Below are 65,207 nucleotides of genomic sequence, written 5' to 3'. Positions count from 1 at the left end.
TTTCCCAAAACTGTTTTGATGCTCAAAGTTGTGCATTACTAATGTCATTTAACTAGTAAAATGGTGTATTAATTGTATTCACCAAATCCAAGATTTTATGGAAATAATGAGGTGGTCAATGTTACCCGGCAATGGGGTAACTTTGTCATAGTAAATTTTTTTTTTAGCACTGGATGTAAATTAAGTGTTATTAACCACAATTAATGTAATTTAAACTTAAAGTTAGCGTTTATTTCAAAAAGGGATACCTAAAACATGTCAAGAAATTAAAAAAGGGACAATAAAAATAAATGTAAACAGGATTAAAGCAACATATTAGCTAAAATAATTTGATTTTTTTAAATTATTTTTAACCCAATGATTAAAACAACTTACTAATTTTTTTTAATTAAATATCAGAAAAAGCAAAAAATAGGAGACTACTAAAGAATAAACAAATAATTTGTAACATAAACTCTGTTTTTTTAAAAAAATTTAGACATCTCTTCAGTAATCTATCATAAATTCAATAGAGACTGATTCCTCTTCAGATGCTGTTTCTATTTCACTATCATATTCTACAGAAATAGATTTTCCTGGTTCAATTTTAAGTCTTTTTTTGGATATATTTTTGTATTCATATTATTTTGCATAACATCTTTCTTATCACCACCTTCATTTTTTTTTCTCATTTAATATGTCAAAAGGCTCTAGCCTAAAGCTTTACGAGGACTCAAGATGTTTCCACTTGGTAATTTTATATACACAGCATTAGGATTAAATGGCACCAAACCACAAGCTCTAAATCCACTTATTAAATTTCTACTCGAACATTCATTAATGGATGTCATTAAATCATTCAGCAACTTAGAGAGATCTTCTTTTGGTAACGTTTCAAGTTTTTTACCACAAGTAGTAAGTTTCCAATCCTGAAGTATACTTCTTCATGCTTTTTTTAATGGTACAAAGAGCGTTAAGGGGTGGTTAAAATCGCCTTATAAATGTGTTGCATCTAATGTAAAATATCGCGTGTGTTTGTAGAAGAAATGTTTCACATGACTTACTCATTACTAAACTTCTACATTGCACTTATTTGATAAATATTATTTAAAAACAAAAACAAAAAAAAAAGCAGTTGTGTCTCCTTTTCACCCACTTGTTTACTTTTCGACGACTTGATGGTGCTCTTTTGCTGATTATATTTCGTAACAAAATTGCGTAAAATGTTTTTCGTTTGGGCTAAATCGGCTATAGCTTCGGGTACATTGATCCAAGGCCGTTTAAGAATTTAAACAATAAGAAGTTATCTAAAAAAATTGATTTTATTTAAAATATCATGATAAATATAAAAATAAATTATTACAATTATAGTGGAGATCATATCTAACGATTATAGTGGAAAAAGATCAATTTTAACATTGAGTTTAATAATATCCATTATTAAAAAGTAAACAATTAAAAAAGTTTATCGATAAAAGAAAAAATTTTTAAAAGATTATGCAAAAGGAAACTAATTAGAAAAACTTTTAATGTTTCTTTTGTTTAGGTGCTTTAAAAAAATATATTTTTTGCAAATATATATATTTTTTATTGTGTAAAGTGTGCCTATTATTTAGATAATCGGTTTTTGCTGATTCTTGTCTGGTTTTTAATGAGAAACTTATGACATGCACTAGTGAAAAAACACGTTCTTTTTGGATTGTTTAAATAATTTGCTAATACGTTGTAACCAAGATCTATAACCATAGTAAACAGGTTTTGATTTAGAAAAGTTTTCAGGATTTAATTTTAAAAATTACAAATAGAAAATAATACAAGAAACGTAAAAATAAGGAAAATAAAAATAAGAATTTTGAAAAGTAACCTCATGCTGCTGTTAAAACTGTATGTGCATATTTACATTATACTTTTTTAAGTTGTAGAGCTTAATTGTATCATTTTGTTCCTTTATATAAAAAAACATCTATTACCAAATATGGGCTCATTTGGACATTACTAAATTTAGCAATGATCAAGTTGATAAGTACTTCCAGGTCACGGTCACAGATATCAAAAATTACTGTGAGACATCATTATTATATTCCTTGTTGTATTCTTTAAATTAACTTTTGCTAAGTTTCTGATTTGATAAAAGAAATCTGATTATAACATCAGACTACTGTGTTATGATGTGTATCTACTTGGAGATTCTGTGGCTGAATTGACTGGATAATTTTGGCATTGAGTTTTTTCAAGATCCAATACCAAAATGAGAATTTGCGAATTGAAATGAGTGAACACCAAAATTTTCAAAAAAACTGAAATAATAATTTGAAAAATGGGGTTTCCTAAAGAAGAATAAAGGAAGAAGATCCGCAACTCAGCAAGCAAAGGAGGATGCTTTTACCACCAGACTGGATGATTTGATTGATGTAGCTCATGCCAATGATATGAGCATGATTACTATTTAATGATTACTTTATTTTATGATTACTTCTTACTTGCACAGCTAGAGAAAGGAAGGGGAGGATCAATAGCTAGATTAGATATAGCGTTAACAAGAAGAAAAAAACAGTTCAAATGTAGAAACTGAAGATAAGAGTACCACTGGAGCAGTTGAAGGCCTCACATTTATTTCAAGAAAAAGAAAGAGCTACCTGAACTGATGTAACAACAAAAACTGTCGTTATACCAGGTCTGGCAGCTGTTTAAGACTGAATACACTAATCTGATCGTTAAGCTGCTTTTGTTATTGTTAATACAGCCAAAAGTTTGGGTAAAAATGTTAACAACCTTGTCCTAAATTGAGCTTGAATACGTCGACAAAGGCAGGAGTATCGAGCGAAGAAATCAACAAGTTTGAAAGTAGTGCTTTATGTTAAAATTCCTCTGGTTGTTCTTTGAGGTGTCAAATTTATTCCTAAATTGATTGGCAAAGAAAAGTCGATCATCAACCAGTATTGGTTTCTGGCTAATGGGTTTTTCAACTTTTAGCTGTTGTCATGTGTTCTACTCTTAATATGTTTGTCAAAATATATAATATTGGCGACAATTAAAATAAATCGAAATGTATGTGGTGCGTTAATTTTGCGGTTAAGTGTATATGAATTTTATATATTTACTTTGCGGAACTTTGCTAAGATTTAAAACTCTAATGATTTTACTACATTTAAACGCAATTATTTTGTTATTGATGATTGAAAAAAAAGTTTAAAAATCAATAATTTAAGTTACAAAACTAAAAGAAAAGAAAAAGATAAATAAATTTCAGCACGCACTTTACTTTTATTTTGCACAAAACAAATGTCTGAGTTAGTGTTTTGATAACGAAGCAAACCAGAAAAATCTTTTTACTTGGGAATTTTTAATCCTTTTGCATCTTCCACTATGTGGGATTCTTTTATCGGTCTCCAGTCAAAAGTAGTTTGTTATTTCTTGTATTAAGTGATCCTTCATCAACTTTTGAGTTGTCTTGAGTTCTAACTTTATTGTAACAAGCATGGGTACAACCTTGTAGATGGTCACTGTCTTGTCAACAGAAACAGAGTTTGAAAATGCTTCAAACAGCCGCAAAATTATAATAATGGATTTGACATTAAATTATAACAATTGATTTGATCATGAAATGATAGATTTTTGGAATTGCAGTGCATGTGCTCAAATTGAGAACGCGAATGAATGCTTTGACCTCTACTACTGAACTGGTTTCATCTTTTCTACCACCCACCTAGTGATCTCTATGATCAGCCTTACTTTATGAATATTATCCTCATCCCAAACCATTTTGGTCTGGGACTTCCTCTTTTCCGGTTCTTCTCATGGCTTTCTGGTGGGTGGTTGTTGCGCTTCAGATGGTTCAATTAGTGATTGCGATTTATAATCATCAGAATTAACTTCAAAAATGTCAATAGAACAAAAAAAAAAAAAAAAAAAAAAAAAAGGTTGAGTATGGAATAATGGAAGAGTTAGATGTTTGTTTCAAATCAAAAGTTGACCTGTTAATATCCAAAGTGAGCTTCTCAAAAATTCTCATTTGGATCCTAAGCGTCTGCAAATTTTAACTAAAAATTAATATTTACATGGACTAGGTGAAACTATTAAGTAGAAATAAAAGTTATGTTAAAAGAATTGAAATAAAATTAAAAAAGATGCAATAATAAAGTAAACAAAAATACACGATGATGCGAAAATTTTCGTCCAATGATCGACTGAATAAATTGTTTTATTACCCGATTTTCAGGTACTTCTATTGGTAGTACTTCGGGTAGCTTATATCGGGTAATACCCGACCCGAAGGCTAGGGTATCAGGTACCTAAACTCATTAAAATTGCGCGTCTACGGGCAACTCGGGTCGGTTTTTCGCTCCCTATTGGCATCCTTTTGATTGATTCCATTTGATTATTTTTGATATTGAAGAAAATCTTATAACAGTATTGCCTTTTTGAGTTAAATATAAGCTTTATATAGTAAAGTATTAAATGTAAGTATTGTAACTTACGCGTAATAATTAGTTAAAGCAAAAAAACAAAAAACAAAACAAAAAAAACTAAATATAATTAATTTTCTCATCATAGTGATTAAGTTACCTTAGCATTTTTCATAAATAGTTATAAATATTCAATTAACAGTTATAGATTTAAAGCAAAGTATAAACTGTCGCAGAAAGTTACTTGACATTCATCAGAAACTACTTCTACTTGAATAATTCTAAGAAAGGACAGTAATTTTTGTTTGTTTCCTAATTTCTTGAAAATGCAAGATAATATGATTTGATGCGCAAACCATTAAGGTAAGTCTTAAGGCAGCAGGATATTCATCGTTTTTATTATAAAAACAATCAATTAAAAAATCATGCACATGTAAAAAATAACAAATGAATCGATTCCATTAAAAATCGAAAATAAATATTTTGAAAAAAAAAAGAACTTTGCATGCAAATTTTCATTTTAAATGCAGAGCTTGTAGGCAAGAAATAATGCGCTCGTAGAAACTTTCGTGTTGCTGCCATGTTAGCGGACAGCGTATAGTGTTATATTTATGATAAACTCCATTTGATTTCACAACTGTGCAATTGCAAGACCACATTTCCAGTTTTTGTAGCTATGATACAAAAATGATTTGCTTAAAAAAAAATAAGAAAAACTATCAGCGATAAGAAACGAGAAGAGCCTCACCTGATCGATTAATTCTTCAACTCCAATTACAACACCTGATGCTGGCAAAGCTGAAATGATTTATTTTTCAGTATTAAATTTTATATCTCTTTTTCAAAATAAAAATCTAAATGATAAGAAACTTTTAGACTGCTTTTAAGTATTCTAGAAATTTAGACTTAAAGGAATTTTTAACTAGTACAGCCTAAAACAAAACTTACATTTGGAGCAAAAATCTTTAGCATAATCAGACAGTATACTAAAAAAGAATGTGTAGAAAAATATTCAAAAGTATGTCCTATAACTATCTTCTAGCATTGATAAATTTAAACATACCACATATTACCAATTTAAGTGCACATAAAAATTAAATTACCATTTCAAACTATGCAATTAATAGTGATAAGCAATCACTCTCTAATAACTTAAACTTATAATAGTAACCTTTACATTTAAAATTTATTTATAAACTACTAATAATAGCTAACAAAATTCAAAGATAATCACATTCCTGTACTCTTAATCTTGATAGCAAAAAATTTGTAATGTAATACCTAGAATCTAGGTTGTCTCCCCAAAGATATAAAATAGAATTTGAGGCCATTTTTTTAATGCTGCTCCAAGCATCAAATACTTCACCTCTACTCAATTCATTTATTGGAGCAATAAGATGATAACCCAAAGAAGATAGTACTTGAAAAAGTTCAATAATTTTTGTGAATCGTTGATAGCTGCCCTTATGAAGAAATAAAATAAAAGGAGATTTCTCAGGAAAATATCTTTCTCTTGAGTGTAATTTGGAATTTGAAGCCATTACATGCCAAGCAGGAATTTCTTGCTTTTCATCCAGAAAAAAAGAGTAGACATTAGCAATACCATTCAGTGTAAGATTGGGTATTTTTTGTTGATAATGACCTAAATTTAATCAAAAACTCAAAATTTTAAAATGCTTTGCACACACAAACACACACACACACACACACACACACACACACACATACACACGCACACACACACACAACATTCACCCACCTAAAAAATATATTTGAGCTGCAAGAACTACCAGTATAAAAAGCATCAAACTAAGAAAAACTTGACAACAAAATCTGGATGCAAGAAAATTTTTCTGTGAGTCAACTTTGCTAGGAGTAGCTTTGGACCCAGAACTAAATTTAATAAAATAAATTTTCATTAAAAAAATTAAATGTACACTTTTGTTCTATAACTTTATAACTAATTCAATAATACTTACAATACTGTTATTTGCTTTTCTTGCTTGAAAAACCAGTGGAAAGATGACAGAAATTGATAATAAATGCTTTTTGTATAATAAATGAATTCATTTAAAAATAAAGTGAAAACAGCACGTAAGCAGAAAACTTTGGCAGAAAAATGTTCACAAACTTTAATAGAAAATATTTGCATTCTTGAAATGATGACATTCATAATGGCATAGAATTGAATCTGTGTCCTTTTGGATAATTTATAAAACAAATAAGACCAATTGTGGAAAAAAAAGAAATTATTAGTATAAACCTTATCAGCAGTTATATATCTATTTAAATACCATTCTCTTCGCTTCTGCCTAAAAAAGCTACGCTGAACATGGTTCAATGTATGATGAATGTCAATATCACAATTTTCATTCAGAAACCTATTCCTATTTGGCAAAGTACCATCGAGCTTATGAGATAAATTTTCTGAATGTTGTTTTTCAGTTGTATCAAAATATGTTTGACTTGGTTTTGTCAGTGAAATATCATGAAAAACATGATCTTCTAAACTGAACTTTTCACAGTTTATGTTGCTTTTTAAATGGGGAATTGAATATGCTATATTGTCATCATTAGGATATGCTCCAACATCAGGTTTTTGTTTCAGTCTATTTATTGAATTATCTGAGTAGTTAAGTCTAGAGTGAAATGGTGTTGATGTAAAAATTGGTGCATCATCAGCATCATTAGAGAAATTGGAACCAACATTAGAAATTTCTTTAGATTGCCTTAGGCGTAAATTTTCAAAGCTTTTTTCATGCAAATTTGTATACATACTCTTGTTTGTTTGAACATGTTCAAGTGAAAGTTCTTTAAAATCAGAAAAGTTTTTGTAAGAGACTGTTTGACTGAAAAATCCTTTGGTTTTTCTGCGAAGTCTGGTCAATGACACAGATACTTTCAAGCTGGAATCTTCTAGGTCGTTGGTGGGAGGTCCAGTTTGCATATATACAACTTCCTTGTTTCCTGACTGTGTCTTATTTGAAGAAGACGATAATGACAGCATTTTTAAACTTTCATCGGTATATTTCTTCCCATCTCTCAGCTTCATATTAGCAATAAATTTAAGCACATATTCTGTCAGACTAGGCAAAGTGTAGTCCAACAACTTACCCGATCGAGTACAACTCACAACTTTCGTGCTATTTTATTCATTATTCAAAGAGCGGTCCATTCAATAAACCGATTCTACGGTTTTAACTTTTATCGTTGTTTTTCGGTAACATATTTGACTCAATCTTTTGTCACAAAAGAAAAAGTCTAAGGTATAAAAAATTTAAATATGGAATGCAGAGACACTCGAGATCAGTTATAAAACAAGCTGCGTTAGAAATGTGAATACTTTCTCAAACATTTAACATCAAATATTTGTTAAAAGAAATCATACATTTAACATCAAATATTTGTTAAAAGAAACTTTTCATTCTTTTTGGTTGTTTTTTATAATATTTCCAAAATTTTATTTTATATTTAACGTTATAAAAAAGCCAACCGTTTAATGTCACTTAACTATCTGATAATTGATTATTTAGCTTGAACACAATTTTCCTTACATCCTGTAATTGAGTTGCCACCTTGTGTCAATAAATATTTAATATTTGACTCGATTTTCGACGAGCTATTTTATGAAATCATCATTATTAAAATATAACAATAGAACGTAGAATGATTAAAAAGTTAAAATTTAAAAAGTTTTTAATTAACTGTTACCATTACTCAATAAAAGAACTTGTCAGTTACAAGTATAAAAAAGAGTAGTGCTGAGGGGGGATTTAACTGTGCCTTGTCCAAATAAAGTATGATTACTGGAATTTTGAGCACGTCTTTAGACCCAAAAAGAAAAAAAGAAAAACATGCAGCAATTAATTTGATTTATTTAAAGGTTCCTTAATTTTTCTTTAAAATATTATTCACTACAAAACATGGCTCATTGTGTTTTCATATTTCTCTGAAAGGTGTTCAAAAATGTCGTCGCACAAAGAAAGAAATTTACGGATATTGATGAAAGTTGCTCTAATAACAAAAATTTTTGAAGAAGGAGATGTTTGTTGAAAATGCGATTGCTAATATAAATCAACGTGTTGAAAACGATTCTGGATACCAAAGTGTTTTGAGTAGTAATTTTGTAGCTAAAGTAATGAACAATAAGAATGTTGGCTAAAAACAATTTTTAATTATAATCATACAGTTTTGACTACGCAAGCCGTTTGAAATTTAATATGCTCCCAATTGTACATTGCGAACACATTTATAAAGTTTTTGACTCAACAAAGATAAGATATCACGATAACCAGCGGAAGCGAACTCTGATATGAAAAACTTCAAAGAAAATTGAACATCCTAAGCGATATAGTCGTATAATAAAAAAATACGACTGTTATCTTATTATATAATAACTGTATTTCCTTCTGAGAAGCAATTCCTGTTTGAGAATTACCTTCCCTAAATATCCTAGATTAAAATAATACTTGATGACAAATTTTGAATCGAGAAGATACTCATTCTTTTTATAGTTGCTTCTAATAAATTTTTGACCTGACAACATCACTTGCGACATCACATTACACAAATTGCGTGGCTTCAAACCTTGATGAGAAACATTAATTTTGCCGCAAAAGCTAAGAAACGTTAAATCTATCTGAATTTCGCCTGATTGAGGATATTTGGGATATTTTGAAAAAAAAATGGTTGACACAAAAAGCTGGTGAGCATTTAATCTCGATCAATTCCGCCATAAGATAAAACTGTGCCTCAAAAAAGATGATCGTGACTTTGTAAAAAAATTTTCCAAATATTAGTATGTCTTAGAGTCGAAATATCAGAAAAAATAACAAAGAAAAATAAATGAAAAATAATCATGCCCTTTTGAAGCCTGTATAAAACTTTTGTGATCATATCTTATAATGCATCAAAATCAAGTGTTTTAAAAGCTCCTTTTTTTTTTTTTTTTTGCTCATCTAGCTCAGTCACTGATCTCTATAATAACTGGATAGCGCATCTCTAATATCAAAATTGACGCCAAAATCACCATATTGAAAAGCCCTAGAACGCTGAAAACTGATACTGTGTATTTAAAGCGATTAGTCGAAAAACAGAACTTAAAGCTTATGGGATTTAAATTTTTGTGGCTTTCCAATATGGAGATTTTAGGCGTCAAAATATTAGAAGTTTTGCTCGGATTTGCAAAACTTCTAATATTTTGACGCTCAGTTTATAATTTTTCTTATTAAAAGTAGAAACTGAAACTAGAAGAACATCTTTATTTGAACCTACTTGTAAATCTCTCTTTAGTTTGTAATAAATATTGAAAACAACAACAACAACAACAACAACAACCTTGAAATGAGGCTAACATTTCTTTTCTAATTTACACATCAAATAATCATAAATGCATACGTATATAGGTTTATGGTGCATTTGACAATAATTTTTAAAAAAGTGCTTCTCTATAAGATTTCTAAATAAGTTATTATGATAATTGGATCGAAAATAGAAAAATAGTGTTTTAACAATAAACCAAGGTCATGTCCTTCTTATAAAAAAAATTCTGATGCAATAATAATTAGCCGTATTTTTTTACGTTCGGCAGACGCATCTTTCGCGGCAATATTCTTTACCCCATGCCGTAGTGCACACACGTTCTATTTTGCATACTTCTCCTGAACCTGTTCTTGATAATGGTGATGATAGTGAGTTAATGTTATCCTTTTTCATTGAGCAAATGTCGTTATACTTTTGCCTAGAAAATCCACTGTTTCTCACCACAAATAACAAAAAAAAGAAGACAAAGTAGATATTAACAGCCATCGTTTCTGATAGAGTATTTACAGAAAATGTTTGTTTTTTTATATATCTTTCAACACCTCCGCTTTTAATTTTTTAGTAAAAAGGAATAATAGAAAGAGTAAATGTCGATTAGTATTTTATATGGACGACCAATTAAAAACTACAGTTGCTTGCTTTTCTTAATATAATTCGAGGATTGAAAACGTGTTGAACATACAACTTTAAACAATATTAGTAAACACTTTTTTATGAAACGTACAACTGTTGGTTGATATTTCACGTCATAGTCTTTTTATGTAAACTTTCACGAAGATTATTTTCCACGCCTGACAATTAAAGTTGTAGCTTTAGGATCTGATGTCATAGAAGGCTTAGAACTAGTTTCCAGACTGTATAGTTTGCATTTTTTAGTTAGAAAACTTCATTTTTACGTTAAAAGTTTTTTGCTTTATGCACTTAGGTCTTCAACTAGTTTTATTATGAATTTCAACAATTTTGTGGGATCAGAATAGGAAGTAAATGTAGTTAACTTCAGTCAGGTTGAATGCAGGTCGGTTATGTCGGATTCTCTCCGATTTTAAACAGTTGCGTAAGATTTACTGCACAGTGTAACAAGTGCTTCTTTAAATAGTTTCTTGACTTGAGTTTATACAGAAACCTTGTTATTGCACCACGCCTGTGGCCTTAAGACAGTTTGAAATTGCTTGTTGAGTCAACGAATTCAACTCAGCGTCTTCAAACTTTACTGGCCTCCCTTCGCGTTTTTTGTCGCTAGTGTTAAAACAGCCAACACCGAAACCAGTACTCACGTTTTTATTTGCAGAGCTCATTTCCCTTATGCTTCACACAGCGATGTTATTAGCTGCACATATTTTCTAACAAAAAAAAAAAGCCTTTTTTTTTAAATTTTGTTTTGTTAGCACCAAAGTGGCCACCTTTAAAGCAAAAGAAAGAATGTTGTTTACTTTTTAGCAAAATGACAAGCAGATTTTTAGCGGGAAGTGAAGACGCTTTAATGTTAGCATAGTTACAAGTTGGTCTGTAAAGATTTGATGCTAGTTTCGCCATCTTTTGTAGATCCCTCAAAAATTACTTGTACCACCAAAAAAAGATATTTAGGAATTTTTCTCACTTTATTAGGAATAAGAATGAACTCGAACCTATCGAGATCGAAACAAACTTTTGACAGATTTTTAATATAAAGAGTTTTTATACGAAATTTTACAATGCACAAACGATAATCTTCATATGATCATATATACCTTAGATACTATATAGCCTACGGATACAATCAAAAGATGGCTAAAAACTTAGCTTTGTACACTTTAAGAATGAACTTGATCAATATTAATAGGCGCAGGAACTCAAAAGGAAATATAAAATCTAATAGCACAGAATAATCATTATAATTTGTTTTACAAATATTTATCACAAAAATCCAATAGCATTTAAATTTAAATTCTTTTAGAAATTTATAAGAAACATACAAATTTTAAAAACTATTCTAAAACTATAATACATTGTCTTAAAGTTACAACAAATTTGCGCCTGAAAAATAACATCAACAAAACAGACTAACGCATACTTAATTTTTAAACGAGACCAAACCCTTCAGAACCTTCGTTTATTGCAATCATTAATTTTTTCTTCATTTCTTCTCGACTTGTATAAACAGGCAAACATAAATTATTGAAACTAAAAAAAAATGAAATGCAAGTTGAAAGAAAAATCACTCGTTAAAATTTTCATTATTTCAGCCTTATTTGACTTTAATTTACAGTCAAAATTTTTTACCAAGTGTGAGCCGTAGGCAATGAGTCAATCGACCCGACGCGAGTTATCTGGAAAGGAGGACTAAGCGCTTTAAAGCCCTCTGGAGGTAATTGACCACAGCCAGTAGTGAACTGAAGTAAACGAGACAATTCTTCCTGACTAAAACTTGATAAAATGGACCAAAACCATAATAGAACCTTGGTAAAGACAAAAAAAAAAAAAAAAAAAATTAAATTAAAGAAAAAAACATTTTTAGAACATTTATTAGTTGATTAAAAAAAGATAACTGCTATATATTATACAATTGATTGCTGAATTTTCACGGATATTTAACGGAGAACTAAGATAAGTTAAGGATGAGAAAGTTTATTTGTAAAAAAAAGCAAAACAACCTTATCATTAGGATCACTATCGAATAAAATAGAACAATTCGCTTTCCAATCTGATACACTGATATACTCCATGCCACAAAGTAGGAGCTAAAAACAGGATTTTGGTTTCTATTTTATTAATAAACTGAGAGAAAAAAAATTTTTAGGCGTATAGTCATGGTTTATCCGCAGATTATTTGCCGCTAAAAAAAACAGCTCAATTAAAAAACGGTTTTTTTTTTAATATGATCGCTACCTCTAGCTCATTTTCATCAAACATTGATAAAAGACCATCTGGAATAATGGAGTTGAAGCCTAAAAGAAATTATAAAATTTTTAATACAGAAAACTCTATGCACCAAATAAAATGAACATAAAAAAACCTAACAAAAAGAATATTATGTTAAGAAAAACCCAATATTAAAAAAAAACATATTATATTACTAAAACATATAAATTATAATAAAACTTAGATATCGTGAGATATAAAGATTACCTTTTAAAAAGGAATCTATTTCTGCAGAAACAGATTCTTGTAAGCGAAACTCAGCAAGTCTCTGTAAGTAACTCACTTTGTTAGAATCTGTAACTTGGATTTGTGAACCATTTGTTACCAAGTCAACCGTCTAGGAAAACCAAAAGAAAGAGATAAACATTTGCATTCAAATTATTAAAACAGTTTTCATTTAAAAAAATTTACCTTGATCAAGTTATTTCCATTGTCATAAACATCTTCAGTGAAGTAAATCTCCAAATTATCAGGGTTATTCTCAAGTATGTATTTTATCTTTCCTGTGTAGTATTGTTTATCATCACTTGCAAAATGCTGTGGTGAAGAAAGCACTTAAACTATTTAGGATTTTAGAAGTAAACCGGTTACAACTACAAACAGGTACAACTACATACATTTTTAACAACTGCATACCTTTTTAAAAAATGTAAAAGTAAACTAGTTTGTGAAACAATTTTTAAAGCATTGAAAAATCATTTTCAAAAAGGAAAATATGATTTGTCATCAACAACAGTTATTGTTTTTGATGAAGTTTATAGAAAATTATTGCTACCAAACTCAAACTTTATGATACCTTATCTCAAGATGTTACATCGCAGTATATCAAAGAAAGATTTCTGCTGAAAACCTTTTATATTTATTTTTTTCATTTTAAGTTTTTTAAAGGATTTTTGAACACTCAGAGAGGTGCACCATCTGTCCCAATCCAAAATCATATATCCCTGTTTAAAGTGTTTAAACTCTAAACGTGTTTATCAGAACGACCCCCAAAAACGGTTAGATTTTGAATTTTGTCCACACAAAATAGTTAACTATACATAAGATGGTTAAAGATCAGTTCAGATTTTTTAACAGCAGCCAAGTCAGAAAGACATCAGAATGTGCCTCAAGTTGTTGAACATAATGGTAAGCAATCACAAAATTTTAGCAATTAAAACAAAGAACTACGAATGACTAGTTTTCTGCTAATTTACTCCAACAATTTGGATCATTTGTTCAGTGATAATGACATTGTTGACGGACTTTTAAAAATAATATCTAATTAATGTTAATCACTAAACATGCTTTAATTGAGTTTAAAATAATTAGCAATGAACATTCATTTCTTGCTGTATCATACAATGAATCTTGAGAATTGCAAAATTTCACAGAGACACCTAAATGAACTCCAATTACTATCAAAAATTATAGTATTTCTAGATATATAGTATTTCTATATAAGTGTTTGCAAGTATTTTGTTAGTGAGGGTGACAATGTAATGCTTAGCATACTTGCACAATATTCATGAAACTTTAAAAATCACTGAACTACAAAATTAAAAGTATTATGTTAAATATAGTGTTTACTACATTTAACACTTAAAATCTGATCAGAAAATATATGTTTTCAATTTAAAAGTAGTTGTATTTTTTAAATATTGTTTTCTTTATACAATACTTTGGTGTAAGTTGTGTTGGAAAATTATGACCTAAAACATGTTTAAATTATGGCCTACAGTGTATTTAAACTATGGCCTATAACATTTTTAAATTATAATTTACAATGAGTTTTTTTTATCATAAGTTAATGATTTGTTTAATTCTCATTATTAATTGTAAATAAATGCTCACCTTCCAATGGACACCATTCCCCAGTATAAGTGACAAAAAGGACCTCGTAAATCTAGCTTTTATAAAGAGTTGCCTGGCTTGACCAACTGAACAGTCAACTAAACACTTTCCAACAAGTAAACCTGCAAATTCATACAACTTTAAATTCTGGTAAGCTTTCTCACGAAAGGGACTGGGATGAATCTAAAAATTATTTAGGAATATTAAAAAAAAAGGCTTTGTAAGATGTAGAAGCTGAATTAAGTTTTTAATATTAAATATATGTATAAGTTATAAAAAGAAACAAAAAAAAAAAAGAACACTTACCAAACCTTGAGAGTCATTTTCATTAAATTTCCTAAATAATGCACCTTTTTTATTAAACAGCTCTGAAAACAGAAGCTGCATAAGTTCTCTGGTTAAGCCACCACAATCAATTCCTTTTAAAAGACAATTACAGAGTTAGTTTCATAGAACTAGAGAGAGGATAGTTTTTTATGGTATAATAAAGTTTGTCTTTACATATAAAGGATGAGATTATTTCAAAATAAAAGTAATTATAAATCATTAACATATAAATTAAATCTTTTTAAGGTTTAACCATTTTCTCCCTTAAAGCTGATTTGAAATTTCCTCCACCAATCATTTGGACTGAAAGATTTGACCGAGCGAAATGTCTAAATATACAACATTCTAATTTCAAATTTCAGATAACAAATTAACCTTTATCGCACAAAAGCTAACATATGGTGTCATTGCAGGAATACTTAGCCCGACGAAAGACAACATATGACATCATTAAAAATATTGATGCTATTTTGTTTATTACACTTATTTAAAAAAACTACAATTTTATAAGATTTAAGTGACAATTAGTGTTTTTTAGTAATTATTTAGAAACAAGTAGAAATTAAAAAATATAATTATCTACAAGTAATTATTTATTATTTATTTATATAGAAATTTAAAATAGACTTTAAGACAGTGAGTATTTAAATAAATTGTAACACAAAAAATATTTTAAAAAAGTGTTATTAACTTGCTTTTAAAAACCATTAATACTTTAACTCAATCAAAAAAAAAAATCAAAAGGAAAGCGAAAAAACTTTTATCTCAAAAGCAAAAAAGGTGACTTATAAGGAAAATTAATTGCAGATACAAAAAAAAGTCTAATTTTAAATCTAATTTCAACAGAATACTCTGATTATTAGTAAATTTTTAGCACTAACCAAATAATAGTTGTAGATGTATTGTTAGTTAATAATAAGCATGCTAATTAAAAATTTAGAGCAATCATCATTAAGAAAAAGAAAAATATGCAATCAAGATACAAATCAAATATCAAAAAAAATGAAATTCAAAAAGTTTTTTGATAATTTTAAATACTTCAAGTTAGAAACATCAATAGTTCAATTGGCATTAATTTATGAAAAGAAATAGTCTTCTAAATCAGAATAATCTTCAATATCATGTTTCTAAAAAAAAAATATCAAAGAGGTATATTACATCCAAAAGCAAGCTCTCTCGATTGACTTCAAGAGAAACAGTTAATGAGCTACTGTGAGGGTGCATTTTTTCTATGCTACTGTAAAAGAACTTCTGCTTTTCTTCAAAAGTTTGAGAACCACCTATATAACAAATTCAACAAAAATTAATATTCATGAAATCTATTTTGTAACTAATAAATATACCAAAGGATGAAGAATAGACTTTTGAAACTCAACATATTAACAATAATAACAATAACAATAGTAATAATAATAGTAATAATAGTAATAATAATAATAATAATAATAATAATAATAATAATAATAATAATAATAATAATAATAATAATAATAATAATAATAATAATAATAATAATAATAATAACAATAATAATAATAATAATAATAACAATAATAAAAATAATAATAATAATAATAATAATAATAATAATAATAAAAATAACAATAACAATAGTAATAATAATAGTAATAATAATAATAACAATAAAAAAAAATAAAAAAAAAATAATAATAATAAAAACAATAATAATAATAATAAAAACAATAATAATAATAATAATAATAATAATAATAATAATAATAATAATAATAATAATAATAATAATAATAATAATAATAATAATAATAATAATAATAATAATAATAATAATAATAGTAAAACTATTATTACAGCAATAGTAATTAAAATAATATTAACTAAAACAATAACTATTTTTATTATTTAACGTTTTTGGTTTAAATAATGTACTTTATAGTTAATGTAATTGTTTTACATATTATAGAAATAAAGGTAAAGTAAAATAATCTTAAAACAAACATATAAGATTTTGATTGTCTTGAATTATGAGATTGAAAAGTTTTTAATTACCAATATTTTTTAACTTTAACTTTTCAAATGTAGCTACTAAGACATTTCTATGCTTGCTATACAATTTGACAACCATGTTCTTGGTTTTAACCAAAAAAGCAGACTCAATATCATCCAACAAGGAAATCTAAAATTAATCATTTCCATCTCATCATTATAATGATTCAAAGGAGAATGTCAAAAATGTATAACAAGAGAACAGCCTAAAGAGTTTATCAATTTTAAGCACACAAAAATTTACTTACAAAAAACATACCTTTACAGATGGCTGAATTCGAAATGAATACAACTTTTTGGGAAATATTTTCATATAGTACTCTTTTAAAGTCAGTATCTAATAATGAGGCAAAAGAACTATTTCATTTAATAAATCTACACTGAAACTTAAAACTTTCGTAGGATTAAGTAACAGTATCTACTTAAAATAATTTTACTTACTTTAGGACTTATGTAGCAATAGACTTTCCTCCTCTTCTTCAAATCGTCAACTTGTGACTGCAATTCTTTATTTTCTTTGATGCTAGAGATGTATCCTTCATAATAAAGGTTCCAGCAAGGCGTTTGTATGTTCTTTTGTACCTCCTTCATTTCAACACCTTAAAAAAAATCCAAACTTACCATCTTTAGGGAGAAAAAATAAATGGAGTAAAAAAGGTTGATAGAAATTTTTGGTTGATAGAAATTTTTTTTAAAAAATACCTATCAACCAAAAGTTGTGTTTTGCATTAAATATTGATGTGAAAGTTGAAATTAATGAATCAACCTTACATTAAAATAAACTAAAACTGATTACTTGTAAGAACAAGCATTGTAACATTGTCGCTAAGTACTTTCTCATCATATAAAATAGTTGCTGAGTAAATTCCGGCTTTATTCAAAGTTATTCGAGCTTGATGTAATTTTGCATTAGGTTCATCAACAAATATTAACTGAGGAGTAAGCCTTTCGGTTGGTTTACCAAGCTTAAAAGATGCAAATAATTAAAGTTTTTAAATCTCTCATTTGAATCAGTACATGGAAAAAATATAACTTTTTTTTTTTTGTTTGTTTCAGATGATAGATTTATAAAGTTTAATTAATTAGCCAAAGAAGAAAATAAGTTAATAATTAAATATATTATAGATAAAATAATTTTGTTAACTTTGACTATAAATATTATGATTGATTATTTATTCACGTTACTAAAATTCAGATAAAACTTTAACCCATTGAATTTATGTTAATCAACCAGTTTTAAGTAAGCACAGCGTGTTTATTTAAAACTGGTTGATTAAAATAAAATTGTTGTAGTTTTTGATTTTGCATTGAAGCTTTTTATAATCACTTCACCTCAATTTGTTTCAAAGGAAATCTATTTGAAAGCATTATTAAACCCCTCAGATTCATATTATTCAAATTGACGTAAGCAAAACACATTTTATACTAGTATAGGGCAAAAGCATACAAAAAGTGTGACCTTTGTGTGTCTTCTAAAATATGTGTAAGTGCATGAAAGTTTTTTGTTATATTTGTTTCATGTGAAACTAACCTTGGTAGTTTTTTAAACTGTGACAACTGAAGCAGAACTTTATACTGCTTAATTAGCTATAAATACCACAGCCTAAAGCATGCTGCTTTTTGGTTTTTAATTGCCATTAACTATGTTCATGACCAGTATTTTAATGGAAGTAACTTTTTATTTTGGTTTTCTGTTTGTTTGTCAGCTCGTTTTTTTATAATGTCTATACAAGGATTTTTTAACTACCATATAGCTTAAGGCATACATTATACATAGGTGTTTAAATCAACCACAAAACTTTTAACTGAAAAAAGTAGTTTTATAGTCAATGCATAAGTCTCAAATCATAAGTCATAAGGTGTATTTTCCACAAATAACAGTTTTTTTTTAATGAAAAAAAAATACTTCCTTAAACTTAACAACAAAAAGTTAAGAAACTTGTTCCAACTTCTTAAGATCCATTCATCCCATGCAAGAATCAAAACTGGATATTTATTAAAAAATCTAGAATATCTTGTTTTGATGTAGCTTAAAAAAAAAAAAAAAGGATTTCTCTGTTTTGTTTTGTTTTTCAGATTTTGTGGTCTCACAGTCACAATTAGTTATTGCTAATTTTTGCATTCCTAAATTTTTAAGTAGGTTGTGTTTTTAAAGGCTTTCTTTTAAATTTCTTTTTTTTTTCCTACATTTTTTATTACACTTTCAACTTAAACTTTTGTCATTTCTTGTTTCGCTAGAAATGTCTAAATAATAAAAATCTTTTTTCTGTAGGTTAGGTACTTTCTGTTACACTAGTTCCAAAAATTCTGCCACAAGAAGAAGATTATTATTAATCTTTGCTAGTTGTAAAACCAGAATTGGACTTGATTTTGGCTGTACATCTTAAAAACAATAAAATCTCACTATGATAAAACAGATTCTCTTAGATTTGTTTATTGAAATGTAAGAGATTCAGGGAATTATTACTTCAAACTAGGAAACACTATGTTCAATAAAACAGTTCTAAAGGTAAAATATTATGTGCATGAAAATAGCTTTACAGATTAAATAATCAGTATTGGTTAAATTAGAAAACTGCCACATATACCAAGATTGTGCAATATTTAAGATTACATTGCTCAATTTTTATAAATGTGATAGTATTTGTTGCTTGGCAAATTAGATAACATCTTTGAACATTGTTTTATGCTTGCATAATTAGTTATGCCTCAGACTTGTGTAAATAGAGTAAAAAATATAATTTCAGCAAAATTACTTTTGGATAATAAAAAAAGGAGAATTACAACTGTAATTAATTACAAAATAGAAGAAACAAAAAAAAAAAAAATTGGGGGCCACACATATGCTGTAATTCATGAGGATCAAGACTTGTCTAATGGTTGAATGGCTAAAAGCCTCCTATACTTTTTAGTAATTAAATAAGTATCACATAGTAAGTAAATTTCTATCACATAGTACTACAAAAATAAAAAAAAAGGAATTTTCATTGGCCCACACTCCTGTGTACTTATTAGTGAACTTATGTTTCTTTTGTTGTTGCATGGCAAAGAAAAGACTGTTTAGATAGCATTCATGTCATTACATGAAATTTTCTTGGAAACAAAGCAAAAAACTACAGAGGAAGTAGTTGAAAAACTCATCCAGGCCTACAAACATCTTAGTAGTAAACATATCCTTAAAAACTCATTTTCTACATTTATTTCTATCAATCAGCCAGAACTTTTAAGGTAAATTTTTAGGTATGAATTAAAAAGTGTGATTGAAGCATCTATTAACAAGAAAGTTACTTCATTATTTATGATAGCAAGATTTATGACAATTTTCTTTCTTTACCATTTTAATTTCACCTGTTTTTCTAAGTACATTAGAATGTAAAAAAAAAAACAACCTTTTGTTCACTTTTTCCAAGCCTTTCCCTAAATAATTTCTAGCTACACATTGAAAAACTGCACAAGAAGAAAAAAAATTCATTAAACTGCTTTTTTCACATCAACATTTACTTTAACCAAAAAAAATTTAACCAAAAAGACTCTACAGAGACTTGACAGGTATTACTTTACAGTTTGAATGTACCTCAAAAATATGAAATTGGTACTTGTACAGCTCTTCAACCAGTGAGAAACATTGATTACCATACTTATCACGCTCATCAAAACTTATTATTTCACTTAGTTTTTCCTCAAGAACCAATAAAGAACTAGGGACTACAAGACTACTTCTTCCAGCATCAATTTTTCCTAATACAAATTTTAATTCAGTTAGACAACCTCATCAGTATGGGTGATAAAATAAAGTAAACAAAATAAAAAAAGATTGGAAACAAAAGAATAATTCATGAAATAGAACAACCTTAAAATATAAAAATACCTGCTTTAAACTCTTTTAAGATTGGACAGTTTGCTAAACATTTTCCATCTGCAATGATGGATATACTGTAGTTACCTGCTTTAATTGGTGTAAAATAAGCAAGAGCAGAATCCTTTTCCTCACAGAAAACAACATTTACTTCCAAAGAAGACCCTTCAATTAAAACTTCACATTTGAAACTAGAAAATAAAGTTGCATCGTAGGGTTTGCCATTAGCTCTTCGAAACTAAATGTAATACATAATGAAAAGACTTTAAACCATAAGCTATATATAAAAAAACTTTTACCATTTTCATTGCTTTTGTTGAGAAAGTGACCTTGTCTTTGTTGAACAGCTCTATCAGTGCATTCATAAATATGCTGCTCAAAAGCGTAGCAAACATTAGATTTAAGTTTCATTTTTCTTCTTTTAATTGAATTTTTAGGCGGTAAACTTCTTATGGCTTTTCTATTTTTTTTTTTTTTTTCATTTACAATTAATTAAAACAAACCTTATATAGAAAAAAAATTACATTATTTTAACCATCTATTTTTAACTTAAACAAAGACCGCTAATTAAAGCGGTGTAAAAAAGCCACTCATAAGTTTAGCACACTTGCGCTCCTATTGTCTTTTAACTGCTGTTTTTTACTTTTTGAAGTCAAATTTTTACTAAAAAGTAAATTTAACTATTCTTTTTTACATAATAACTGAACAAAAGTTTCCAAGATAAACATAGTATGTATTACCTCATTTGAAATAAACTTGGTATTTTTCGCAAAATTTGATACCTTTAAACCAACTGATTGGTTAAAAGGTATCAAATTTTGTAGAGTTATTTTGAAAATGACTAACTATGAACTAAGAAGAATAATATTTAGTGAAGAATCCATTTTTACAGTTATCAACCGAAAGAACAGAGTGATTATCCGAAGACACTATAATGAGATGTCTCATAGTCGCTTCATTGTGCCGCAACACCAAGGTGGTGGAGATTTGGTAGGCATATGGGGTTACATCACTTATGACGGTCCAGGTCTCTGCTACTTATACAATGGTTGTATGGATCAACATAAATATATCAGGATGCTTGAAAATCATTTAATCCTGACTAGAGACATCTTTTTAGCAATGAGTCCAAGTAGCAGTTTCAACAAGACAATGCTCCTTGTCACAAGGCAAAAACTGTGACTCTTTGGTTTCAAGAAAACACCATTAAGGTACTTCAGTGGCCAGCTAGATCACCTGACCTTAATCCAATCAAAAATGTATGGACTGTACTGGACCGCAAACTCACTAAAGCTCTCATAACATCAGCTGAATATCTTAGGGAAAGTTTGAAAGGGTTGTTCAACAGCTTATCAACTGATTATTGCCGAAAACTTTTTGATTCAATTAAAAGAATAAATGAACTATGCATAAAGAACAAAGGTGGACATATCCCTTATTGATCTTGCTATTAAAGCAAACTTAAATCCAGGTGTGCTAAACTAATGAGCAGCTTTTTTTTAACTTTTTTTTTTATATACTAAATTTGATTAAAGATATTTAGTGATAGACACTTGTTTTTTTGTTGTTTTTTTCTCTCTTAATGTAATTAAAAAAGTCAAATAAATATGTTTTGTTTTTTAAAAAACCCTAAATTTCTTGTTTTCATTTTTAACGAAAAAAACACAACTTAAATCTAAGGTATGCTAAATTTTTGAGCAGTATTGTATTTGCACTGCTATTGAAAAGTTTGAGTTTAAAAAAATACTTTTAATACCAAGTTAATTACTCAGCACATTTTAAGCAAAAAAAAAAAAGTATTTTCAAAAACATTTATTATATAATTTCAGTAAATTTATCATTAAATAAGATTTAAAAAAGTAGGAACTAAGAATGTTTTCTGAATTTAGACAAAACAAAAACAGTTTCTTCAAAAAAGATTTTGGTTGAAATCGGCTCATTTATGTCTTTATGTAATTCAAAAAGCCAATGAGAGTTTATTTCGAGAAAATAACAGTAGAATTTGTTTCATTTTATTGTGAAATATCAAAACAACATCACTTTTATTGTTTCCATTTCTAAAATCACTTAAATGGCAAGACTTTTAAAGAAGACTTGTAAAGAAAATTTGGAAAGAAGGTTTGGAAAGTTGATCAAAATAAGTTATTTTGAGTAAATTTGTAATTTGCACAATACAAAACTGCACAAGTATTGGGTTGTTACAACTTTTAAATGATACTGTAAAACTCAACTAAATGTCAACATACACATCAATTATAACAAAAAAGAAGAACAATATCACAGAATACTCCAAGTATATAATAACCCTAAATACACCTTTCTACCTTTTGTATTTTAACATAATCTAAATTCAAAAGAATAGGAAAATGCTTTGAAATTAATGGACTGCGAAAAGAATTGGTGAGAGGTGAGAATTAATATAACCAACAAATGACAAATATGTGGGAATCTTGAAAACATATGGAACAACTTTAATGCTCTTAAAGTTTATTGAAAGATTGCCAAGAATTTTTAAAACAATCATCAAATCAAAAGGCTGACATCCACAAAAAAGGTTTAAATTGGTTTTTGGCAAATTTTTAAATTATAATGAATCTTTTTTTCTAAAATGTGATGACACAAATTGATCTCCTATCATAAATTATGTAAATTTGAATAAAATAAAAACCAATAACATTAACATCTAAATTTCACTGAATACAATGGAATACAATTCCATAAGGAATACAATTAAAAAAGAAAATTAAAAGCAACAATAACTAAAGTTTACCGTTATCTTTAAAACATTTTCAATACCAACAACATCTTCATCAGTCATCCAAGTTATAAAGCTACTTTTTTCATCAAAGTAATTCTTAAAAAAATTTCTGAAATAACTATCAGCATGATTATTCTGATTTCTAGGTTCTGCTGGTTGAATAAATGCTAGCCTCCAATTCCACCTTTGACTAAAAAAGCCACTGAAAGTTGAAGAAAAAGCATTGCTAACAAACTGTATCAGTTGTCTTATGAGCAGAGCAAAACCAACGTAAATAACAGGTAAAAGAATAGCAACACCTAAAACTAAAATAATTACAGTAATGGTAGTTTTCTAATCAAGATAAAGCTGATTAAAAAAAAACAAAGTTTTACTTTCAAAAAAAAATTATTTTAAGGAAAATGTTAAGTCCTATTAGGACCATGAACTGACTGAAAAATAGTTAGCTTATGTAAACATTTTTATTGTTAATTTTTAGAATTTTAACTAAATTTGATCCTTGAGCTAGAAAAAGTTAATAATGAAACATTTATGACTTCTCCAGACATAATTTAAAAAATACTATTTTATTGGAAAACTAAGTGGAGAAAAGAAAAGTGAATTGCTATTTCATTTAATTATTCTTAGTAATAATTCTTAGTAACAACTTGAAATATTATTTACCTAGGAGCCTGAATAATGTTAGGGCATTGTAGAAAACATCATATACAAAAAGGTATGATGTATCAAATGGGTAATCGTTTATGTTCTTCTTGTCATTTTCTAACATAATAAGAGGAATTTGAGCATGAAAAAAACTGTTAGACTGTTTGAGTGACTCCATTTTATTTATGGCATCATTCAGTGTGGCTATATTTAAAGTGTCAAATGTATTTTTCATATAACTTAAAGCGTTTTTACGCAACCAGCAGTGAAATTGAAACTCTTTTCTGAGCTGCTCAACTGCTGCTAAAAGCTTATTAACATCATTAACAGCTATTGATATATTTTCTTTTTCCAGATTATGTAGAACATCATTGATTGACAGACGTAGAACACTATCAAGTGTAACAACACCTAAAAACACAGAGAATTTTTATTCACTTATGTTACTTATCACCACCAATACTTATAATTTTTTAATTGAGCAAATAATAACAAATGCAGTAATTTACAAACCACTTATTTTTGCTAAATAAAAGTTATAGTATTTCTTATTTTTATAAAACTTTATGTAAGTTATGTATTTTATATAATAATTTTATGATAACTTATGGCTTATCATTTATCTATAAAGTAATACATTTTAAAGTTAATACCAATTTCTTTGAAAACGTGATGGAACTCTTCCAAATGATTTTTTTTAAGCCATGTAAGAACCTCACTTCTATCCTGCTGTTTAAAATACCACTGCAAGCAAATTGAGATAAACACAGCAACTGTAATTGATACCTTATAACTCAGATTATTCGCTCTGTTTCCATTTTGAGGTTCCATTATGAAGAAACATTGTTCTACTGCTCAAGAGAACTCTTTTTTACAAAAAATATAGAAACAATGAAAAAGAGCCAAACAGCCAAATTAATTTTTAAGCTAAAAAAAAAAAGAGTCTAAAAGTGACTGAGGTGATAAATAACATAAGAAATTGCAACACATTACACAACAGCATGAAGAGAATATTTGCAGGTACACTTTTACTTACAACATTTAATCAGTATTTAATAAAAAAAGATCTCTACAGCAATAATAAAAGTTAGAACAAAAGTCATATTTAATCCAAGTGTACAAAAAATACAAAATTTAATAGCAGGCTAATTAAACTTAAGAAACAACATTTAAACAAAAATACATGCTTATTGATCTTTTTTTAACTGACCTTAGTAAAAACATTCTAAAGAAAACTCTTATTTCTAAAATTTTCTAAAACGCAAAAAAACTTTTAAATGCTATTATTAGTAAAATTTGAATGAGGAACATGTTGATATATCATAATAATTTTTGCTATTGCTATTGCTTAATTTATAAATATTTCTAATTATCTATTTTACCTATGTATTTTTTTAATTCAATTACTCAAACAACATTTATGTAAAAACATAAAAATAAAAAACAGCAAGTACAATTTTTTTCTTCCATTCAATCAAGACATAGTAAAGAATTCATTTTTTTTGTCTTTTATTTTAAAGTTTTATTGTATCAAGTAATCCAGTAGGAGCATTGTATGACCATGAAACAGAATAATGTCTTAACATATCATAAAGTAGATCAACTTCATCAAGAAATTCTAGCTTTTCAATTCTTTGTTTTTCATTGGGTGGTAGGCCATTATAAACATCACTTAAAAGTTTAATATGAACATTTGAGAATACCTTGTAAGATTGCTTTTTTGATTGAATGTCAGGAAACACACCAAGCAAGGAGCAATTTCTTTGAGAAAGATTTTGTCTCATAACCTCTCCAAATCTGTCATTTAAACTTATAGGGTCATAATCAATTAAAGATAAAATAGGAAACTCCTGTGTAAAATAATTTAACAACTTGCTAATTGCAGAAGGCTCCATATATACAAAGACACATTCTGCTAAAATTAATGTTGGTACTTTCTTTGATATTCCTGCAGCAGATAGTGAAGTGTCGATGCTTTTCACATTTCGTAGATCTGCTGCCATTAAGTGATACATACAAGTGTCCAAAGTTAAATCTGTTGTTTTTGTTTTCTCAGATGAGAAATGCTTATTTAATTGGAGTTTGGAAAGAATAATAGATTTCTTCTTTTTAACAACTTGTGGCATGTCAATTTCATAAAACCCATATTTGGGCTCTAGTTGCTTTTCTGAAATATTCCAATATAACGTATCAAAACCAGCTCCTAAGTTAACTATCTGACACTGGCAATTGGTTTTTAATAAAAACTGTTCAACTAAATGTTTTATGCACCAGTGCCTTATATAATACCCCCTGTTGATTTCTGGAGCTTTTCTGTTGGGTAAGGTAGTCACAAACAATTCTATGTATGGATCATACCAATATCCTTTAGAAACAGCATACCTTTTGCAATGTGATGCGTCATCATTGGTCGAAGCAACAGCATCACTAGACATTCTCACAAATAAAACTATTCAAAGTTAAATAACTTCAAAAAGATAATACTTTCTTTTTTAAATGTGCACTTTTCTGCTGATCAAAATGAATTAAACAACAATTTAGAAAAAATAATAAAATTCAAAAGAAAAAATCATATGCATTTTAGCTTTATCTGAACATACTGTGGTTTCAAAAAAACTAGGATTGTTAATAAATTCTGTTTCAAAATATCGTAAAAAAGTAACCCTCTTTGATGGATATTTCTTTCTTTTTCTTTTTTCTTTTTTTTTTGCAAGGAAAGAAAGGGGTTTTTTTTTACTAATTTCACAAACAAGTTTACTAGTTCATAACTTTTTTTATGAGTATAGTTTTATCAAGCGCATGTTAAACAACATCGTCGAAAATGTCTTTTAAAAATATCCGCACCAAGTTTTAAATAGATTTCGGTTCAATTTTCTTCTTAAAGTAGATTATTCGTAACCATTAAATTATTTATTGTTAGTTTTATCATTTTCAAAATTGATATTAATCAGCTGCGAAAATTATGAATGATGACCAGATTAGTCACATTTGAGACTTTTTACCGAGATATTGGGATCTGACTGAAGAGCAGCAAGTGAAGCAACAAAGTGGCAGATAAAAGGTATGAAGAATTGCTCCAGCAACAAAAAAAATAGCAAGTAGATTTCAAATTTCTGAGAATTGAGTAAAAAATACTCTAAGAGCATGTAACGACATCAATATCATCCAGAATCTGAAAGGTCAGAAGAACCACGGAGCACAAAAATGGCTTGATGTTTCGTTAGGAACCAACCTTAGGTTAAGTAACCTTAAAGGAAAACTGTAAAAAACATGTTTTTTTCAACTATGGTTAGAAAATAACTACTTAGAAAAAATATTTGTTTTCATACAGTCGTTACAAAACCGATGTTGTCGGCCATTAACATGCTCACAAGGTTACCCAGCCAACATGGGCCCCACATGGGTTTTAACTTAGGCATGTGGGCATTGGATACTTTACACGGGCTGTAGATGGGTACCATTTCGGCCAGCCCATTAACGCAATAATTTAACGGAATAATCCGTTAAATATATATTCTGTAATGTTTTTTATCACTTTTTTTTTCCGTCAAATGTGTTTATTAATAAACAATTGTAAAAACGTGCTTCTTCCATTTAATAAATTTGTAAACTTTGTAATAGTTTTACGGTTCAAAATTATGCAGTCGTTTTAACACTGACAAGATTTCTTTGTTTTGAAAAGATTTATCTAAAGCAAAAGTTCTAAGTTATTATTATTAAAGTATTAAGGTAAAATTTGTTAATAATAATTTTGATACTTTTAATGTATTAGTAATATATTATTATATAAACTTTATATATACAATCACTATTATATATATATATATATATAAGGTAAGTATGGGTATTAAGGCCCGGCGGGTAATAAGGCCCACTAATCCAAAGTTAGGGAAAAAATAAATTGTGAAACTTTTTTTCGACATTAAAATATTAGAGTTATCTGGTTTTATCACTGGTAGCAAAAAAAAATCAGCATTTCTTTACCGCGCATTCGACAAAGGTGGGCCTTAATACCCATACTTACCTTATATATATATCTATATATACAGGCCCGCCGCGATCTTCAATGACGCCCGGGGTCAAAATTAGTTTGAGTAAAAAAAAGTTTGAGTGCTGTCCAAATGCTAATCTTTTTTTACTGAATTCTATGGGCGTGGGTCGAGGAAGCCTCTAATAATTTTTTTAATATATTAAAAAAGAAATGCACAAATAGACATGTTATTGAACTTTATTTATATTGCAAGTAACTGTAAGTTTTAAATGTAATAGATATTTAATGCTTCAAGAGAAGTTTACTCTCCGGGCTTTATTCATAGCAAAATTCGTAATGACCTCGTCGTAGCACAGATTTTTTGCAAGATCGTGTTCAATAGATATAACTAGGAGATTAGTTAGCCGGTCTTGACTCATTGTAGATCTTAATGTTGTTTTTACTAGACCAAGCTTACTGAAAGACCGCTCTCCTTCGGCGATGGAAACGGGAATCGTGTTAAACATACGTAACAAAATTCATATTGATTCGAAGAGAGACTCTAGACCTTTCTGATAGATTCCATTTAATAGCTTCATTGAAGTGAGATTTTCTTTTGGACCGAAAAGATTGGCGCGCTTCAGAGTATCCAGATGACGGACCTCTAAGATAAGTTTGTCTTCATCTACATCACTCACATAGATTTGCGCCAAAATTTTACATTTCTCCTTCACGTTAGGTTGTTCAACTTCTTTTTCTTCACTCGACCTACTACTTGATTCTGAGAGAGCCATAGGAACACTGCAAAAACTTGTTTTGTTAACTTAACCAAATATGTTTGGTTTAGGAGAAAAAAACGAGATTTTGTAGCCACTTTTTTTCTTTGTTAATTATTAGGCATCGTAGTTTCAAGAGAACACAAAAATTTATTAATGTCACTATAATTATGATTAACTGTGCTTATTGTGAATATACTGCAAGCTAAATTTTACCAAATAATTTGGTTACTTTAACAAAAACATTTGGTGCATAAATATTCACCAAATGTTTTGTTAAAGTAACCAAATTTTTTGTGAATTTCACAAAACGTTTTTTGCAGTGAACGAGAAAATGTTCGTCGTCTTTTCTGCAGCTTGAAATCTGTCTCTCGTTTGTTGAATTAAAGTATCGAGAGCGGTGTTGAACACGTTCACCTAAAACTGCTTTTCATCGTTTTCGTAGAAATGAACTTCGTTCCTTGCTTCTTCGTAAAACGATTTCCTCTTCCTTGTCCTTTTTGGAACTAATTTTGACTGAAATCCATAGCTTGCTAGACCGGAGGCAACCAAATGTGCTTCATTAACTAATTCGGGCCAAGAAGATCTAAATCTAATAAGATCCTCGATAAGAGTCCTCATAAGTTTCATCTCATCATCTAGAGTAATATTTTACTCTAGATAGATATTTTACTTGTAGAGTAACTGAATCTGGCCAAAATAGTTCTTCATTTCTACAGAAGATTCAAGGGATTGAACACCAGCTAGGTTAAGGTTATAAGCGCTGCATGGCATGTAGAAAGCTTGAGAATTTTTTTGAAGAATGATCGCTTGTACTCTTTTGTACACACCAGACATGTTGGCACCATTGTCGTATCCTTGACCTCGGCAGTTCTTCAGATCGATGTTGTTTTGCTCCAAGACGTCCATAATTAGCTTGGCAATATCTACACCTTTCTTTTTTTCGAGATTTTCGACCCTAAGAAAACGCTCCTTAACTACCCATCTTTTATCAATACCATAGTAGACGAAGCGGAGAACAAACGCAATTTGCTCAGTATGAGAGACATCAGGCGTTCCATCGATAATAATGGAATAGTAAATTGCCATATGAGCCTCTTTAATAATGGCACCGCGGACAATTCTTCCACACTCTTTGATAACTTTGATTCATTTTGAGAACTCCAACCCAAATAATGAGCAACAATTTGTTTAGATTCTTGTTGGCTGCGAGAAACTTCTTCTAGGTGTAACTGAAGAGTCTTGTTGTGCTTTGCGAGTAGCTCTAGAGTTGAAAGAAAGTTGCCGTTATCGTCATCACCAATCATTTTTGATAAGCCTAAAACAAGAATTATAATTACACATATAAATCACGACTTTCTGTTTAATTAGAGTGCAGATAAATTAAAATGTTAATATAAATATAACAATTAACGTTCATAAATATACCTCTAAAGCTAAGGTTGCATGATGCTAAGAAGAGAATTGCATCTAAGATGCACTGCAGAATTTCACGCCACCTAGCTGCCTCATTTCTTACCAATTTTTCTAGACTTGAATCAACCCCCCACACTGATTTTCCATGCTTTCCAGCGCTGTTTTCAACTTAATGTAATAGTCTCGATGGTGAGGATTGTTTTGGTGGCTTTTTACTTTGTCAGCTAGCTTTCTCCAGTTTCCATTGATGCCACCATTCCAACGTAGAAGATGCGATTGATTACCAGCCCTGCAAGCTTGCTTGCTTCCGAAAAGTGAGCACGGAAAGCAAAGAAATATTTTAGAAGTTGCACTACAAACAAGCCAACCTCTGTTTATTTTTTCCCCATTGCGAGTTATTTCGTGGAAAACTGATTCAGGAACCTTAATCTTGTTCGAGTCTTTCGGAAAAGATGAAGGATTTTTAGGAGGCCCCTGAAGAACAACTGCATCACGTTCTACTTTAGACATATTTTCAGCCAACAAAGCAGGATCTTTTGTACTAATTGCCTCAACCAACTTATCTTTATACTATTATTTCAAATAAACATTTAAATAACTATATTACTTACACAAGCTCAAAATGATTATTAAAAGAATCTTTGCAAAGCAAAATTTACCAATAAATTGTTTCCATTTTCAACTCTTGTTGCCGATATTGTGCTACTTGAAGGAGGCAGTGCTTCTTCTGAGCTCAAAAAATTTTCAAAAGACTCATTTCCAAAGCCATCCTATAGAAAATGAAGTAAAAGATTTAAAAATCTCTTGATTTATATAGCAATAGTATAATGGGAGAGATATATGAAAAAGAAGGTTATGTTTAAATTAATGAACTTACTATTTCAAAAGCTTGACGTGTCTGGGAGGAATTTGTAATTATCAATGTGGAAACAGCAGGCCTATCCCCATCTCCTTTTTTTGTAGCTCGTATACCACAATCTTCGAGTGTACGTTTATTTTTTTGCTCATTTGCTGTCCTATTTGCCGCATTTTTTCTGTTTTGTCAGCCAGAATCTTTTTTCTTGAAACTGAACATGTTTTGTTTTTACAAAACAGAATAATTCAAGTATTAAAGCTATTTTTATGTTACTTAGAAAATCTAAATGAAGTCTTGGAATCTCAGTTATCAATATAATTTAACTTTTGTTGATATATATATGTATGTATGTATATAATAAATATAGATATACATGTGTTTTTTATAAACAAAGAAGCCATTATGAGTATTTTCCCGCAAAAATTTTGAGTAGTCTCAGACTTCCGCATATGAATTCGGATAATGCTGTATTGCTGAGGCAACAGTTCTTAAACTCCTAATTTTAAAATATGTGTCAAGTGTATTGTTACAATAAACTTATATTATAAAACTAGGAGTTTTTCTTTGAAGCCCTGTGTATCTTTTTTATTAAAGTAAAAAAAGTTATTGTCATGTGTGCGCCCCTTCTGATCCTGCGCCCGGGTAAAAAGTACCCAGTAACCCCCTCCCCACGCGGCGGCCCTGTATATATATATATATATATATATATATATATATATATATATATATATATATATATATATATATATATATATATAATTACAAAATAAATATTAATAAAAGTATTTTTATTATAATTATTAGCTATTGCAACTTAAGCTCTATTGGTATCTAATTTCAGTGACATTGTTATGGATAATTGCCAAAGAACAAAACGACGAAAAATTTAAAATGTCGTTGATTCAATATTATCAAAGTTAGCGACAGAAAAAAATTCAAAATGACCGTGTAAACAAAGCATTCAATTTGTTACCAACTTATGAATTATCTCTTCTTAATGATTCAGAAATAAGTGAGAAAACTGAATTAAATGTTAGTGACAACAACTCTGAGAATGGCATATTTTCTTATCGGAGGAAGAATGTGAAAATGCCTCTGACGCAGAAAAAAGTTTTTTTTAGTAAAGACAGTAATAGTGAGTTTGACATTAAAGACATATTACATAATTTTATGCTCTTCCTACAACAATATTTCTCATGCAGCAATATCAGATCTATTGCAGATACTTAGATGTGCAGGTTTGGATTTGACTATAAGTGAAAAACATTAATCGCCTGAATTACATCTCTTATTTTATTTACCCCGCATAGTTAACATATCTTTATTTGGTATATAATTTTTTTTTAAAATACATATCAAAAGATGGTCCTTTTCAATTTTACAATCTAGCCCTTATAGGGCCCATGTGGCGCCTGCGGACAAATATTGGATGGGCCCCATGTGACCAGCCCATGAAACAGCCCATGTGGGGCCCATATAGGCCCCATACGAACATGTTCGCTGGGAAGGAGAGAATCATAGGCGCCGAGTCCACGGGGGCAACAGAGGCAGTGCCCCCCCCCTGGAAATTTATACTAATAATATATTATCACGGGTTATCATGAGGGCCAGAGTATCTATTCGCCCCCGTATTAATCCGTGATAATATATTATTAGTATAAATTTCCGGGGGGGCCACTGCCCCTGTTTCTCCGTGGACTCGGCGCGTATGGAGTGAATTGCTTAGTTTATAGAAAAGTTGATGTTAAAAATTGTCATTTGTAAAAATAACTATGAAGGGACAAACAAGAAAAACCAAATTAATGTTAAAAGATGGAGATTAACGTAATGCTTGTACATATCAAATCAATCAACACATTTACATAGAGACGTTAGAGAACAACATGGCTCCATCAGCAGACATGCTGATTAATCTAAACGAATATTGGCAGTTTTAATAAGACATGGCTCCTTCCAATACGGCTCAAAGAAGATTGGATGAAAGAAAATGAAATAAAATTTATGACCTAGCCAGCTTAATAACCAGGACTTAAATCTAATCAAATCAATCCATTGACTTGGATCGACGAAGAATTTGTCTGGGTTCGAATAACCTCCTGAAATTGCCTAATACCTAAAAATTATTATATTTAGAATAGCTCTAATCGAAATTTTCACCATCTTATTAAATTAATGCAAGAAATATGCATAACTGGCAAAGAAGCACAAGGGGGATGTTTTAAATACCATTTTTTGGCATTTATTGTTGTTATTTTGATAAATCGCAGTTCTTTTTATTGATTTTTTTTATTATTTTGTTCGATAACGGTTTTAAACATATTTGTATGTTTTAGTTTAACACTCTGACACATAATTTATCTAATAAAAAATTTTCTTGAATAAAAAAAAATGAGGTTAATGTCTTCTTTAGTTTGGTTACTTTAAAAAAAAATTAAAACAAAAAAATCTTGGTACGCCATTTTTTTTTTCTTTTTTTTCTTGAAACCACTGTTTAATCCTTTACATATAAATTTAATATGGTACATAACATATAATAAATATAATACATAACAATATACTTAATAAAAAAAAGACTTAATACATGAGACGCAACTGGCTCAGAATAGTATAGTTGAGCAACAAATTAAAAGCATCCTTTTCACTCAACTAAATATCAAGTTAATCGCTAAAAGCGCCCAGGGTAATCTTTGCAAAGTGGAAAGTATTGATAAATTAGTTAAAAAATCCTTGTCAGACAATTTAGCAGTGTTGTGTGTGTGTCTATACATATATATATATATATATATATATATATATATATATATATATATATATATATATATATATATACATTTTTTTAAATAAAAAAAACTTACATTAAAAAAACTTTATAACACTCCTAAAAATTATACTTTTATACCAAAAATTTAAGTGAATTCCAGATTTAATACCATGCAGCCACAACTTTTTTATTACAACAGCTATAGCAAGTTTAAACTTTAAAACAAAGTTTAACTGATAGTGGTTTGATTTTTACTTAAGCCAATTTAAAAAATTCAGTCTACACAAATTATTTGAAAAGTCTATGTAGTATGTACTAGTACTATTCAATCTATATTATTGTTGTCATTCAATAGAAATGAAATATCTTCAATACTAAGAGTTTCAAGCATCTCCTCAACAACCTGTTGATTTATTGCTTGCTGATTAAGGTTGGAGGGAATAGGGTTATTATTGAGATTTTCTATAGAGCTAGAAACAGAGCTGATATCATTACTGTTGACTCCATTGTTGTTGATAGTATTAACAGCAATAATCTCCACGTTGTTGTTATTCAAACCATTAGTTACTAATCCAATCCAACTAACCCTGGGATTGACAGCTTCAGAATAACTTGTATGGCACAAGGGACATCTTTGAAATCCAAACATTTCAATCCTTTTGTAGCAATGGACATGAATCAAATGAGAACATTTTGGAACAAAAGCTGGCTCACTTGCAGAATGCACATTTTCAAAGCAAACAGGACAATTATCCTTACCACTATCTGTGCGACACTGATGAGAGTTGAGCAAGGTTTTTCGAAGACAAATATTACATTTATCACAGTGAAAAAAGTTTTTCTCACCACCTATTCGGCATGTTTTACATTTGTTACAGTGAAACTGTTGCTTATCATTATCATCAAACAATCTGCAAATTAAACATGAATACATTCCAAAGCGTATCCCACATTCAATGCAATGTGTGGCCAAATTCTGTACTGTAGAACATTGCACACACTGAACATGATTCACAACATTACGATCAAGCTCATGGTCTTCAACCACATCATGGCATTGTCTGCAACCATAAGTTTTTTGACAACATGGAGTAATTATCAAGCATCGCTTAATGTAATGTACACAGTCTGCCATTGTCTTATTATATTCAATATTCTTTTATTAACCTATGTATATGATACTAATATATGTGAGTAATTAATATACCTAAGTAAAGTACAACATTATTTCTTAGTATACAGTACTTCTGGCAAAATATCATAAAAATCCATAAAAGTGAGGAAAAGAAAGATTTTATATTGAAATAATAAAATTAGAACTCCAGAGTTATTTAATTTTCACGAAGTATCTTGATTACATATAATTACTAGAAATCAAGCCTTTTAACTTTTTGAGTGGATTACTACTAGATCTTTATTGTTTTTATTTTAAAATAATTATGTTAATTTGTTTGTTGTGTGTGTGTGTGTGTGTGTGTGTGTGTGTGTGTGTGTGTGTGTGTGTGTGTGTGTGTGTGTGTGTGTGTGTGTTGTGTGATTCACTATAACTATAGATAAAACCAACTAAATAGCTATACACTTACCAATATTGACTAGATACCAAAGTTGTTATGTAGCTATAAGATTATAAGAAAAATTGTGCATAAAAGTGAGGAAAAGGGAGACTATATCTTTAAATACTGACTTGGAACATCAGATTTAACTACCAAGAACTATCTTGATTAAAAAGTTGCATAAAACTAAATCCCATTTCAACAACCGTTTGTTTTACAAGTCTTCTAATATATAAATTAATAAAAACTTCATTAATTAACTAGTTAGTTGTGAAAACCATATATACAGTACGTTTTCGTCGCTTATTTCATGCATTATTTACGATGCGCTAGAAAAATAAAAAAATTTTAAAAAATACATTCCTGCATTATTACATTCCATTTTGTAGAAAAATAGGATTCAACGTGTTATAAATAGAATTGATAAACGCACTCATCTTTTTAAAATAGAATCATACTTGCAACTAGCGCTACTGATGAAAACCGTGATTAAATCAGTACTAAATCTATAACTTTGCATCTTAACATTTATGATTCGATTCAAATTTGATATACAAGTAATATCAAAAGATTTCTTCGAGAAAAATTTTAGGGTAGATAGTTTAACATCCAAATTGTTGGATTCTAATTGTACAAAAACGATTCTTTAATTTAAAAATCTTTTTTTTTTTCCTGCTGTGAGGATGATAAAAAAATACTATTAAACAGTATACTCGGAAGAATACTACTAATATAGGCTAGAAAATGTAAGCATATATTAAAATATAAGTATATATTAAAAAAAATGATGATAGTCAATTTTTGTTCTTGAGTAATGTATTTGTAAAGATGTGCATTTTACTTCAAGATTTTAGTTTAACGCATTTAAAGTAAACATTAAACTCGGCGAATTTGAAGTGCAAGTCAATAAATTGCCGTGAATTTGCTCAGCGAATTTAAAGTGCCAGTCAATAAATTGCCGTGAGTCGCTTACTAATTTAAACAAATGAGGTATTTTTGAAAAAAATCTGGGGCCAATGCTATAAACATAAAAAACGAAGTTTTTTCCGTAAAACACGAAGTTTTTACCGTAAAAAGCGAAGAAAAAAAAAGTCCATTGCTATAAACATTCAAAAAATTCCGTTTTTAAGATAAAAACTTCGTTTTTAAATCCAATGCTATAAACGAACAAGGGAATCGCCTTTTCAGATAAAAAATGCGTTTTTTCGAAAAAAAACTTCAGATAGATTTTTGATCTCAATTTTAGATATTTTCTTCTTGATTTTTGGCGGCCATTGCTGGAACAACATTAGCGCTTCAAAATCATTGAACATTCTTTGTTTGTGTTTTTATGCAGATATTTTATAGATAAAGCTTAAAAGGATTTTGGTAACTTCATAATAAACTAATTACTTAAAAACTGCATTTAATCTATTATTCAGTTCCTTGTTGTGCTTCGTTAACAATGCATGTATGAATTTAAAATTCCATACTTATTTATGAAGGTTTTCGATAGTAATTCTGGTTAAACAAATTTTTCATAGTGTTTGACTAAAGAAAAGTATAAATAGTCGATAAATATGCCATATAATACACAAATACACAACAAAATAATACACAAATACACAACAAATAAAATGCTGTCTAAAGAACTTAAAATGTTACTAGCAATATAAATCAGAGAAAACAAAGAGGTTCTTCTTGGGAAGCTTAGTATGTTTTAATTAGCAAACTATTTAAATAAAAACATGTATTGCTACATTATATTTTATATATATGTATATATATGTATATATATATATATATATATATATATATATATATATATATATATATATATATATATATATATATATATATATATATATATATATATATATTTCATGTTCTCAGAGACTGTCATGGAATCTTTACCAACACAATTTATAGTATTATACAGTGTAGGAGAAGCTATTTTCAATGTTAGTGTATTAAGTTAACAAAACTATTGGAAGTATATATATATTTACATATATATATATATATATATATATATATATATATATATATATATATATATATATATATATATATATATATATATAATTGATATATACTATACATTACATCATGTTATCATTGTTAATTTTATATACTGTAATATATCTCTGCTGTTTTTGAATAGAATGATTAAATTGCCATTATTATTACCCTTGTTATATCATTAGCACTGTTAGTAGTTTATTACCCTTGTTATATCATTAGCACTGTTAGTAGTTTACTTTACATTAGTTTATAACTATTTGTATATAAACTTGAATGTAAAATCTTTATTTAGAAATATGATTGATTACATACTTATATTATGTTAATATATACTATATATTACATACTTATACTATAACATTTGTAAATATATATTTAAATATATATATATATTTTATATATATATAAATTTCAGTGACGTTTTATGCTTTATAGCAATGGGCGAAAAAAATACAAACAGCGATAAATTCTTCGAGATTACGAACTTTTTTTCGTACGTGAAAAATTGCGTTTTTACGAAAGATTTTTTTTCTCGAAAAAAACTTCGAATTTTTTATAGCATTGGCCCCTGGTCTGCACGATTCACCATCAAATAGCTTTTTGAGAAAACGCGTTTGTTTCGGTAAAGCTCTTACTATGAACACAAGCTAACTTCTAAAATTTACTTGAGCATCAGCGTTTGGTTTTTCGATTTAAAACGAATAATTAAAACGAACAAAAAAAAAATTTCTATATAAATCTTTTAAGATAAATCAAATTTTCTGAAGTTTATTAAAATAGAACTCTATGCGTTTAAAACAGCCAGGTTTTCTGTGTGTCATTTTTATATTTATACGTAAAATTGTTAGTTAAATTTGTTTTAATCTAAATAGAACAGCAACTCTGAACAATGTTTTGAAACAAAAAAGGTAAAGGTTTGCGAGACATCGCAATTTTGTTCTGAAACCTTGGTATGTCCAAATATACAAATTATTTTAAATTAGATTTTTTTTAATAGCTTAAACAGAACTTATTATTTTAATCGTTATTATTTGTTAAAAATCGAAAAACCAAACGCCGATACTTATATGATACCTTATGTAATATATAACTTATTATAATACATAAAGTAGGGCGGGGGAGGGCGGGGAAGGGGCTAGTTGAGCAATTTTTACTAAATGTAATAGATCTCTTGAACAGTGCGTCGGATTTACATAACTTTTTCACTATTAGAAAAAAAATTTTATCTGCAAAAGATTGCTTTAAAAAAAAGAATTTTCTTTAAAGCAATTTTTAGCAGATAAAATTTCGTCTCTTTTTTTTTTTTTTTTTTTAAGAAAATATTCCCTAAAGTTTACCGAGCTGCTCAACCTACCCCAGCGGGGTGGGGCGGGGGTGGGGCGGGGGGTAAGTTGAGCAGCCGTGTAGGGTAAGTTAAAAATAAAGCTAGTAAGTTAACATTTTTCTTTCTGAACTTTTGACTTATATATTTTACTGTCTAAGTAATATTTAAGTAAAAATATTTTTAAAAGAAGCAAAAGTTTTTTAGTTTTAAAAGACATTTACATACTTCTTAATAAAAATGGTTTCAGATATTATTTTAAACTGTTAAGAGTATTTAATAATGATTAATTTAAAAGTGTTTACTCAGCGAAGTTTGTTACTCCGTATCCGATAATGCCGTTTTATTAATTAATTTTATTAATTAGTTTTTTTCAAATCTGCTGAACTTACCCCAACTGGACTAAGTGACACAAAAGTTAGGTAACAAAAAGAGATTCATCCATTAGGGTAATTTCTCTTTTTTTTATATGGCATAGTAGTATTTAATATTGGTTGAGTAACTTTGTAAAACTTTGAGACAACTCTAATAATGTAGTTTCATCAGAGTTATTATTTAATTTGTTGAATACTTGTATCTTTGTAAATGAATTTGAAATAACATGGCTCGCTTAAACGTTTGCTGTGGTGCTTGTTGTAGTTTTTATAAAATTAAACTGCCATTCTACTTTTTTTCAGTAATTGCAAGTCTACCAGAAACAATTCTTAATTGGTCAATAGTATGTGAAACTAAACAGTGGAAATAATTACCATAACATTTTCACATTTTTAAAACACTCAAATTATTTCCAAGATTTTCCATAATCAGTATTACATGATAAAATATCACTATACGCGTATTCAATATAAGTGGGTTGGTTGGTGCACTCAGATTCTAATTTGTATAAAATTTCTTAATTTTAGCACATTGCAGTAAAAATATTAGTCAGAGGACTATGAGAAAAACTCTTTCGATATATTATTATGCATGATCTACAGTCACCTGCTCTTTTAAAATCTTTTCCATAAAATGAAAGTTTAATAACTGCATTAACTTTTTTTTTTTTTATCAAAAGGTGTTATTTCTTTTTTCTTTAGATATGAGTAAAGGATGATCATTTGCACCTGACCTTGTTGAGCTACCTGATGCAAAATATGTCGACGTGCATTAAAAAATTCCAAACTCTCTCAAAGAAGCAAAAACCTAAGATAAAGATATTAAGAATAGAACCTTTTTTGGAAAATTTAAAAGTAATTACTTTTAAATTATTAATGATTCACAGACCAATTTAAAAAATTATACCCTAATCAAAGTATAAAATTTTTTTAATTAACTCTAACTTATTGTAGTTGGACTTAAGTACTCAAGTAAAAGTGGTTGTAGATATAATAATTGATAACCTCAATTAAGAAAATAAACCCTTTAAAATCAAAACAAGTCTGCTGAACCCGCTGAAGCTAACCCTGGTTGACTCTGGATTGGAGTTTATTAGAGATGAAAGGTTTAACCGACTCTGGCAGTGTAGTTTTTTACTGCACAGTAATCTCTGAATCATATCGGCTATAATAAAACATAAAAATACTTTTCTTGCATGCCTAGATTGCTTAATTTAGCTAAGCATTGTCTCAAAACTTTTGGCCCACCTGTTATTACACTATCAAAACTAAATACTTGTTGCCACACCTCTCTTTAATGCAGAAAATAAAGCAGAAATCTTCTTGAATAAGACTAACTCTTGAGTTTTAAGTTATTATAGAGGTAAAAAAAGTAAAATGAAATTTTGATCAAATAAATTTTACAATAAGAATGTCATTTACACAGGATGTTATTTATTTTGTTTTCTCTATACTGTAAAAAAAAACCTCAAAAACTTTTGTGAAACTTAATGGAAAACATAAAAAATACAAATAACAAAATCAAAATTAAAACAAAAAGATACTAAATTTATATGAAATGTTTTACAACATGAAAAATGTCTTAAGTATCAGGCACTAACTATTTATTGATTAGTGACAAACTTTCTTCTTATGAGATTAGAAGAAAATTAACTTTGTTGCTAGGCTTAAACTTTTTGCTTGTCCGAACTGATGGTAGCACACATATTGCATCACCAACTATCTTCACTAAAAAGTTTCTAATTCTCATTTCAAAAATCGAGTTAGACTTTGGAATATGCTTAATCTCATCACTTTTTGTTATCATAACTATCATGTTTTTAGTTTCTTTGACTACTATACCTTTAATTCCTATGTAAGATTTGCATTTAGAATTCCTAACAGTAAATTCAGCACCATGGAAATCAATTTTCAAAAGTTTTTCATCAGCTTTAAGAGAAGCAGAATTAAAGCTTGAACTAATATATTGTAGCCACAAACTATGTAAAGGAAGAAAATCATTGTATTTGGCACATTTTGGAACTTCATGTAAACCTAACTGTTTTTTGTGTTTTCTACAAATTCTACGTGGTTGCACATTTTTCTTTCTGCATGTATTTGCTTTATCCAATATAATTGCTTTTTCTTTTAATATAGTTTTTAACTTATCAATCTCATTTGGTTTACGCTTAGAAGATAATACTTCTGTAATATAGTTGCTAAGAAATTCCTTTTCTGAACAACCACCTTCAAGATGCTGCTTGCTTTCACTATTGCAATACAAAGTATTTGCTGTTATACTCATTTTAATTCTCTTTAAAAAGTATTTCACTTAAAAGTTCTATAAACCACAATAGCAATTCTATACACTTATTCTAGAAAATATAACAATAAACATGCTACATAAATTATCATATAAATACATATTGCAATTGTATTAAACTAATTAAGACACATGCACAAAACAGTTATACAAAAAAGGGTAAAAGTTGACTTGGCTAAGTCTTTTGCGCTTGGTGTATTTGTTTATGAGATGCTAAACTTAACAATTGCTTTAAATATTAGGGAAAATTATTTCCCTGATAATTAAAGCTCACAGAAAAATATAGGTTCATACTTAGCTAGCTAAGTAAGAAAAAGTGACTAGCTAGTAGACATCAGACAATGCTACGCTAGTTTTTGCTTTTTGACTTTATTAATTAGCATTGTTATTGATATGTATCCTAAGGCATGTCATTAAAGCAGTTAATAGACAAACCGAATGCAAAATAATAACAAAATTAGAATACTGCTTTTAGACATTATAGATATAAAATAGATCTTGCCTTTTTTATGTCAATTGGACTCAGACATGCCAAATTAAAATATCATGTCTATTTACCACATTTGAAATTTTTTATTTATTTATTCTAAAATGGTGTTATATACTTAATTGTCACCCATTTTGGCATAAAACTGTTAGTTCATTTAGAAAAAGTCTTACATATAAGTTGGCATAATTGCATCAATATTCTCAATGACCACAAAAATCTTAGTCTTGTTTAGACAAGTAAAAGCTTGTCTAAGTCCGAATTTATTCTTAAGCCCGGCCGAAATAGTATAGTTACTTAATCTTAACACTTTTTGTAAATAGTTGTCACGCTTTTTAACGTAGAACACATTTACACGCAAACATGTAACACTCTTATTTTAATTTTGAATAATATGGGAGAAGGATATACTTCAATGAAATTCAAAGAGGGCAATTCCCCATCTGCCCCTCTTTGGATTTGCTACTGCACGACATGTTGGCCTTGAATCAAGGCTTGATGATTTACCAAAACATTTTAACTGTAACATTTTGAAAAATGACATTTCACTGGTGTTGGTCCACAAATCTGATAAATAATTTTTCACACAGTTAAAACTCAATTTTACTTAAAATTACAACTTGCCAAATTAGTGAGTTAAACTATTGATTTGTTCTCGTGATATTTTTCTACATGACGGATGATCCGACACTTTATCTGGTGACATTATCCAGTTACCTTTCATTTTTGGCTATGAAAGCAAACTTTCTGTTCTACGTATATAAGTCTAAAAATATTTTATGCCTACTGGATGAATTTCTATCAAAATTGGATTTTTTTTTTCTAGTAGAGCTACTAATTTTGAACCCTGGAAGATAATGTAATCTCTCTAAACAGACTCTAGGTAGGCATAACCACGAATAGAGTGACGTTGTTGCAAATGCTTACTTTTTATTAGTTTCAACAAGGTTTTCTTATATTCTCATATTACCTTATATTTTAAGGGTACCCAGTGGGCGTGCATCGTCCGCGCGGCGTCCGTAGGACGTCCATAAGACGTCCATAAGACGTCCAGACGTCCTTGGGTTGTCCGTAGGACGTCTTGCGGACGATGCATGCCCACTGGGTATTGACATCAAATAAATTAAAGAAAAAAAGTCTTTCTCACGGCAAAAATCCCATTCTAAATCCCATTATTAAGTAATGTATTAGCAAAACTGCCGCTCAGGATTGTTATTCATAAGATGTTAAAACAGTTATATTATAAGTTATCGCGTGCAATCAGTCAAATTGTATCTCATACTCTCAATTACCATACCAAAATAAAATAAATCAACATGAGTTTAGATGTAGTTTTTCTGTGATCATTACTTTGCAGAATGAAATAAAAAAATAGTGGAAATCCATAGCAAAAATAAAAAGTTATAAAATACACAGAAAAAAAAGTAGTAAAAAGAAGCAGCATAACGAAACAAGATTTTATTAGCCAATGTGTATCACATTAGGTCATAGTTCTAGTACGTATGTTTTGTCTGCTTGGTACTGGAGGAAGGAGGACTGGGCTTCTATCGGTAAAAAGGACATGAGCTCGTTTAATATGGCTGTGCCGAGTGGAATTGCAGTAACCATGATTGACAAAATTCATTGACGTTTTTTAGCAGATAGCAAGGGTTTTACATATATCTATAATAGGTAGGTACCTCTAAGTGCACTGATACACTCACTAACTCATTTATCTTACTTATCCTAAACATTTACTGATAAAATACTTTTTGTGAATTGGGTGTCGAGCTTGATGAATTAATTATACCACAAAATTGCAATTTTTAAACAGAAACCGGTTGCTCAGTAAGTGGCATTACTGTGATGAATTACTTTTAAAAAATCAGATCCTATGTAACCTACAATACTATCCAAAGCATTAATAAATATTCTGCTTTCAGCCTTCTTAAGTATAATGTAAGTGTTGCTATCTTCAGCATGGGTTGTCAAAAACTTTTGGACTATCTTGTAATATCTATTACCATGCTCTCATCATCCGTCATGAAAACTCCGCTCATAAATATTCAAATATTTAATTTACATGGTCCGAGCTTGTGAACCCTGAAAAACCTATATTTATGAATTGGTGAATTAATTTGCACTAACAATCTTATTTCTAGTAAAATCATCAAATAAATTTGCTGACGCTCAATTTTCATTTCACCTTAAAAGTAAAAGTATTTCAAAAAATGTTGCTCTTTTCAAAAAAAATACTTTAAAAAAATATTTCTTAAAAAGTGCTAGTATTGAAAATATTAAAGCACCCATGAATGTTTTTCATCCATAAGTTTAGAACGAAATAAGCCACAGAGGTGGTTGAAACAATTTTTAAAATGATATATCTTAAGGTATGTATTACATTTAAATTAAGCAAATTTAAGTTGGCTATAAAAGTTGCCTAAATTCCCTATTTGAGAGACCTGGAATCTTACAATGAAAAAAAATCTATTAAGAACTTTTACACCTAGATAGAAGTTACTCCAAAACAAAAACCAAAAAACTAAATAAATGTGTCTCGATTTCCTGAGTTAAAAGTTGTAAAGTTGTAGAAATAGATAAGACTCGTTATTTCAATAAATTTAATTGAAACAAATAGCACTCCCCGGATTCCCCAGCAGAAATTGAAAATGTTATTAATGTGAACATGTTCACATGTAAAAGCTCGGACTTACTTTAGTAATATTATTTTGAAAATGTCCGACCACATTTTGGTTCTTTTTTAAAAAAAAGTAAAATTTTTAATAATTAATCACAAAAAGAGGAGGCCCTTGTTAAGAATATTTTAAAACTTAGGCTATAAAAAAAATTTATACTTCATCAGGTTCCTAAGGCATGTAAGGTAGCTGTAGAAAGTTTGAGGTTTTAAACTCATACACAACTCAAAAGTTACCATATTTGATAATTGTATACTCTTTTTTTTTTGAATGACAGAAAAATATTTCTCTGCATTACGTCACTAACAACCTTACTGGTTACTTTTTTCTTAATTCAGTTTTATTAAATACATGTAAAAAAACATACCAGAAAATGATATGTAGTTAGCGTAAACGTACCAACACCTTCAATGAAAACTGTAATACGCGTGCTTATTCAAGTATAATTAGAAACGAATTACCAAGGGAAAACATCGGTGTTTGTATAGTCGTTAGGAAACCGATCATAGCGACAAGATTAAGGTTCACAAAATTAGTGCATAGAGAAAAGTTGTTTGTCTTTGGAATAGTAGAAGATATAGCAACCACTTTATCTTATCAAGGTTGCATGGTGACGGTAAAAGTGTTGATATTTGGGATTACTTTAATTTTAACAAGTTTGTGCAATATATATATATACATTGTAACTCGAACAACACGTCTGAATAGAGACGCTAGAGAACTACATTGTTTTATCAGCAGGCGTGCTGATCGTTCGAAACGAATGATGGCAGTTTTAACAGGATACGGCTCTCACACTACTCATATTGGTAGGCTCTCAACTGTAAACTCCAGAAAAAATTCTCGCCCCTACCCTACTATCTCTCATGGGCCGAAATCGATGTAAAAAGATGCATACCTTGCAAATGCCATTTTTTGATGTCTGTTGTTATTGTGGCAGTTTTGTTTTATTGTTTTTTTTTTTGCTTTTTTTATTTGCTTTATATTTGTGTTTGGAATTATTTTCAAAAATATTTTGTTTTAGCATGAAACTCTAAGGAAAAATTATTTAAGAGCCATTTTTCTCGAAGATTAAAAAAACATCCAATATCTTCATTATTTTTTACTATATGGTACTCTAAAAAAGTTTCTTTTTTTTGGAAGCCACTGTATTTTCTGATAATTTTCAATCGAAATTAAAAACTTAATTTTTGACCAAACTTTTGTCTTTTCATTTTGTCGCTGTGTGTTCAGGCCTTTAGTACCAAACAGTTATTGCCTTGTGTAGAAAAGGTCTTAATTCTTAACCGACGATTCTCTTTTCGTAAAACTACTTTCAAAAGTAGTAAAGATTTTGCTTAATGAATTTTATTGGCTAAATTGAGCATGAGAATTTCGAATTTCTGAAAAAATCTAAAAGAAGTCAAAAATGTACTTTTGCAAGTCTGCTACCCGAACGGTTTGTAATACATTTTTAAAGCAGTTGTTCGTTTCTAGTCTCCAGCTCGAACCGCAGATTCCCCGCAAGATTCAAACAGGATATTAGTTGAAGCAAACATTGAAACGCTTTTCATTTTGAAAGAATTAAATAAAGCCGAGCATTTCATTTTGAACTGTTTGCCGCACTCATAAAAGCATCACGGGTGATCGAACATACCGCTAAAATCAATGAGCATGGTTGAAGAAACAACAACTCAAGAAGACAAAAAAGTTTTATGTTTAATAACCGTTTGAGAAACTTACTCAAGTATGTATTTTTTATTTCCAAACTAACGATGGGAATATGCGATAAAATGGCATTCGTTTCGGAAATAATAGCATTAAAAGAAAGAGAAAATGAGGGGGAGACATTAACTAAAAAACACACCCTTGAAACAAGTTGCTTTTGTTACAGAAGCTCCGTGATTTTAATCTCCTTAATCGCTTCAAGAAAAACGTTTTAAAGGGGTTCGCTTGGCTCAAATTGAGCATCCACACAAACTAAGTGTTTGTGTATATGCTTCAGTTACTGTGGTGAGCAAATGATCTTCCAGGTCAGGTCCTAGCGCTTGCTTTATGTCAAATATGTTTGAAGAGCTTTAATTTGCAAACAGAAGAAAATTTCGTTTGCTCATCAGATCTAAACAGCTGCGTCTTCGAGGTCTACTACGACAAAAGCTGCCAATTTCATCAAGCTGATATTTGTTAAAATGATGGATCAAGTTCTTCCTGGATATGCAGAGGTTCGAGAATTTTTAAAAATTTTTTTCTTTGAAATCTCAACAGTGTTCGTCTTCTTATCTTCCTCTTTAACAACACATGTTTTGAAGCAAATTCGTTTCTTAAATTTTTTAAATGTTAAGCTTTTAGAGCGCATAATCCAAAAAATGCATGAACTATTTGTTCAACATCGCGTGTAACCTAAATATAATGGGCTTTAAATAGAAATAACCATTACGAAAAAAACCCTGTCGCTTTCTTGTCTACCTTTTCCCTTAAACATATTAGTACAAAAGAATACAATGTATCACCTTTCACCCCCGATATGGTCGACTAATTTTTTCAACGACACAGTAAGAACCTACTTTTAACTTTCGTGATTTTTTTTATGTATTGATTGTCAAAAAAAAAAACTTAACAGTTTCATTGATTTCCGTTAACATTAATAAAGTTGAAGGTTGTTTGGTGTGCTGTTACCATGAGTCGGAACGTATTATTAACTTTATAGCCTGAATGTGGAGTCAACATGGCTCTCAATGTACTTCGATCTGGTCTGAAACATAAGCTTTCTTTAGAATAAAGTTAAAATTGTCAATTGTTGATTTTTTATTATTTTTGCAACTAAAATTTTTATAACTTTTTAAAGAAAACTTTATTTATATGCGAAAAAAATAGCTATTGTGATTTGTTTCAATAATTAGCAAATTGTACATTTTTAAAAATATTTTTTTTCGATGTTTTACTTGTTAGGAATGCAGGTTATTACAAACTGATCTAAATCATTCGATCGGTGGATATCCATTGGATCAACTCGCTCCAAATTTTGACTTAACTCACCATTTTCCTGTAATCAAACGTGAAAATCTCATTTCGTTTGGAGACCAAGATGGTGTTTCATTATATTTTAGCGATCGGAAAGATGATTTTGTAAGATTGTTTGAATTATTCTGCACAAACTGTATAAGCTCAACTTGTTTATGTTTTTCTTGCATCAGTTTTTTGTTCCAGCTCTTCATGTTTGTTTCTTTTTTTAAAGCTAAAACTGAACCAAAAAACTTAAAAATTCTGATTTCATTAATAAAATCAATAGTTATCAGTTAATACACAAACTATTTATGATAGTTATCTTTATGTTGAATATTAAATATTATATACTTTATTATTGCATTATAAAAATATATTAATAAGTTATTAATTTAATTAAAAACAGAATAATTACTTATTAATAACAAGTAATTATTCTTCTTTTTTCAGTTTTTTAACAGATTTTTCAGTGTTTGTTTGAAAAATGGTTTAAAACAATGCGGTAAATCTCCCTCATCAAATCTTTTCGCAGATAAAACTGGAAGAAGGCGAGCGTAAGAAAATGAGACGAGAACGGAACAAAGTTGCCGCGTCAAAATGCAGAAACAAAAGAAAAGAGCACATCAGGTGTTTAATGAAGGTAAGCAATGAGCGTTATATGCTGAGCATTTACTTCCTGTACGTGTTGCATTAATCTTTAAAATATATTTATAAATTTTAACTGTCATATGTCATTGTCATTGCACGGTAACGTAACTAGACCATTAGAAACCCGTTGAAAGTTCAAATGTTTAGAAAAACCTACAGTTTACTGCAAATAAATAAGCAATATTTTTCGCTAAATTATTGGTGTTTAAAGAATGAACCATTTCATTTTCAACTATTGTTAATGATAGTGAACTCAGCCGCATTTGATTTGTGGAACGTAAAGAACTCTTAACGAGCTTTATTTTTGATGAAATTCTCATCTTTAAGAGACCCTTTCATGTCTAGAGCCCGTTGACTTTGTCAACATTTTCAACTTTTTAGTTACTCTTCTACTATACAACCGTTTTGGTTATTTGAGCTATCATCGCCTTTTTTTCAACATCAAACTTTTTTTTTTACCAAAAGCTTTGTAAAAAAGACGTAGGATTACGTTGCGTGTATTGTATCGGCACTTTAACTGACCTTTCAACACAACTCGTAGCAGATACAATCTGCGCAAAATTTCTTGAGTGGAACAAATTTATCTTCTTTAAGTGACTAATAAAGAAAAATCTTAAAGTGAAGATATCTAGTTTTCATCGGAGTTATGTAAAATTAATATTTTATTATACGAAATATTAATGGTCCACTTACATTTGAATTATAAAATAAAATTCTAGTTATAAGTTTAGCATAATCAAAATTTTAATTGCGACATTTTCTTTGAAAGTGAAAAAAATTAATCAAAAACTGGAGCTTCAAGTTACTTTAAAATCGAAATTTTGCTTTGTGGTATGGAGAGTAGTCTTACTTGATCATTCTGGTTCTTCTTGTAGCATGGAGACTTATCTTACTGGAACGATCCTTCAGGTTCTTCTTGTAGCATGGAGACTTATCTTACTGGAACGATCATTCAGGCCAAAAAATGTTCTGAACTATTTTAATATTCATCCATTCGGCCATTAAAAAATAAGAGGAGGACAGGGCCTTCATACATGATGCAGCCCTAAATACCTGCTAAGGCTCCTCCTCCTTGTAATCGCAGCTCAAGATATTAATTATGAAACTTTTTGATTTCTGTGTTTTTTTTCCTCTAATCTTTTGATGAATTATAATACAGTTTAATTCACCACTATACTTAGCTTATACTTATACACTATTTAGCCTATACTATTTAGCCAAACACTTTTTAGCCTATAATTAGTCGTTCTTTAATTTGATTTAATTTCTTAATTTAATTCAGCACTATTTAGCCTATACTTAGATTATACTTACACACTATTTAGCCTAACACTTTTTAGTCTAAAATTAGTCGTTCTTGGGTGGTTTAGATGATTGGGTAACAAAAGCGGGTAGCGCATTAAATAAAAAGGTATATAAATTTAAAAAAAAAAATTTTATTTACTTTTATATTTAAAAGGTGATAGCACAAAAAAAACTGTTGAGAATTGAGTATTAATTCCACCTACTCCATAAAAGTATAAATTTTTAGCGAAACAAAAATTAATACTTTTATGGAGTAACTGGAATAAGTGAATTAATACTTACAAGGAGTTAGTTCCACCTACTCCGTGTAAGTATTATTTTTTGATTAGTTAAAAGTTAATATTTACATGGAGAAGGTGGAACTATATAATAGAAACAAAAGTGATATTAAAAGAACTGAAATAAAATAAAATTTTAAATAATGCAATAAAAAAAATTCACGAAAGAACCCGATCACGCGAAAATTTTGGTCCGATGGTTAAGTAAATAAATCGGGTAATTTTATTCTCGGGTACTTCTACGGATAATACTTCGGGTAGTTTACATCGGGTAATACCCGACCCGAAGACTTCAGCATCAGGTACCTAAACTTATTAAAATTGTCTGTCTACGGGTACCCTCGGGTATTCGGGTCGGGTTTTCGCTCCCTACATAGATTTCGGTTAATAAACCTTCTATTTACCGTCTGCCTTGAAAAGTGTTTTCAAAACACATATTTATTTCCTGCGCATTATCTTTTGTTGAGTACTTAGGAACTTTTCTTGTGCTTCTGTAGATACTATCATCTTTGGTGAAACTTGTCACCCTGCGACGCGCAGAATACTTTATGTCCACAATACCACTAGTTTCTTTAAATATCTGAATGGTTCTCCATGCACATGGTTTTATCACGTGCTTTTTTTTATCACTGGTAAGATCACTAAAAAGATGTAGAGCACGTTGTTACCACGTTGTTTATTTTCTGAGCTGACTGCCCTTTTTCCTCAAACATTTCGGAGAATTTCAGCAAAAAAGACAAAGTGAATTTCAATTACAGTCATTCAAAATTTTAAACAAGGAACAAACTTTTTATAAAAGTAAAATTATGAATTGAAATGAATTAACAATCATCGCTGTAAAAAAATAATTGAAATGAACTTGTGCAAAACTCTTTCTCAAATCATTTGCAGTTGCAGTGTGTTTACTGCCAGAAAATTAAGTTTATAAAAAAATACTGCAATTTAAATTTTAAGTGTGTTAAACTTTTGACCAGCACTTGCGTAATCTGTAAATTAATTCAAATTCCTAAATTGTGCCGATGCTACCATTTTAGATGCTAAAACGTGTTTAATAAACTTTAATTCAAAATGTCCCAACGAAAGTATGGTATATAAGCAAAGCTATTTCCGCCAATTGTAAAGTTTTCCAGGTAGACAAAAACGGTTCAATTAACATTTTCAATTAGTTCCATTAATCCCTAAGGTATCCTTACATTTACTTACTAGCAAAGTTGACTTTTTTGTGAAATCAAAGTAGTGTCACAATTTTTAAATACTCAAACAACTAAAAACAATTCTTTAGGAATAAAAATACATGGTGGTTTAAAAGTTTCTGACTTCCCTTTGATTTAATCAATTACTACCCACATAAAGCATGGTTGTTTAGAAAATCTGCAATTCTTGCAGGATTCTTGCAGCTTTTGACAAGGATTGTAATATCATCATGTGTAATACCGTCCCACTCCTCCAAAACTCTAGCAATCAATTTGCTGACGGGTTTGGGGTCGTGGTTGACAAAAAAAACTCTCTTGTTAGCCATTGCACAGGTGCTCAATCACGTCAGCTATGCAGTGTGAGGACTTGCATCATTTGGGTAGAGATATTCTTGGAACACCCTGTACATTTAAGTTTTTGGATTTTTTAAGAGTTAGATTGTCTACTTGTGAATATTTAGTCTTACGAGTACAATATCAGTAAACTTAAATCTATCCTGTAAAGCTGAATATTAATTCTTAATTTTTAAAACTTTTGAATGAAAATCTTTTTTCTTTTTGCAAAGTTTTTGATTTTTTGCTTTTTTACTATTACTCTTCCTGTATTTTCTTTCTTTTTTTCTCTATTTACCTTTCTGTATTTATATTTTTGCTATTCTTTTTTCTAATTCTTTTGATAATTTTTATTCTTTATGTTTGTTTGGTATTTGTTAAGGAAACTTTATTTAATTAAAGTTTTCAAATATTTTTGGCTTTCTTATCTCATTCTTTATGCGTATAAATTGATATGAAAATAAAAGCGATTAATTATTCATTTTACTTTCATTTTTGTTCCTCTTTTTTTTTATTTTTAATGACTATTTGCATCAATCATTTAGTTCATATTTCATGGTACCAATTAAAAAGTAATTTTTAGCAATTATATTCTGAAGTATCCGAACTCAAACTTCAGGAAATATGAAATAAACTTTATTAAAGCAAGGATTAAAAAAAGAATTTTTACCGGAGCGACCGATGAGGTTCAATTGGAATTCACCGAACACTTTATCTTAAATTTAAATCAGGATTCAAAGTTGTATGGGGAATTGAAATTACAGATTTATCTCTCCGAGTGTTTTTATTTCTGAGATGAGAATGCTAAAAAAGTGTTACTTTTTATAGCTAAATTCATCCATTTTATACAGAACTCAGGTTATTCCAGTTTGACAAATCAGGTTATTCTAGTTTGGCAAATCAAGCTTACTATGATTTAAATATTGGTAGAATGGATTCCTTACAAGACGAAAAGCATTTAATTCTAAAAGACCAATGAACATGGCGTGTGACGTTACGCAAGACTTTGAAGTTTTGTTTATTAATTTTATTACCGAATGCAGAGCGATAAAGTAAATTTTAACCAAAATATTGAATTTAAAGCCAAGAATCCTAAATAATTTAATGAGAAGTTTTCAAAGTATTGAACATTCGATTTTCGTTAAAATAATTTGACGAATAGCAGCTCATGTAAATACATATAGCGCCAGAGCTAATTCAATCGCTTTCTTACAATCATTTGTTAAGTTCTGATAATTTCATCAGAAAACAAGTATTTAGAAGATCCAGAATGAAATGGGCGAACTGAATCAGTTGTGATAAATTGTATTCTACTGTCACGCATGAGCTTTTTAACATGCAGATTCTATATGTTAATCAACTTTCTTCATCAAAATAAGAAATCTTTGTTAGTTTTAGATTCTTAACTGATCAAATGAACTTAACTTTTTGAAGTTTAACTTAGAACGCCCAATTCATATTTTCTGATCCATTAAACGTTAAATTGAAACGTTAAAAAATTGAAAGCGGATTTAATTAAAATGGAAGTTAATTTAATTTAAACAATAAAATTTAAAGTTCATAACAAAATGTTAAACAGAATTTACGAAACTTAAATATTGATTTTAAGAGGTCCGAAGTCCGTTGTGCGAGAGTTAGAATGCAGTCAAATAGCCAACATCATTCGCTTTTATTGTTAGATTTACTTAAAAACTTTAAAACAATACTTTCCAAAGAGCTAGTAAAGCAATTATTAATGGTATTAACCTTTGAAACACGAAAATCAGGAAATATTTACAGTTGAACAATAGTGCTAAAAGAATAATAGTTACTTCCCCCCCCCCCCCTCTTTTAAACTTTTTTATTTTTTGAAAATAGTTTACTAACGACCAAATTACCTGTTTGATGTTATTTAGGAATCTGATGAGATGGAGTGTAAAAATGTTGATTTACAAACAGAGATCACCTCGCTGCAAGCTGAAATACGCGAACTCGAAAGTATTCTTGACAGTCATACTTGCATAATGAAGTCAAAAATAAAACGCGGGGAATGACCTCCTTTTGGTCATAAGCCGCATTCCTGCGTAATAAACTCTCGAAAGGTTTCCCATGTTAACTGGGCACTTAACATTGACGTAACAGTCAAACATTGACGATGATTAACTTTTATACATATGACGTACTTGTCGATAACACTTAACAAGGGCTCTTCGTAAACAAGACAGTTTTAAATTTTACAATGGTAACTTAGCAACAGTCTCAAGAAATCTATTGAGTCTGGTACCTAACAGTAAAAAAATAAAATACTGAAAATTGCATGCATACTATTGTTGAGTAACATTTCCGAGTATTCAGCAAACACTCTACCATCCTCCATCCGTCATGCTGTTAAACTCGCCGTAGAATTGACTAATATTTTATACACTTTTTTTTAAAAGAAAGATTTTTGACGAACCAGAACATTTCTGCCACTCATTTTCGTAATTTGTGTATTTATTATTTTGAATATTATTTTGATTTTTGTAATAAAGCAAAGTCTAGCGACTACTTTTTAATCAGCAGTTGAATTTATATTTGTATTAAAGTTGTTTTGTACCCTTTTTTTATATAAATATATGCTGTTATCGCTCACTTTATTAAAATAACTATTTCAAAGGTTCAATACCTTCGCAAATATTGGTAATTGACATATAAAGGATGCAAACAAACCTTTGAATTGCTCTAAAACACAAGTTTGTATTTGGAGGTTATTAGGTTAATATAAGCTGTTGCAAAGTTGTTGCAAACGATAGAACAATATGCAAACGATGGAAGCAGTTTATGCAAACGATAGAAGTTTGGGGATAATACATTTATGATGCCTATTAAGACTGTTACTGTTAAACAGCTTAAGTTGAAACTGTTATGTTTTAATTGAAGATTTCATTACCGTAAATTTAACATCAAAGATATTTAAAAACTAAACTATTGTCAATGATGCTACTTAAGAGAGTAGCATCATTGGCAATACGATGTAATGTACAGGGCGGTACCAGTAAGTTCGGACTAATACACCGTAAAAATAAAAACATCATTTTGTAAAACAAATATTTCAGGGGCTAAATTTTAACTAATTACGATTCATTTTCTTAAGTAAATTTATTGGAAAAATGGGAATGCAATTCCATTCCAAATATGACGAAAAACTGCAAATAAACGCTTTGGCTCGAAACTTTCTTTTTGGAGATGTGAACCTGAGTCCATTAAATAAATAGCATTTAAAATCATTACATTTGAAAAAAAAAAAAAAAATTATAATTTAAATTTATATTTTAAATTAATATTTACATCAATTTTTTATTTTAATTATTTTAAACTTGTCTTGAAAGACTGACTTTTTTCGGCTGATCTTGCAGTTTGAAGTGAGTATACATAAGAACGCCTAACAATGTGCTTGAGATCCCGAACATTTGACTGAACATAATGTCATCACGGAAAAGCATATAGCCAAAGAAGAGGGTGGCACAAAACTTTAGATGACCAACCATATTGTATCTACATATTTATTAAGGAGAATTTCTAACAATACCCGACACAAGGAAAGCTTTTTTTCTTCATTTTTTTCTTTAATATATATATATATATATATATATATATATATATATATATATATATATATATATATATATATATATATATATATATATATATATATATATGTTAAATATACAAGTCTGGCCCAAAAGAAGTTTTTTTGTAATAAGTGAAGTAGTTGGGATAACGTACTTGGGACAGCAGGAGGGTTACTTGGGACGAAAACATTCATTTAGTTTTAGCAAATTTGATAGCCCTGGCATTTAAATTGACGGTTTTTTTTTTATTGTTGTTAAGATTTAATTTAATAATTTCAATTAAATAATGATTAAATGCATATACTAGATAAGTAATATATTTATACATATTTATTGCTACAGCGTGCTAGTGTTAGTTAGGTTAACACGCTTGTAATTAAAATTTTAGTAAGTGGAACTAGTTGAGAAAGATTTGCGTTCAGTTTTGACAACTTTACCGCTTCTTGTCAACGTTGTAATTTAAATTTATTTCACTAAAAAAAATATCAGTAATTAGCAAAGTAATTATTGCAGCCATTAAACATTAAATCATGTTTCCATATTTGTTAATTTGGTTGTTTAAGAAGTTTGTAATAAATGAAAACTTGTAAAAAACATTTTTGTTGTACACTGAAATGGAAAAAAAATTAATTTGGCTCGAAAAAAAAACTCCATAGTGGAAAACTCTACCACTGTACCTTGTGTAAAAAATTGAACAATGGAGAGCCCTTCCACTGCTCGTATTACTCGTAACTCGTAACACTTTCAAATAAACTTTTTCACTATAACATTTTTTACCTGCGAAAACTTATACATGTAAAAAGAGAACTGAAAGTGCATCACTATTTGAAAAGATACGTCACTGGAGATAAGTTCCCTATGATCCAAAAGATAGTTAAGTTTATTGAAAAAGCAATGCAACCGCTTATCCCAACAAGAAGCTAAAACCAAAAATTAAGCCAACAAAAAAAAAAAAAAAAAAAAAAAAAAAAAAAAAAAAAAAAAAAAAATTAGAAATTAATGTATATACAGTTTCATCTCTTAAACAAAATCAATTTTAATGTTCAATACTTTCAAATAAAATGCAACTATAAAACAACTTTCATTTCTTACCCAAGTTTGAAGAGGCCACATATGGAAAAAGCCTCCTTCACCATACACTGGTTCAAAAAATGGAATGACAAATAATAGTAGACCAGCTGATAAAGGAGCCTGCAAATGCAAAATACAACAAAAAAGATCTAATTTTTTTAAGAAATTTATTTTAGAGAAGGCCAAGGAGTTTTTCGCTATAGAGCACCATCAATTAAATGAGGCCATCCTTCTTCATTATTTATCAGCCATTATTGTCTTAGACCAGTTCATTTGTTCATTTTCTATATCTTTTGTTGATTTTTAGAACTCTTGCTTTTTTTACTCAAAATAATAATAATAATAATAATAATAATAATAATAATAATAATAATAATAATAATAATAATAATAATAATAATAATAATAATAATAATAATAATGATAATAATAATAATGATAATAATAATACTAATAATAATAATAATAATAATAATAATAATAATAATAATAATAATAATAATAATAATAATAATAATAATAATAATAATAATAATAATGATAATAATAATACTAATAATAATAATAATAATAATAATAATAATAATAATAATAATAATAATAATAATAATAATAATAATAATAATAATAATAATAATAAAACAAAAACATTAAACTATGAAAGCACTTTTAATACTTCATTCTTATATTGGCAATTACTCTCAAACTGTCCAAAACAAGTTCTTTATTTTATTGTAAACCAAAAAGATTGCAAAGGAACTTATGTTAAAATTGTATGGCCTTGTTTCAAAATAACACTTTTTTCCATGTAAAAACTGTCAAAATTTTTTATTTAGTTATATATAGGATGTAATATGCTAAAATAAAAAAAATTAAATTTTTCATCAGAGTTAGAGCTGGAAAAACATTTTCATAAAACAAAGGTCCAGAACTGGTCAAAGAGTCAACTATTTTCTGATGGCTCTCCAATTATGGTTTAAATGACTAGTGTTGGTACTTTACCATAGACATCTATGGTTTAGATAGATGCATCAAACAAGTCTTCAAAGTTAGAGTTTAACCTACTGGTACCTTTCTTGTTGTTTTCTTTTCTATTTTTTACATAAGAAAATATTATCAAGTAAAATCTTTTTAATTTGTTACACATATTTACATAAATTTAATAGCCAATCGTATTGAAAGCACTGAGGGACTCCCAAAAACTCTGGCTAAGCTTCTTAAAAACTTATCTTATTCATTTCTTAAAAAATTTTAAAACAAACAGAAACATTTGATACCTGATAACTCAAAAGTTGCATTGAGTCAATATTCAAATCCTGCTGGGTAGTACCAACCCACTAAAAGAAGCAAAAGCTAATATTAGCAAAGTGCCATTACTTCTTCTAGCAATTGAGAAACTTCCAAAAAAGCTGGAGTACATTTTTTAATTTTCTAAAAATTGACAAACTTGAAACTTGAATTACCACTTGATAGAAAGATGTTACAATCACACCAAAACCAGCAAATAAAGCACCAACCAAGTTAAATTTGACGTCATAATAGGAATTTAGAAAAACACCAACCGTTATAGGTATCTTAAACAAGATTCAAATTATTAAATTGCTTGTATACTTTGTGGAAAATCCTTTCCTTATTCTTCTTTGCTCACCCCCTTCTTCAAATAAGAAAAAATGTACACAATCAAGGTCAAGCTAAAATCAATTTTATGTAAGATTGCGTTTACAACATTAAAAAAAAAACACATTTTACAAAAAAAAAGACAAAGTTTACGTAATTTCGGGCTTACCTTTGTGTACTTCACACAAATAAAGAAACAAAAAATAGATTAAATATTAGAAAAACTAATCAAACTCTGACTAAAAAAACATACCAATGTCAAGATAATCTTCATGGTATATGTTTTTTTGTAAAATGCAACATGGATAATCATTATACAAGGAGTTGTCAAAACTTTAATTAGCTGATAAGTACCCACAGTATTATACTGCAAACTTAAATTAGTGAGAACAACAAACCCACAGAAAGCAAAGGAAAGTGGAAGCATTTCTTTGATTGGAATGTACCGGGGGTTAAACAAGTTGAAAATTGAACAAACTTTCAAACCCAAAGATGTTATAAGAAAGTGTATGCAAGTTAAAGTTATGTTTGGGAAGCCATAGTAAGTGTAAATCCATTTGTTAATCATAACAATACATATGGAAGAACAAATATTGAGAAGAACACAAACTGTTATTATTAAGTTAGAAGCTGTGTGTGCCATGTTTTTGTTTTACTAGGAAGAAAACAGTAAAAATGTTATTTTTAAATTTTTCTTGAAGTAAATAAAAGATTCAATATTGAACTGTTCATTTTATACGTTTCTTGTGCAGAAATTGAAAATGGAAGAAAGATACATTTAAGATGTTTTAAAAAACGCAATAACAAAATAAAAAACTCTTTAAAAATATAACAAAGAAGTATAAATAGGTATATAAATAAATTAAGACTGATAAATATTTTTTCAAACCACATTTAAAAAAAAAAGAATTATCCTAAAAAGATGTCAGTATTAAAGAACAAGTAAAATTTACATGTCAAAGTAAACACAAAAAAGATTCCAAGTTTCATTTATAATGCTGATTACTATGAATTACTATCGAATACTGCTTTGGAAATTTCACCACTTTTCAATGCATCTAAAGCGTTAGTATAATTCTGCAAATCATATGTTTTGATGTTAAGTTTCTCAAAATCCAAATATTTTTCCATATCCTGCACAACAGCAATAGCAGCAGGAAAAGTGTATGGGTTGGCAAGAGAACCCACAATTTTTAACTCTTTGTTATAGATATCAAATGGACTTAAAGAAATGGATAACTTCTTTGGACAACATCCAAACAATAAGAAGGTGGCACCATGTTTGAGCCAGTAAAATGACTGTTCAATGGCTCTAGGTACACCAGTACAATCAATGATAATATCAAAACCCCATTGACTGCTGCTATTCCTCACTGATTCTCTGTAAATATTATCTAGGCCATCTGGATGAACAACTTTAAAACCCAAATTAAGCTCAAGCAATTTAACCCTTTGTCTTTCAGACACCTCAGAAACAACAATATCACGATATCCTTTAAAGTGCAGCAAAGAAGACCATAGCATCCCAATAATGCCACCACCACATATAAGAATCTTTCCATCAGTCTTAATCATTCCTAAATTTGACCAACCTCTTAAAATACAAGAAAAAGGCTCAATGAAAACACCCTTTTGAAGTGGCATTGTAACAGGGATTTTGTACACTAAAACTTCTGGTACTTTGCAATAATTAGCCCACCCACCATTTTTTCCAATGCCAACTGCTAATCCTATTCCTCCATTAACACAGTAGTTTGGTTGGCCACTTGCACAATAATGACAATTGTTACATTGATTGTAAGGATTAACCACCACTTTATCACCAACTTTAACAGTGAATACTTCTTCCCCAATACTTTGGACAATCCCACAAAATTCATGACCTAATGTTAATGCATTATTGGATGCCGGGAAGTCACCAGCTAAAATATGCAAATCAGTACCACAAACTCCAGAATATGAGACTTTAATAATAACATCTTTTTGATGAGAAATCTTTGGTATTGGTTTGGTAACCATAGAAAGCTCTCCTTCAAATAACTGAACTGAATTATTCATATTATCTAATTTTGAAAAGACACATATTAATAGCATTTATATACCCTTAAAAGCATATAACTTCCTTTATGATTATAAAAAATGTCCATGGCTTTTAACTTTACATATACATATATATAAGAATTTTGAAGTTTTGAGACCCTACCTTCCTGTGTTATCAACTGATGAACTTTTATTAAAAAATAATGATAGTTTGATAAGATTTCATTTTTGAAAAAGCTCATTCACAAATTCAAATGAAATTGGAATTCAACACAAACTTTACCCATATAACATAAAAGATTATATGTATACAAGTATATCCGTTATTTCTATGTAAGTTACACTGAGGCATTTTATATATGACTATATGTGAAACGCCTTATTAATTAATTTTTTTTAAATGCATATAAAAATTTATAAGTTTTCATATTTCTAACACATAAAAAAATAAATAAAAAAAATTAGAGAACTTTAGAATTTAAGATCTTAAGCGGTAAGTTGTACTTAATTTAGCGGACCATGAAATCTCTTTCAATCACGTAGTGGATTTCAAATTATTTTTTTTTGTGCGCGAAATTTATAATAAGAGTTTGAAAATACTATACCACCGGGATAAACAGATTGAGAAAAAAAATCGATATTGAACTTTTAATGACACCACTAAACAATCAAGAATTATTTTATAAACTAAATGTAAGGAAACGCTGTGAGGAGATCCAGTGATATCATTCCATGTGTGTGCTCTAAATATGTTTCTCAAAATACTATAACTCAAGTCATAGGAAAATAAAACAAGCCACGTATTTTGTGGTTTGTTTGTTGTTTTTTTTTTATCTTTTATTTCTTCGTCAAAAATGATGGCCAGAGAAAGAAGAAGACACGAGTTCGATTTATCGCCGAACCCCGCTTTAGGCTTTTAAGCCTAAATTTATACTTAAAAGTATTGACAATCGTTTCAAAAAATACAGATTGTAAAAGCGTTCAAAAATTATTAAAATTTACAAAAAGGTAGCAGTAAAGAAATTATTTATAACTTAGAATAAAGTTTTGTAAGTAAGTTCTAAAAACGATGTTTGTTTCAGCTCGCTTTTAAAATTGCATTTTGGAACAAGTTTATTTTGAAAATCTTTTACAGTATCTTTGTTTTTAAGTTAGTCTTTGGAACCCGTATTTCGCTTTAGTAATGGAGCGGCCATCAACGTTTAAGGATATTAAGTAGGCGAGTCAGAAGCGCGTAAGTCTTGGCTCTTTCTGCAACAAATACAACTTTGAAAAAAGGTTTTTTTTTATTATTAACCTTTTCTAACAATCCTACAGTTACTTAATTATAAGTCGCTAACATACAATAAAAACAAATGCTCCAAGAATGGAGCCTAGGGACACTCTATGACCTATAAATTTTTGTAAAGTTTTTCTGATTCCGTAATTGAATGAATTGCCCGCTGTTTGTCAGATAATCACTAAACCTAAATAACTTTTGCTTTTAATACCGACTGTAAAGTAACAACTGCTAAAAGCATTATTTACTAAGTCAATTTTTACGTGGTCGGTGGTGTATTGTTTTTGAAAACCCGATCGCTTGCTGCACAGCATACCATGAATTTCATCGTGGCGGAATCACCGATTTGAGCTTATTTTCCACAATTATGTTATAAAAATAAAAAAACTGTAATGTGCATATTGTTATTCTATATAAATTTTGAAATGTATTGTTATTCTATATAAATATAGAATAACAATATGCACATTACAGTTTTTTTATTTTTATAACATAAATGTGGAAAATAAGCTCAAATCGGTGATTCCGTCACGATGGAATTCATGATACCATTTACCGTTGCATACCTATATAATACACACCTGTCCAAAAATGGTCTCAACCTCAATTTTGAGGACCAAAAAAATATGACCGATGGGACATTAATCTGCAAGGTCTCAGATATCACCAGATGTAAAAATTGAATTCTAATCTCTATAGCCAAAGGAGAAACACACATTTAAAGTATTATAGCATTTTGCGCTACTGATCGCACTTGGAGCCCCGTTGTAAATCTATTTTTTTTTTTTTTTTTTTTCACTTTTGGATTATGGAGTTTTTAAAAAATATCAAAAACTCTTTACATATGTGTGTTGGGTATAACCTGTCAAAAAATCAGCTCTTTAACACTTGTGGTTTGTGTACAGGGACCTAAAGTATAGGGTGTGGCACTAAAAGCCTCTTTAAAAAGAGACAACGGGTGCTTTACTTTTTTATTCTAACCTTATTATCGACTAAGGAAGTTTCAAAATTTAATAGAATGAAGCCTTGGCATTTATCTTTCAGGCAAATAAAAATAGAAGCAAGATATCTTTTATCTGTGCAAAGATATAGCTCTTAAAGTAGGAATCTCGCCTTTGAAAAAACGGCCAAAATATAACAGCTTTTTGTGCCTTTTTAAAGATTCAAAGTTACATCAAATAACTAATTTAGTAACAACATCATGTGACTAGTGGATTTGGGGTTCTATGTTTGTTAGACTTCACATTTGTGTGTACTTTGTCTGCAAAAAGAGTGCTTTTTATGTCCAAGTTTTTATAAAATATGGGGAAGAAAACACATATTTAGAGGCATTTTTTCTAATTATTCTGAATTTAAAACACATAAAAACCTCTTTATATTTTATTTGTCAAACCACACATAAAAAATTCTTTATGTTTTAGTTGTTAAATCCATAGGTTTGCTTTGTTGTTTTTGTTTAAAATGATTGAACAAATATTGAATATAATAAAAACTTTTTTTGATATTGTAAAAATTACTTTAGAATTGTAAATTCAAAATTATTTCGTAGTTTGTAAAATAATTTCAAAGTTAAGAAATTAAGATTGCTAGAATTAAGATTTTTTTATATAAATCAAATATTTATAACCTTGTTGTGCTTTTTTTTCTTGTATTGAAGTATCTCCTAAAATCTTTGATTGCTTTGACCAAGTTTTTTTCTACTATTTAAAAATGTGAAAACAAATGTTTCTTATTTTCCGGGAAAAGTCACAACATCAAAGTAATTACATTTAAGGAGTAAACAGCCTAAACAACTAAAAAGATTTTTTATCAATACAAGCTTGTACTGAAGTTTTTTTCAAAAATCAGTTTTTTAAGCACTGAAATGCCATGACTTTAACAAAGTGATTATTAGATCACAGACAAGAGGATTTTAATTTGCCAGGTTGGGCAACTAAAAGGACATTCTACAAAGTACGCTTTTTCAACCGATCAAGATTTGAAAGAATCATCAAGTAGCTTTGATAAACTATGCTCAAACTGTCTCAGTGTAGTCAAAAGAGGAATAACACATAATTTTTCACAAGCCATCAAGTTTGAAAACTTAAAGAAAATGATAGCAACTGATTTAAGAACTGCTGAAAAAATTGCGTCCTCTGTAATAACTCAAAAGGTATCCTCTCCACAGGGAACAATTAGGTTGAGCAGAGAAAGTGGTAAAGCTAAAACAACCACTCCAGATCCCTCCAGAGCTCAGTACATATCAAGAACCTTCCTAACTACTTTGGACATGGTTCAAGTTCAAACCAATACTGGTCTTTCAAATAAAAAGATGCAAGAACTGGCTGTAACATTAAACAAGACTACAAATTCAAAAATTGTTGAAACAAAATTTAGGGAAAATTTTACAATGGCAGGTCGAAAGGTTAAAAGTTTATTCAAAGTTTCCAAAATCTCAGTTACAAGGCTATCAACAAAAACTGATTATTTGGCGAAGGTTCACTGCAAGAGTTTAAGAGATTTTTATAAGACAATTCTCAGAGTTAGAGCAATCACTTCACCGCCTCTCATCAAACTAAGTATTGATGGTGGAGGATCTTTCCTCAAGTTTAGCTTGAGTGTTATCTCCAATGGTGGATGTCAAAATGTCAAAACAAGTTCAGCCTCAAATGACAAAAGCTTACTGACTGTAGAACATGGGAAAGAAACAAGTGCCAATCGTCAGCTACTTGTTGCTGTTGCTGAAAATGTTTCAGAAACTTATGAAAATGTCAAAAAAATTTTAAGTTTATTTGGGAAAATTGATGTGCCTTTCTTTATTGCATGTTACATGAGGTTAGCCAATAACATCTGTGGCATTCAGTCTCACTTAAGCAAAAACCCTTGCTGATGGTGTGATGTTAAATCTAGTGACCTCAAAGAACAGGGAACTCCAAGAAACTTCAAATCCATTAGGATGCAATACAAAACATTAATTGAGAAAGAAAATGGAAAAATGTGTGCAAAGGATTTTCATAATGTTGTTCATAACCTATTGTTTGACCAAGAAAATGTCAAACAAGTTATTGAGCTTATTCCCCTAATGGAACTTCATTTTCTACTTGGAATTGTAAATAATCTTTACAAATCAATACTAAAGATATGGCCCAAAGGCAAAGATTGGCCATTACTTCTCAAATTGAAATTACAACCTTATCATGGTAGAGAGTTTGTTGGGAATGATTGTCATAAGCTTTTGAAGAATATGGATGTTTTGCAAAGAATTGTTGAAAGAGAAAAGGCAGACCATATGCTTGGTTTTGTGAAAACATTGCATCATTTTAAGAGTGTTTTTAGCTCCTGTTTTAAAAGGACATTAAATGCTGAATATGTTCAACCTATCAAAGACTTTAAGAACTCATATCTTCGACTCCTAGTTTCAATCACCCCAAAAGCCCATGCAGTATTCTACCATGTTCCTGAATTTATTGCTCTAAAGGATACAGCATTGGCCATTTTTAGTGAGCAATCAACATAAGCCTTACATTCAATCTTCAGTGCTCAATGGGCTAGGTAAAAAAGAAACTCTGATCACCCTGGTTATGAAAGCCAGTTACTGAAATGTGTTATTGACTATAACAGCAAGCATCTTTGAATTAAATTTTTTAAATAATTCATTTTTTTTTAAACAGTTAAACAGTGATTTCTAGAAATTCATTCTTGTCTAAAATTTTTGTATATATTATAAACTATATTAATTTATTTATATTTTCAAAAAATATCATAAATTTAAAAAAAAATTAATCAGGAATATATATATATTTTTTGCAAGTACTATATAAAAAAACTCAAGAGCAATTTGAATAAAAACTAATAAACAAAATAACACCATCATGAAGTAATTGTTTTTAAAGGAAATCATTTCATGCCTGTATGTATGTGTTTTTACAATGGGATATTAAGTTTAAATGGGGTATTCTTATCTTTGATATCTTGTTAAAACCCATTTCAGTAAAGATATATATCTTAATTAAATTTAAAAAAGTTGCTATTATTGTGTGTATTTCCAATATTTGTTCAATCATTTTAAACAAAAACAACAAAGCAAACCTATGGATTTAACAACTAAAACATAAAGAATTTTTTATGTGTGGTTTGACAAATAAAATATAAAGAGGTTTTTATGTGTTTTAAATTCAGAATAATTAGAAAAAATGCCTCTAAATATGTGTTTTCTTCCCCATATTTTATAAAAACTTGGACATAAAAAGCACTCTTTTTGCAGACAAAGTACACACAAATGTGAAGTCTAACAAACATAGAACCCCAAATCCACTAGTCACATGATGTTGTTACTAAATTAGTTATT

General features: G+C 29.0%; 7 protein-coding genes and 2 pseudogenes across 10 annotated transcripts; 1 reads left to right on the top strand and 8 right to left on the bottom strand.

Annotated features, from left to right (window-relative positions):
• Positions 1–4,761: 4,761 nt before the first annotated feature.
• On the bottom strand, positions 4,762–7,901 carry LOC145183530 (uncharacterized). The gene is made up of 6 exons (XM_090074821.1): positions 6,365–7,901; positions 6,145–6,278; positions 5,667–6,027; positions 5,334–5,371; positions 5,134–5,183; positions 4,762–5,059 (listed from the first exon to the last, which is right to left on the bottom strand). The coding sequence occupies exons 1-6, from the start codon at positions 7,435–7,437 to the stop codon at positions 4,901–4,903; spliced, it is 1,815 nt and encodes a 604-aa protein (XP_089930947.1). The 5' UTR covers positions 7,438–7,901; the 3' UTR covers positions 4,762–4,900.
• A 3,655-nt stretch (positions 7,902–11,556) lies between these two features.
• Positions 11,557–25,097, bottom strand: LOC145182804 (apoptosis-resistant E3 ubiquitin protein ligase 1-like). 2 transcript variants are annotated; one of them, XM_090074511.1, is made up of 19 exons: positions 24,703–25,097; positions 24,068–24,460; positions 23,417–23,709; positions 20,659–20,884; positions 20,365–20,528; positions 17,587–17,755; positions 17,232–17,389; positions 17,050–17,127; positions 16,794–16,920; positions 15,924–16,045; positions 15,019–15,094; positions 14,745–14,857; positions 14,439–14,621; positions 13,017–13,142; positions 12,813–12,942; positions 12,573–12,631; positions 12,338–12,424; positions 11,967–12,142; positions 11,557–11,867 (listed from the first exon to the last, which is right to left on the bottom strand). In XM_090074511.1, the coding sequence occupies exons 1-19, from the start codon at positions 24,878–24,880 to the stop codon at positions 11,765–11,767; spliced, it is 2,961 nt and encodes a 986-aa protein (XP_089930637.1). In that variant the 5' UTR covers positions 24,881–25,097; the 3' UTR covers positions 11,557–11,764. The 2 variants fall into 2 exon arrangements, with proteins under 2 accessions (XP_089930637.1, XP_089930638.1); XM_090074512.1 differs by lacking the exon at positions 17,587–17,755 and having other exon boundaries at positions 24,703–24,978.
• Positions 25,098–25,466: 369 nt separating this feature from the next.
• Positions 25,467–27,524, bottom strand: LOC145183696 (leucine carboxyl methyltransferase 1-like). Its single transcript, XM_080059136.2, has one exon. The coding sequence runs from the start codon at positions 26,482–26,484 to the stop codon at positions 25,564–25,566; it is 921 nt and encodes a 306-aa protein (XP_079915262.2). The 5' UTR covers positions 26,485–27,524; the 3' UTR covers positions 25,467–25,563.
• Positions 27,525–29,464: 1,940 nt separating this feature from the next.
• LOC149877109 (zinc finger MYM-type protein 1-like) lies at positions 29,465–31,250 on the bottom strand (annotated as a pseudogene).
• Positions 31,251–33,919: 2,669 nt separating this feature from the next.
• Positions 33,920–35,094, bottom strand: LOC149877108 (RING finger and CHY zinc finger domain-containing protein 1 pseudogene; annotated as a pseudogene).
• Positions 35,095–39,602: 4,508 nt separating this feature from the next.
• Positions 39,603–42,134, bottom strand: LOC145183001 (ribonuclease P protein subunit p29-like). The gene has a single exon (XM_080058301.2). It carries the CDS (start codon positions 41,362–41,364, stop codon positions 40,711–40,713), a length of 654 nt encoding a protein of 217 aa, XP_079914427.2. The 5' UTR covers positions 41,365–42,134; the 3' UTR covers positions 39,603–40,710.
• Positions 42,135–46,181: 4,047 nt separating this feature from the next.
• Positions 46,182–53,898, top strand: LOC149877107 (fos-related antigen 1-like). 3 transcript variants are annotated; one of them, XM_090074639.1, is made up of 4 exons: positions 46,182–46,745; positions 47,473–47,649; positions 48,059–48,166; positions 53,179–53,898. In XM_090074639.1, exons 1-4 carry the CDS (start codon positions 46,713–46,715, stop codon positions 53,314–53,316), a joined length of 456 nt encoding a protein of 151 aa, XP_089930765.1. In that variant the 5' UTR covers positions 46,182–46,712; the 3' UTR covers positions 53,317–53,898. The 3 variants fall into 3 exon arrangements, 2 of the variants coding, with proteins under 2 accessions (XP_089930765.1, XP_089930764.1); XR_016448374.1 differs by having other exon boundaries at positions 46,188–46,745; positions 47,977–48,166; XM_090074638.1 differs by lacking the exon at positions 46,182–46,745 and adding an exon at positions 46,962–47,075.
• Positions 53,899–54,553: 655 nt separating this feature from the next.
• On the bottom strand, positions 54,554–58,204 carry LOC145183189 (solute carrier family 35 member E3-like). Its single transcript, XM_090074637.1, has 6 exons — positions 57,815–58,204; positions 57,408–57,518; positions 57,222–57,281; positions 55,966–56,064; positions 55,711–55,793; positions 54,554–54,796 (listed from the first exon to the last, which is right to left on the bottom strand). The coding sequence occupies exons 1-6, from the start codon at positions 58,202–58,204 to the stop codon at positions 54,613–54,615; spliced, it is 927 nt and encodes a 308-aa protein (XP_089930763.1). The 3' UTR covers positions 54,554–54,612.
• Positions 58,205–58,250: 46 nt separating this feature from the next.
• LOC145182926 (uncharacterized) lies at positions 58,251–59,655 on the bottom strand. The gene has a single exon (XM_080058204.2). It carries the CDS (start codon positions 59,653–59,655, stop codon positions 58,567–58,569), a length of 1,089 nt encoding a protein of 362 aa, XP_079914330.2. The 3' UTR covers positions 58,251–58,566.
• Positions 59,656–65,207: the final 5,552 nt, after the last annotated feature.

The sequence above is a fragment of the Hydra viridissima genome, unplaced genomic scaffold (genome assembly GCF_058129835.1).
Source record: "Hydra viridissima isolate aposymbiotic clone 2 unplaced genomic scaffold, HvirCarnegie_v1 scaffold_17, whole genome shotgun sequence".
NCBI classification, from domain to species: Eukaryota; Metazoa; Cnidaria; class Hydrozoa; order Anthoathecata; family Hydridae; genus Hydra; species Hydra viridissima.
The sequence above is the reverse complement of the archived record's forward strand: the minus strand, read 5'-3'. Positions and strand labels throughout refer to the sequence as shown.

Excerpts from the sequence above, each read along its gene's own strand:
- LOC145183530 (XM_090074821.1), bottom strand. The coding sequence starts at position 7,437 with ATGAAGCTGAGAGATGGGAAGAAATATACCGATGAAAGTTTAAAAATG. Across the intron at positions 6,279-6,364 it reads GAAAAGCAAATAACAGTATT|TTCTGGGTCCAAAGCTACTC; the intron begins GTAAGTATTATT and ends TATTAAATTTAG. Across the intron at positions 6,028-6,144 it reads AGCTCAAATATATTTTTTAG|GTCATTATCAACAAAAAATA; the intron begins GTGGGTGAATGT and ends GATTAAATTTAG.
- LOC145182804 (XM_090074511.1), bottom strand. The coding sequence starts at position 24,880 with ATGGAACCTCAAAATGGAAACAGAGCGAATAATCTGAGTTATAAGGTA. Across the intron at positions 17,390-17,586 it reads TACAATGCTTGTTCTTACAA|GTGTTGAAATGAAGGAGGTA; the intron begins GTAATCAGTTTT and ends ATTTTTTTTAAG. Across the intron at positions 12,632-12,812 it reads AATAGATTCCTTTTTAAAAG|GCTTCAACTCCATTATTCCA; the intron begins GTAATCTTTATA and ends AATTTCTTTTAG.
- LOC145183696 (XM_080059136.2), bottom strand. The coding sequence starts at position 26,484 with ATGTCTAGTGATGCTGTTGCTTCGACCAATGATGACGCATCACATTGC.
- LOC145183001 (XM_080058301.2), bottom strand. The coding sequence starts at position 41,364 with ATGAGTATAACAGCAAATACTTTGTATTGCAATAGTGAAAGCAAGCAG.
- LOC149877107 (XM_090074638.1), top strand. The coding sequence starts at position 47,025 with ATGTATCACCTTTCACCCCCGATATGGTCGACTAATTTTTTCAACGAC. Across the intron at positions 47,650-48,058 it reads GCGATCGGAAAGATGATTTT|ATAAAACTGGAAGAAGGCGA; the intron begins GTAAGATTGTTT and ends ATCTTTTCGCAG. Across the intron at positions 48,167-53,178 it reads ACATCAGGTGTTTAATGAAG|GAATCTGATGAGATGGAGTG; the intron begins GTAAGCAATGAG and ends GATGTTATTTAG.
- LOC145183189 (XM_090074637.1), bottom strand. The coding sequence starts at position 58,204 with ATGGCACACACAGCTTCTAACTTAATAATAACAGTTTGTGTTCTTCTC. Across the intron at positions 57,282-57,407 it reads TAACATCTTTCTATCAAGTG|TGGGTTGGTACTACCCAGCA; the intron begins GTAATTCAAGTT and ends TGCTTCTTTTAG. Across the intron at positions 54,797-55,710 it reads GGGAACTTATCTCCAGTGAC|ATACAATATGGTTGGTCATC; the intron begins GTATCTTTTCAA and ends ATAAATATGTAG.
- LOC145182926 (XM_080058204.2), bottom strand. The coding sequence starts at position 59,655 with ATGCTATTAATATGTGTCTTTTCAAAATTAGATAATATGAATAATTCA.